Raw genomic sequence first — 72,089 nt, 5'->3', positions numbered from 1 at the left:
CGGCAATTGGCACCCATCCCCGAGCCCTGGCATAGGTGGAAGCCTGCATACTTATCTTGCTATATACTCCCATGTATATAGCATTCTTATAATGTAGAGCAGCATCTGAATCTATGAGAATATCTGTGGTGGAGCAGGAAGAATACAGCACCATTTCAGGAGCATCGTCGGCTCCTCACCATCCCAAGGTTTTAGCACAGTTATCATTATGTTATGACCCATGGAGGTGCCCTGAGGACCAGATTTGGGAAACTGACATTATTAAGGACTATTATTCTGCAGTTTCTGAGGTTTGGTCCTGACTTTTAGATTTGTTTCCTGCCCCGCTGAGTCTCTTATACTCATTTCTCAGGGTTTAAGAGACACCTTGTGGCTGAACAGTATATTGACTTTCAGATCTTAGAACATGACATCTTCTCTTTTTCTCTATGCATGTATGCAACATTACTCCAGTAAATGTCTCTTTAGTGATCGCCAACCTCGAGTAGTGAAATTGTTGGAGAGGGGGTGAAGTCTTTAAGGACACCATATAGCCTACATGCAGAGCATGGACATTACCAGATAGCATAAGGATCCTTCCTAGTGTCACTACCTGGTGCATTTTTCTCTGCGGCACACATGTGGGTCCAATGTGGATGCATCAGTTTTCTGCCTCATAAGAATCATCCCAAAATCCAGACTCGGTGAAGTTTGCCTAATTAATGGGTGCCTGCTTTGGACAATTAAAAGTGCTGCTGGGACCTGTGGCGATCATCTGTAATCAGCGAGGGAGGATCCAGACAGCAAGTGTTCAGTTTCCCTGCAGCACCACCGCAGGAGAAAAGAGGAATGACACCCTTCCCATTGTAAGCAATAACACATGGACAAGTTGTGTCCTCCAGGGGGAGAGACGCTCTTTGTAGGCGCCGTGGTTTATCGATGAAGGTCCTAAATGATGGACCTCCCATTAGTAACAGTATTTAATAATGGATTTGATACACCCGACAACTTTTTATTCTGAATTATTAATTTTAGGAGTTTTTGCCTTCTTACTTAAAATAATTTTTTTCTTCCTGTACTTTGCAGCCTGTTACTCGACTTTTTCTGCAAGTGATGAAATTGGCTGTAACTTCTCTCCGCTCCATGAAGTTTCCTGTCCAATGCTGTCAATAAAACAGATTGTGCGAGTCAGGCCGGAGAACAGTGGCAGCCGCACATTTCCGGACGAGCGTCCTCTAGCCCTCAGTCTCCGCTCAGTCTGTATTATCAGCGCCCTTGCAGATGCTTTGCCAGGATACTGTGGTAAAACTGTACACATATGGGTGACAATTTGGGGTTTTCTTCGGTGTCAACCTGGAAGACAAATGGGCCTGGAGAAAACCTAGAATGTCATTAATTCTCATAATTTATTTCTCCTGTGAATGGAGAAGTTATTGTGTCCTGCGGGGAGATGAGAAATGACTTCTGGTGGCCCCATGACCAGGGACAGGCCCGGGCCTAAGTGATCTCTACAGGACAGGACCGTGTCGCCCTCTGCAGAGGAACGCAAGACATTGCAAACCAAAAAATATCAGAAAAATTATTATTTTTCATTTTTTTTTACCATGGTTCATAATGTGACTCAGTTCCATGCGTATTGCTCAGCCTAAAGTCTATGCTCCCTCTGTTGTTGGGCTATTAAATACAATCTATTACTCCCTGTTATCAGCCATTTCATACTCTTTGCCCTGTTCATTAATGATTTATAGAATGCAAATTATTTGACCCCACTGGGGGTCCTGCTCCTAAATAAGCGCTGGCCTTTCCTGCAGTACCACTGAAATGTTTTGCAAGGACATAAGCTAAGTTCTTCATTTTTGCAAACCCTTGCTTCAGCCATGTTGTCCTGACATAAGGACAGAGGCCTCCTCGAGATTGTGCTTATGGATCCTGTAAAACAACAGTCCCATGTTCGGAGAGCACTTCAGCGGATGAGTAATGTCTTGTTTCATTGGAGGAATCCATGTTATTTTCCTGCCTGTTGGCTCCGTCCTGCCAACTACTTGTCCATCACTTGTAAGATAGTGAAGCCAGTACTGGGTAGTGCACTTTTACACTTTGTGCAGTAGATGGCGCCAGTCCCTTATCTTCATGTGTGAGGCTCGAGGTACCACTGAGTCATGGTCACATCCATGTTTCCTCCATCATTCATATCCTTCATGTGTCACCTGCGCTTATAACAAAACAGCTAACATAGAATAACTCAAAAAACACATACAAAGTATTCTCACCAAAACCTTGTCAAATGACAAATGCACTAGCAGGATGCAGCGGGCCCCCACTGATAAAGGCTGGAGCAGCACAGGTACAAGCTACACTCACCTATATAATGGAGGGGTTGGCTGCCTAGTAGCAAAAATGCACCCAGAGAGGGCTTGCATAGGACGCTATTCACACAGGTAAGTGTGATGCAAAGTGTCTGCATTACAGCCTATAGTATTAGCAGGCGGGCTGCCCAGCGCTATATATATGCACCACACAGAAACACCAAGCCAACATAAAGGGGCCTAGCTGCATCCTGCAAAAAAATGATAAAAAGTGCAATAAAAAGCTGAAAAAAATTAATGCATATAATAAATACATTAAATGAGGTATTGGTTACTATTTTGGCCAAAATGGAGAAGCTCGCAACCCAAAGTCAAGGGTCCTCATTACTTTCGAGTCCTAACCTGCGCTCATAGTAAGAAATCATCATCGATTGAAGAAAAAAGTTATCCAGGGGGGGAAAAAAAGTACTTTCCAAACTTTTCACACTCCAGAGGGTACAGAGGGTGGCAGGTGCACCCTGGAGCGTCCATGTGCCCCTATGCAAAATATAAAGAGACTAGAATTAAAGTTGGCACATGGTGGGTCGGCGCCATATTTGTGCCCGGGGATTCCAGCTACACTTTAGGATCCAGCTACTGAAATTTTACCATGGCACAGGGGTCTGCAGGGGTCAGGGCATGCTGGGAGTTGTAGTTTCACAAAACTGGACTACTGCAGGTAGCATATCCTATTGTCATCCTGGGGGGCATGCCAGTAAGCCCACCGTGCCCAGCCGATGCGTGCAGATGAAGTTCTCACTTCAGGGAAAGTCTTGGTGGAAGTCATCAACGTCTGAGCACACGACCCCCACTGAGGTCCGCCTCTCCCCATTACTTGCCCCCGCCGCCATCACTCCGGCTGTCAGAAGCCTTTTGAGATGGTCCTTTACTACTGAAGTGACATCTTGGCTGAAGGGCCGTGCAGAAATGTCGGCAGACATGAATCGCGTCCCCCTCCCCACCGCAAAAAGTTCAAAGTCCGGCTGATAGCCTCGTCCTTCAGTGCAGTGTTAGGAGGAGCCGCGGCCGGAGCGGGACAAGGCTTTGAAGCGCACGTGCGCCTCCTTCACCGAGTCGTCTCCTGAGCTTTCATCTGACGGGAACTTCCTCAGAACTGACAAATCTGTCCTCCTGTTCTCTCCCTCGTCTCCACTCCGCTTTCATTTATTTTCTATTTGTTTCATGTTTAGCAGATGCATGAGAGCGACGTGCCGACAGGTGAGAGGAGGCCGACAGGTGAGAGGAGGCCGACAGGTGAGAGGAGGCTGACAGGTGAGAGGAGGCCAACAGGTGAGAGGAGGCTGACAGGTAAGAGGAGGCCGAGAGGTGCGAGGAGGCCAACAGGTGAGAGGAGGCCAATAGGTGAGAGGAGGCCGACAGGTGAGAGGAGGCCGACAGGTCAGAGGAGGGCAACAAGTACAAGGAGGCCGACAAGTGAGAGAAGGCTGACAGGTGAGAGGAGGCCGACAGGTGAGAGGAGGCTGACAGGTCAGAGGAGGCCAATAGGTGAGAGGAGGCTGGCAGGTGAGAGGAGGCCGATAGGTGAGAGGAGGCCGATAGGTGAGAGGAGGCCAACAGGTGAGAGGAAGCTGACAAGTGAGAGGAGGCCGATAGGTGAGAGGAGGCCGACAAGTGAGAGGAGGCTGACAGGTGAGAGGAGGCCGACAGGTGAGAGGAGGCTGACAGGTCAGAGGAGGCCAATAGGTGAGAGGAGGCTGGCAGGTGAGAGGAGGCCGATAGGTGAGAGGAGGCCGATAGGTGAGAGGAGGCCAACAGGTGAGAGGAAGCTGACAAGTGAGAGGAGGCCGATAGGTGAGAGGAGGCCGACAAGTGAGAGGAGGCTGACAGGTGAGAGGAGGCCGACAGGTGAGAGGAGGCTGACAGGTCAGAGGAGGCCAATAGGTGAGAGGAGGCTGGCAGGTGAGAGGAGGCCGATAGGTGAGAGGAGGCCGATAGATGAGAGGAGGCCAACAGGTGAGAGGAAGCTGACAAGTGCCAGGAGGCCGACAGGTGAGAGGAGGCTGATAGGTGAGAGGAGGCTGACAGGTGAGAGGAGGCCGACAGGTGAGAGGAGGCCAACAGGCGAGAGGAGGCCGACAGGTGAGAGGAGGCCGATAGGTGAGAGGAGGCCAACAGGTCAGAGGATGCTGATAGGTGAGAGGAGGCTGACAGGTGAGAGGAGGCCAACAGGTGAGTGGAGGCCGACAGGTGAGAGGAGGCCGACAGGTGAGAGGAGGCCGACAGGTGAGAGGAAGCCGACAGGTGAGAGGAGGCCGACAGGTGAGAGGAGGCCGATAGGTGAGAGGAGGCCAACAGGTGAGAGGATGCTGATAGGTGAGAGGAGGCTGACAGGTGAGAGGAGGCCAACAGGTGAGTGGAGGCTGACAGGTGAGAGGAAGCCGATAGGTGAGAGGAGGCTGACAGGTGAGAGGAGGCCGATAGGTGAGAGGAGGCTGACAGGTGAGAGGAGGCTGACAGGTGAGAGGTGGCCAATAGGTGAGAGGAGGCTGACAGGTGAGAGGAGGCTGACAGGTGGGAGGAGGCCGACAGGTGAGAGGAGGCCGATAGGTGAGAGGAGGCTGACAGGTGAGAGGAGGCTGACAGGTGAGAGGAGGCTGACAGGTGAGAGGAGGCCTATAGGTGAGAGGAGGCCAACAGGTGAGAGGAGGCCGATAGGTGAGAGGAGGCCGACAGGTGAGAGGAGGCCAATAGGTGAGAGGAGGCTGACAGGTGAGAGGAGGCCAATGGGTGAGAGGAGGCCGAGAGGTGAGAGGAGGCCGACAGGGCAGAGGAGGCCGACAGGTCAGAGGAGGGCAACAAGTACAAGGAGGCCGACAAGTGAGAGAAGGCTGACAGGTGAGAGGAGGCCGACAGGTCAGAGGAGGCCGACAGGTCAGAGGAGGGCAACAAGTACAAGGAGGCCGACAAGTGAGAGAAGGCTGACAGGTGAGAGGAGGCCGACAGGTGAGAGGACGCCGAGAGGTGCGAGGAGGCCAACAGGTGAGAGGAGGGCAACAGCTCAGAGGAGGCTGACAGGTAAGAGGAGGCCGAGAGGTGTGAGGAGGCCAACAGGTGAGAGGAGGCCAATAGGTGAGAGGAGGCCGACAGGTGAGAGGAGGCCGACAGGTCAGAGGAGGGCAACAAGTACAAGGAGGCCGACAAGTGAGAGAAGGCTGACAGGTGAGAGGAGGCCGACAGGTCAGAGGAGGCCGACAGGTCAGAGGAGGGCAACAAGTACAAGGAGGCCGACAAGTGAGAGAAGGCTGACAGGTGAGAGGAGGCCGACAGGTGAGAGGACGCCGAGAGGTGCGAAGAGGCCGAGAGGTGCGAGGAGGCCAACAGGTGAGAGGAGGGCAACAGCTCAGAGGAGGCTGACAGGTAAGAGGAGGCCGAGAGGTGCGAGGAGGCCAACAGGTGAGAGGAGGCTGACAGGTGAAAGGAGGTCAACAGCTCAGAGGAAGCTGACAGGTGAGAGGAGGCTGACAGGTGAGAGGAGGGCAACAGGTGAGAGGAGACAGAGAGGTGCAAAGAGTCCAACAGACATGTCTCAGGATCCTCTCATGTGGACAAATGTGGTTTACAATCTAAGTAGCTTCAAGGATCTCAGGTCACCTGCAATTTATTCATAATCTACACTGAGCATTTAGATGAAGGGTATGTAAACTTTTGCAATCATTTTAATTGCCCTTTTCTTCAAAACCTGTAGCTAAGCATGGTCTAGCTGTTTTTATTGTTCACAAATAGGTAAAAATGCTTTTGGGGCACATACCAGTCCCATATGTCCCAATATCACCCCTCCTCTAGATTTCCATGAACACTTTTTTCATTGGGCAGTACATTTTCATCAGCATTCTGCCAGCACTATACACTCACCGGCCACTTTATTAGGTACACCATGCTAGTAACGGGTTGGACCCCCTTTTGCCTTCAGAACTGCCTCAATTCTTCGTGGCATAGATTCAACAAGGTGCTGGAAGCATTCCTCAGAGATTTTGGTCCATATTGACATGATGGCATCACACAGTTGCCGCAGATTTGTCGGCTGCACATCCCAAAGATGCTCCATACAAGGCAGGATGGATCCATGCTTTCATGTTGTTTACGCCAAATTCTGACCCTACCATCCGAATGTCGCAGCAGAAATCGAGACTCATCAGACCAAGCAACGTTTTTCCAATCTTCTACTGTCCAATTTCGATGAGCTTGTACAAATTGTAGCCTCAGTTTCCTGTTCTTAGCTGAAAGGAGTGGTACCCGGTGTGGTCTTCTGCTGCTGTAGCCCATCTGCCTCAAAGTTCGACGCACTGTGCGTTCAGAGATGCTCTTAGGCCTACCTTGGTTGTAACGGGTGGCGATTTGAGTCACTTGCCTTTCTATCAGCTTGAACCAGTCTGCCCATTCTCCTCTGACCTCTGGCATCAACAAGGCATTTCCGCCCACAGAACTGCCGCTCACTGGATTTTTTTTCTTTTTCGGACCATTCTCTGTAAACCCTAGAGATGGTTGTGCGTGAAAATCCCAGTAGATCAGCAGTTTCTGAAATACTCAGACCAGCCCTTCTGGCACCAACAACCATGCCACGTTCAAAGGCACTCAAATCACCTTTCTTCCCCATACTGATGCTCGGTTTGAACTGCAGGAGATTGTCTTGACCATGTCTACATGCCTAAATGCACTGAGTTGCCGCCATGTGATTGGCTGATTAGAAATTAAGTGTTAACAAGAAGTTGGACAGGTGTACCTAATAAAGTGGCCAGTGAGTGTAAGTGCTAGAACTTCCATTTCCTCATTTCCCAGCAGGCAATATGCTGGCTATTGTTCAATCACTTGCCTTTCATGAACTGAAAGCTCTTCTCTCAAGCATGTATGTAAGCAATTTGACAGAAAGGAAAACAGGAGACAAAGACCTGCCTACCACTTCCTGTAGAGAGACAAACACCCACCCGTCACTTCCTGTAAAGCAAAAATGACCCACCCACCTCCTGTAAAGAAAAAATCACGCACCCTCCCTTCCTGTAGAGCAAAAGTCACCCACTCTCCCTTCCTGTAGAGCAAAAGTCACCCACTCTCCCTTCCTGTAAAGCAAAAAACACCTGCCCCTACTTCCTGTATTGAGACAAAGACCCGTCCTCTACTTTCTGTAGGGAAACAAGGACCCGCACCCACTTCCTGTAGAGACAAATACCCAAACCACTTTGTGTAGAGACATAGACCCGCCCCCACTTCCTGTAGAGCCACATAGACCCGCCCCACTTCCTGTAGAGAGACGTAGACCCACCCCCACTTCCTGTAGAGAGATGAAGACCCATCCCCCACTTCATATAGAGACATAGATCCACCCCCACTTCCTGTAGAGAGACAGTGTATAATGTTTGTCACGATATGGTATGAAATATCATATAAGTTTAGTTCTGTTGCTAGCAAAGGTATTTACGACCAGTATTTCCTGTGGGGGAAAGTGCCCAGCTTTTACTAGATTAGAACCTTCCAAAAACAGAACAAAAGACTTTCATATTCTGGAAGGTTCTAATCTAGTAAAAGCTGGGCACTTTCCCCCACAGGAAATACTGGTCGTAAATACCTTTCGTCAATAAAACTCTCTTCCCCATGTACATTGACAAGGCAGCTCTTGGCTGAGTGAAAGGGAAGGGGGGTTTTTAACCCACAGCATGCTAGCAACAGAACTAAACTTATATGATATTTCATACCATATCGTGACACCTCCCCCTTTTAGCGTGCGCTACGGCGGCAGAACCTCTCGGTATGCCTCCATGCGCACCTCCGTGGGTTCACCCTGGCGGGAGAGTCCATCTGCATTCCCATGCTTTTTGCCCGCTTTGTGTTTAATGGTGAAGTCAAATTGCTGAAGGGCAAGGCTCCAGCGTAGCAACCTGCCGTTGGTTCCACACATGGTGCTTAGCCAGCGCAGAGGGTTGTGGTCGGTCACCACCGTGAAGGTGCGACCGTACAAGTAGGGCTGCAAGCGCTGCAGGGCCCAGACTATGGCCAGGCACTCCTTCTCGATGGTGGAGTAGGCCACTTCTCTCGGCAAAAGTTTCCGGCTCAGGTACAACACGGGGTGCTCTTGGTCCTCCGAGTCAACCTGGCTGAGCACAGCACCAAGGCCAAACTCGCTGGCGTCGGTCTGTACCAAGAACGGTCGACTGCTGTCGACTGCTTTCAACACAGGGGCGTTGCACAGTGCTGTCTTCAACGCCTGGAAGGCCCCCTCACAGCCATCTGTCCAGTTGACGATGTGGGGTAGCTTCTTCCTGGTGAGGTCCGTCAAAGGTTTTGCCAGGCTACTATAGTGCTGCACGAAGCGCCTATAGTACCCTGCAGTGCCCAGGAAGGACATCACCTGTTTCTTGTTCCTGGGAGTGGGCCAGTTCACGATCACGCCCACTTTGTCAGGCTCTGGCTTTAGGGTGTTTCCACCTACCCGGTGCCCCAGGTAGTGAACCTCCCTCATGCCCATCTGGCACTTTCCCGGCTTGATAGTCAGTCCTGCTCGGTGAATTCGCCCGAGCACCTCCTCGAGATGCTGCAGGTGTTCATCCCAGGAGGGACTGAAGATGGCAATGTCATCTAAGTACGCCACAGCGTACTTCTCCAGTCCCTGAAGCAGGAGATTGACCATCCGCTGGAAAGTGGCAGGGGCATTCTTCATGCCGAAGGGCATGACTGTGGACTCATACAGTCCAAAGGGTGTGACAAAGGCGGACTTCTCCTGCGCCTCGGGGCTCAGGGGAATCTGCCAGTATCCGCGACTCAGGTCCATTATTGTCAGGTATTTTGCGCCAGCTAACTTCTCAAGCAGCTCCTCGATGCGCGGCATTGGGTGCGCGTCAGAGGCTGTAATGGCGTTGAGCCCCCTGTAGTCCACGCAGAACCGGGTGGTCCGGTCCTTCTTTGGCACGAGAACTACAGGTGAGGCCCACGCGCTCTTTGACCGTCGAATCACTCCCAGCTGTAACATCTCATCGATCTCCTGGCGCATAATCTGCTGCACCTGGTCAGAGATTCGATAGGGTGTTCGCCGTAGTGGGGCGTGATTCCCGGTGTCCACCTCGTGGACGGCTAACTCAGTCCTTCCAGGCCAGTTGGAGAACACGACCCGGAAGGGTTCCAGTGTGGTTTGCAACTGCAACCGCTGTGGTTCATCTAGCGAGGCGCTTACCTCCACGTCCTCAATGGACCCACGGGCCTTGGCTTGGGCCAGCATGTCCAGGAGGGTGTCTTCCTCCCCTTCTTCGGGTGCGCTGCAGACCGGTAGGACGAAAGGTTCACGTTCGTGATGAGCCTTCATCATGTTGACGTGAAAGGCCTTTCGCCTACCCCGAGTGTGGTCAAGCGTGACCACGTAGGTGACCGGGTTGAGCTGTTGGTGGACGACGTACGGGCCCTCCCAGGCTGCCTGAAGCTTATCCGTTGGTACTGGAACCAGCACCCACACCTTTTGACCCACGTGGTAGGTCCGCTCTCGGGCGTTCTGGTCGTACCAGTGCTTCTGATCAGCCTGAGCCTGCGTCATGTTGTCATGCACCAACTGCGTCAAGGTCTGCATCTTGTCACGGAAGCGCATGACATACTCCACTATGGACACTTCAGAAGGGTTCGGCTCCCCTTCCCAGGATTCTCTTACCAACCCAAGGGGTCCCCGGACTCGCCTGCCGTACAGGAGCTCGAAGGGGGAGAACCCCGTCGAGGCCTGCGGAACCTCTCGGTAAGCAAATAGCAGGTGTGGGAGGAACCGCTCCCAGTCGCGCCCTTGTGTCTCAACCAGCATGCGTAGCATCTGTTTGAGGGTACCATTGAAGCGTTCACACAAGCCATTGGTCTGTGGGTGATACGCACTCGATACCAGGTGCTTCACCTGCATTTTCTTACAGAGAGCCTCCATATTGGTGGACATTGTGGGCCCGCTGGCCGTCCCCAGCAGCTCTGGAAAGCAATATATTCTAACTGTGGTAGACTACGCTACCCGGTACCCAGAGGCAGTAGCTCTGTCATCAACTAGGGCAGATAAGGTGGCGGATGCCCTGTTGGCCATCTTTTCACGGGTAGGATTTCCCAGGGAAATGCTTACTGATCGAGGGACCCAATTTATGTCTCACCTAATGGAGGCTCTCTGTAAGAAAATGCAGGTGAAGCACCTGGTATCGAGTGCGTATCACCCACAGACCAATGGCTTGTGTGAACGCTTCAATGGTACCCTCAAACAGATGCTACGCATGCTGGTTGAGACACAAGGGCGCGACTGGGAGCGGTACCTCCCACACCTGCTATTTGCTTACCGAGAGGTTCCGCAGGCCTCGACGGGGTTCTCCCCCTTCGAGCTCCTGTACGGCAGGCGAGTCCGGGGACCCCTTGGGTTGGTAAGAGAATCCTGGGAAGGGGAGCCGAACCCTTCTGAAGTGTCCATAGTGGAGTATGTCATGCGCTTCCGTGACAAGATGCAGACCTTGACGCAGTTGGTGCATGACAACATGACGCAGGCTCAGGCTGATCAGAAGCACTGGTACGACCAGAACGCCCGAGAGCGGACCTACCACGTGGGTCAAAAGGTGTGGGTGCTGGTTCCAGTACCAACGGATAAGCTTCAGGCAGCCTGGGAGGGCCAGTACGTCGTCCACCAACAGCTCAACCCGGTCACCTACGTGGTCACGCTTGACCACACTCGGGGTAGGCGAAAGGCCTTTCACGTCAACATGATGAAGGCTCATCACGAACGTGAACCTTTCGTCCTACCGGTCTGCAGCACACCCGAAGAAGGGGAGGAAGACACCCTCCTGGACATGCTGGCCCAAGCCAAGGCCCGTGGGTCCATTGAGGACGTGGAGGTAAGCGCCTCGCTAGATGAACCACAGCGCAGTTGCAAACCACACTGGAACCCTTCCGGGTCTTGTTCTCCAACCGGCCTGGAAGGACTGAGTTAGCCGTCCACGAGGTGGACACCGGGAATCACGCCCCACTACGGCGAACACCCTATCGAATCTCTGACCAGGTGCAGCAGATTATGCGCCAGGAGATCGATGAGATGTTACAGCTGGGAGTGATTCGACGGTCAAAGAGCGCGTGGGCCTCACCTGTAGTTCTCGTGCCAAAGAAGGACCGGACCACCCGGTTCTGCGTGGACTACAGGGGGCTCAACGCCATTACAGCCTCTGACGCGCACCCAATGCCGCGCATCGAGGAGCTGCTTGAGAAGTTAGCTGGCGCAAAATACCTGACAATAATGGACCTGAGTCGCGGATACTGGCAGATTCCCCTGAGCCCCGAGGCGCAGGAGAAGTCCGCCTTTGTCACACCCTTTGGACTGTACGAGTCCACGGTCATGCCCTTCGGCATGAAGAATGCCCCTGCCACTTTCCAGCGGATGGTCAATCTCCTGCTTCAGGGACTGGAGAAGTACGCTGTGGCGCACTTAGATGACATTGCCATCTTCAGTCCCTCCTGGGATGAACACCTGCAGCATCTCGAGGAGGTGCTCGGGCGAATTCACCGAGCAGGACTGACTATCAAGCCGGGAAAGTGCCAGATGGGCATGAGGGAGGTTCACTACCTGGGGCACCGGGTAGGTGGAAACACCCTAAAGCCAGAGCCTGACAAAGTGGGCGTGATCGTGAACTGGCCCACTCCCAGGAACAAGAAACAGGTGATGTCCTTCCTGGGCACTGCAGGGTACTATAGGCGCTTCGTGCAGCACTATAGTAGCCTGGCAAAACCTTTGACGGACCTCACCAGGAAGAAGCTACCCCACATCGTCAACTGGACAGATGGCTGTGAGGGGGCCTTCCAGGCGTTGAAGACAGCACTGTGCAACGCCCCTGTGTTGAAAGCAGTCGACAGCAGTCGACCGTTCTTGGTACAGACCGACGCCAGCGAGTTTGGCCTTGGTGCTGTGCTCAGCCAGGTTGACTCGGAGGACCAAGAGCACCCCGTGTTGTACCTGAGCCGGAAACTTTTGCCGAGAGAAGTGGCCTACTCCACCATCGAGAAGGAGTGCCTGGCCATAGTCTGGGCCCTGCAGCGCTTGCAGCCCTACTTGTACGGTCGCACCTTCACGGTGGTGACCGACCACAACCCTCTGCGCTGGCTAAGCACCATGTGTGGAACCAACGGCAGGTTGCTACGCTGGAGCCTTGCCCTTCAGCAATTTGACTTCACCATTAAACACAAAGCGGGCAAAGAGCATGGGAATGCAGATGGACTCTCCCGCCAGGGTGAACCCACGGAGGTGCGCATGGAGGCATACCGAGAGGTTCTGCCGCCGTAGCGCACGCTAAAAGGGGGAGGTGTCACGATATGGTATGAAATATCATATAAGTTTAGTTCTGTTGCTAGCATGCTGTGGGTTAAAAACCCCCCCTTCCCTTTCACTCAGCCAAGAGCTGCCTTGTCAATGTACATGGGGAAGAGAGTTTTATTGACGAAAGGTATTTACGACCAGTATTTCCTGTGGGGGAAAGTGCCCAGCTTTTACTAGATTAGAACCTTCCAGAATATGAAAGTCTTTTGTTCTGTTTTTGGAAGATATTAGGCAAATCGTTTAAGTTAAGACCACGAAAACATATATTTGTAATCACACTCGGAGGATCTACCCATCCCTCGAATCACAGGTTTCTAGCTCCATCTGGTACAGAGGTAGGGATTTCTCTGTCAGTGTGCGTGACAGGTATAAGTTTAGTTCTGTTGCTAGCATGCTGTGGGTTAAAAACCCCCCTTCCCTTTCACTCAGCCAAGAGCTGCCTTGTCAATGTACATGGGGAAGAGAGTTTTATTGACGAAAGGTATTTACGACCAGTATTTCCTGTGGGGGAAAGTGCCCAGCTTTTACTAGATTAGAACCTTCCAGAATATGAAAGTCTTTTGTTCTGTTTTTGGAAGATATTAGGCAAATCGTTTAAGTTAAGACCACGAAAACATATATTTGTAATCACACTCGGAGGATCTACCCATCCCTCGAAACACAGGTTTCTAGCTCCATCTGGTACAGAGGTAGGGATTTCTCTGTCAGTGTGCGTGACAGGTGGGACATGTTTGGTCTCACTGGAATGCCGGCGATGATACGAGATGAATGAGGGGTATAGTGCGATTATGATAGGTTCAGCAGCGGCATTACAAGTCTTAGAAAGATTTAGCTTATACTTAGTCAGAATGTAGAGAGAGGAGGGTCTGGGATAGCCAGCCTTTTTGGTGATGTCACCGACCTAAGCTATAACTGTTTTGGCCGGACTCCAGCAGTGACTCTGTTGCTGGAAGAACATGTGGGTCTGACCTGAAGAGCTGTACCTCATGCATTGGGATTTTTGGGAGCCCCTCCCCCTAGCATGGTGTTTGCCTGAACTGTTATGAACTAAGAACATGTGAGTTATCTTTTCTTCCTTTAATCCTTTTATTTTCATAATTACCTTGTACATATTTGCAATTGTCTCATTTGTAACATCTTTGTAAAATATTTTATAAACACTGCCTAAAAATCATTTATGGGGTATAATATTTAATACTAGTTCGTTCTTCCTGCCCTAAACCGTACCCTGTCTCTGAAGGGAATTACGCTACTGTTTGGGGTTAGCTCCAGACCCGTTCAATTGGAGCTGGTGGCAGCGACCGTGTGCCGGCTTTTGGGGGTCACTGTAGCGACTGCGGCTTGATAATTATTGTTCCTGCCTGAGTGGGAGTAGTTATCGCGTCGCTGCAGGGCACCCAATAGCCAGTACATAGCAGGCAGCGTTTCTGGCGACTAATCACCCTAGGTGCAGTACCTAATCTGACCTGACCGTAAGGGGGGCGCCAGAGAGCTGCAAGGTTTAAGTGGAACTGTAGCGGGATATACACAAATCCCTGCAGTTCATGGTATACGTAAGAGCAGTGGGATACCTAAAATAAGCCCCTGCTGTAAACAAGAGGTCAATAGCCTCGTGTGTGTATTTTTTTTTCATCACATTGTGGCAGTGGAGGGATAACTAGGATAAGCCCCCTGCACATGTGATAGCCGTCTGTTGGTCTAAAGTCACCCCAATCCGTGACATATTGTGGGCAGCGGCTAAGGGATCTTGACAGTCACGGTGTGAATCGTGACATATTGGTGGCAGCGGTGGGATAACTAGGATAAGCCCCCTGCACATGTGATAGCCGTCTGCTGGTGTAAAGTCACACCGATCCGTGACATATTGTGGGCAGCGGCTAAGGGATCTTGACAGTCACGGTGTGAATCATGACAATGTTACTGGTGATCACAGTTTTACCTGTACACTGAAACTATATACAGAACTCCTGTGTATTACCTGTACACTGATACTATATACAGAGCTTTTGTGTATAATATCACTGGTGATCACTGTATTACCTGTACACTATACACTAAATACAGAGCTCCTGTGTATAAAGTCACTGGTATGCAGTGTTTCCTGTACACTATATACAGAGCTCTTGTGTATAATATCACTGGAGATCACAGTATTATCTGTACACTGACACTATATACAGAGCTCCTGTGTATAATGTCACTGGTGATCACTGTATTACCTGTACACTATGCACTAAATACAGAGCTCCTGTGTATAATGTCACTGGTGATCCCTGTATTACCTGTACAGTGACACTATATACAGAGCTCCTGTGTATAATGTCACTGGTGATCACTGTATTACCTGTACACTGACACTATATACAGAACTCCAGTGTATAATGTCACTGGTGATCCCTGTATTACCTGTACACTGACACTATATACAGAGCTCCTGTGTATAATGTCACCGGTGATCACTGTATTACCTGTACACTGACACTATATACAGAGCTCCTGTGTATAATGTCACCGGTGATCACTGTATTACCTGTACACTGACACTATATACAGAGCTCCTGTGTATAATGTCACTGGTGATCCCTGTATTACCTGTACACTAACACTATATACAGAGCTCCTGTGTATAATGTCACCGGTGATCACTGTATTACCTGTACCCTATACACTATATACAGAGCTCCTGGCTCCTGTGCATAATATCACCGGTGACCACTGTATTACCTGTACACTGACACTATATACAGAGCTCCTGTGCATAATATCACAGGTGATCATTGTATTGTACTGTATACTTACACTGACACTGTATACTATGTACAGAGCTCCTGTGTATATTGTCATTGGTGAGTTAGTGTGTTACCTGTACATTTCCACTATACACTGTATACTATATACAAAGCTCCTGTGTATAATGTAACTGGTAGTAATAATAGTGTTGTTAGTATTGTGGTTTTTATCTAAGGGAACTTGTTAAGGCCCCCGTGCCCTCCAACCCAACAGCATTCACCCATGTATGATTAAACTCCCTGCCTAACCAGCCCAGAACATAATTCAGTTAAATAAATGCTTTAAAATAGCCTTTATATTGTCCCGATTTCCTATGCTAATGAGGGCTTTGTCTAGTCGTGGGGCTTTAGAGACGCACTGTGTATGGCTGGAAGCCACCTCCTGAGATTTCGGACATGCGAAGTGCGCGCCTCTGAAGCCGGTAAGCGTACACCTGGCTCCAGAGAAGCAGTGACGCCTCCAAAATGAGCGGCGCACATGCTCTAGATTTGCATTTCCTGGCGATGACGTCGCTCGTGCAAATCATGATATCATGCCCACAAGAGGGCAACTAACGCCCCATCGACTAGTCAAAGCCCTCATGAGCATAGAAGACGGGGACAATGTAAATTATTTTTTTTTAAGCATTTATTTAGATGCATTTATTTAAGAAAACCTGAAAACCACACCCACTTGACTATAAAACACTAGACGTATAGACAGAGATGAAGGGGCCATATCTTAGGAATGGAGAGGAGCAGAAACACAAGAAAAACGACGCCAGATTCAGGAGAACAACGGTATCTGCACAGGGGAAAACATTACTGGTACATATCTCTGGCAATTGACGGGCCCTTAAAGTTCCTATAAAGTGCCAAGCACATTGCAGAGCTCGGGATCACTGACTGACAGGGATGCACAAAGGAGGATTCCTCAGATATTTTCACCTTTTTTTATCATATTTTGCAAAAATAAAAAATACACATAGCAATTACATTGATTTCATATTAAGCAAATTCTGGATCCCCCTGCTGGTTATAAGTGGTATTATAGTTTGGTGATTAACAAGTTCTTTATAATAATAATCTTTATTTTTATATAGCGCTAACATATTCTGCAGCACTTTACAGTTTTGCACACATTATCATCGCTGTCCCCAATGGGGCTCACAATCTAAATTCCCTATCAGTATGTCTTTGGAATGTGGGAGGAAACCGGAGAACCCGGAGGAAACCCACGCAAACACGGGGAGAACATACAAACTCCTTGCAGATATTGTCCTTGGTGGGATTTGAACCCAGGACTCCGGCACTGAAATGCTGCAGTGCTAACCACTGAGCCACCGTGCTGCTTTACTTCCATAGCTGGTCATACACCGCTGCATGACCAGCTCTATCCTCACCTACTGTATCCTCACCCATCCCTTGTAGATTGTGATCCTTCGCGGGCAGGGTCCTCTCTCCTCCTGTACCAGTTATGACTTGTACGGTTTAAGATTATTGTACTTGTTATTATTATGTATACCCCTCCTCACATGTAAAGCGCCATGGAATAAATGGCGCTATAACAATAAATAATAATAATAATAATAATAATAATAATAATAGGACTTTAATGTACTTACATGATTGACAATAAGGTTGAAAAACTGTATAAAAGTAAACTGGTGTCAATGTGGCACAAAACATATGATGTCAGTATTACCTGCATATTTGCAATATATTTTCAAGCAAAACTGATTTCATTCCAGATTAAAGAAGTTATTACCATCCATCCTATTAGGGAATTCAAGATTAATTCAGAAAAGTTTGTAGTTCTGGAAGAACTGTCCTTTCCAGTCCATGCCTGTCCTGTACTTTCTTGTCCTGTCCTTTCCTGTGCTGTCCTTTCTTGTCCCGTCCTTTCCTGCCCTGTCCTGTCCTTTCCTGTCCTGTGATGTAGTTTGCTGTCCCGTTATTTCCTGTATTTGCTTGTGCAGTCCTTTCCTACCCTTTCCTGTCTTGTGCTGTTTTTTTCTCTTATCCTTCCCTGTCCTGTGCTGTCCTTTCTTGTCCTGTCCTTTTTTGTCCTGTGCTGTCCTTTCCTGTCATTTCCTGTCCTGTTATGACCCCAATGGCAGAGAGTCTCAGGAATAATGCTAAGTCAGTAAATACAGAAAACCAGCTCATAGGGCAGTGGTAACTGGGCTGACCATATAACTAATCCTAGCACCACAAATACCAGCAGCCGGGGAACGTTCCTACGTTGATCCTAGACGTCTCGCGCCAGCCGGAGAGCTAACTACCCCTAGAAGGGAAAAGAAAGACCTTTCTTGCCTCCAGAGGAAATACCCCAAAAAGTTGGATAGAAGCCCCCCACAAATAATAACGGTGAGGTAAGAGGAAAAGACAAACATAAGAATGAGCTAGGAATTTAGCAAAGAGAGGCCCACTAGCTAATAGCAGAATATAGAAAGATAACTTATATGGTCAGCAAAAAAATCCTATCAAAAATATCCACACTGGAAATTCAAGAACCCCCGAACCGTCTAACGGCCCGGGGGGAGAACACCAGCCCCCTAGAGCTTCCAGCAAGGACAGGAATCACATTTAGTACAAGCTGGACAAAAATGATAGCAAACAAATAACCCAAAAAACAAAGAAGCAAGACTTAGCTTAATTTAGCACGAACCAGGACCAGCAAACAGAAGCAAACAGAATGTGTCTGATAACACCGATGCCAGGCACTGGACTAAGGTTCCAGGAGGTTTATATAGCAACACCCCTGAAGTAACGACCCAGCTGGGTGCAGACAGAGGGAAGGAAATCCCAGAGACATATCACTAGTAACCACTAGAGGGAGCCAAAAAAGTCTAATTCACAACACTGTCCTATCCTGTGCTGTCCTTTCTTGTCCTGTCCTTTCCTGCCCTTTCCTGTCCTGTGCTGTCCTTTCCTGTCCTGTTCTGTCCTTTCTTGTCCTGTCCTTTCCTGTCCTGTGCTGTCCTTTCTTGTCCTGTCCTTTCCTGTGTTGTCCACTCTTGTCCTATCCTTTCCTGTTCTATGCTGTCCTTTCTTGTCTTGTGCTGTCCTTTCTTGTCCTGTCATTTCCTGTCCTTTCCTGTCCTGTCCGTTCTTGTCCTGTCCTGTGCTGTCCTTTCTTGTCCTGTCCTTTCCTGTGCTGTCCTTCCTGTCCTGTCTTTTCTTGTCATGTCCTTTCTTGTCCTGTCATTTCCTGTCCTGTCCTTTCCTGTGCTGTCCTTTCCTGTCCTGTCCTTTGCTGCCCTTTCCTGTGCTGTCCTTTCTTGTCCTGTCTAGTGTTGAGCATTCCGATACCGCAAGTATCGGGTATCGGCCGATACTTGCGGGTATCGGAATTCCGATACCGAGATCCGATACTTTTGTGGTATCGGGTATCGGTATCGAAACAACATTAATGTGTAAAGTAAAGAATTAAAATAAAAAATATTGCTATACTCACCTCTCCGACGCAGCCTGGACCTCACCGAGGGAACCGGCAGCGTTGTTTGCTTAAAATGCGCGCGTTTCCTGCCTCCCGCGACGTCACGGCTTCTGATTGGTCGCTTGCCGCCCATGTGGCCGCGACGCGACCAATCACAGCAAGCCGTGACGTAATTTTGAGGTCCTGGAAGCCTAATTCTAGGCATTCAGGATTTTAAAATTACGTTCCGGCTTGTGATTGGTCGCGTCGCGGTCACATGGGCGACGCGACCAATCACAAGCCGTGACGTCACGGGAGGCAGGACACGCGCGCATTTTAAAATTACGTCACGGCTTGTGATTGGTTGCGTGCCGCCCATGTGGCCGCGACGCGACCAATCACAGCAAGCCGTGACGTAATTTCAGGTCCTGAATGCAGAAATAGGCATTCAGGACCTGAAATTATGTCACGGCTTGCTGTGATTGGTTGCGTCGCGGCCACATGGGCGGCACGCAACCAATCACAAACGGTGACGTAATTTTAAAAATGCGCGCGTCTCCTGCCTCCCGTGACGTCACGGCTTGTGATTGGTCGCGTCGCCCATGTGACCGCGACGCGACCAATCACAAGCCGGAACGTAATTTTAAAATCCTGAATGCCTAGAATTAGGCTTCCAGGACCTCAAAATTACGTCACGGCTTGCTGTGATTGGTCGCGTCGCAGCCACATGGGCGGCACGCGACCAATCAGAAGCCGTGATGTCACGGAAGGAAGGAAACGCGCGCATTTTAAGCACAGAACGCTGCCGGTTCCCTCTGTGAGGTCAAGGCTGCGTCGGAGAGGTGAGTATAGCAATATTTTTTATTTTAATTCTTTATTTTACACATTAATATGGTTCCCAGGGCCTGAAGGAGAGTTTCCTCTCCTTCAGACCCTGGGAACCATCAGGAATACCGTCCGATACATGAGTCCCATTGACTTGTATTGGTATCGGGTATCGGCATCGGATTAGATCCGATACTTTGCCGGTATCGGCCGATACTTTCCGATACCGATACTTTCAAGTATCGGACGGTATCGCTCAACACTAGTCCTGTCCTTTCCTTTCTTGTCCTGCCCTTTTCCTGTCTTGTGCTGTTTTTTCTCTCTTGCCCTTTCCTGTCCCGTGCTGTCCATTTTTGTCCTGTCCTTTCTTATTCTGTCATTTCCTGTCCTGTGCTGTCCTTTCCTTTCTTGTTGTCATGCCGCTGGAATACAGAAAATTGCAAGCTCCATTAGGTGGCAATAGAGTGGAGGGAGGACTGCAGACTGCACACAGCAGGACCAGACCTGCAATGCATTGGCGAGGCCGCCACCAGGTGGCAGCAGAATAGTCAAAACAAGCCGGATCAAATATTAGACTGTAGCGCAGTACAAAGGAAATAAACAAACACAGAGTCAATAGCAAGCCAAATGGGTGGTCAGTGTTGTGATCCTAGTGGCAAGGATCGCAAGATTGACTAGCTAAGTAACTAAACCGACGACCAGTTCTGGGGAAGTGGTATCTGGATTGACCGCAACCTGATCCTATCCGCAAACAACTATAGGCAGCCGTGGAACGTTACCTGGAAATCCTAGACGTCTCTTCACGGCCTGAGAAACTACCTATTCCTAGAGGGAAAGTTAAGTCCTTACTTGCCTCAGAGAAATGACCCCAAAGATATAGAAAAGCCCCCCACAAATATTAACGGTGAGTTAAGGGGAAAGCACAAACGCAGAGATGAAATAGATTTAGCAAATGAGGCCCGCTAACACTAGATAGCAGAAAATAGGAAGGGAGCTGTGCGGTCAATAGAAAACCCTAAGCAAAAAATCCACGCAGAGATTGCTCGAGCCCCCGCACCAACTAACAGTGCGGGGGAAGCAACTCCGTACCCCAGAGCTTACCAGCAGCAAGAACTCACATATTAGCAAGCTGGACTAAACTCATCATACACTGAAATCATATTGCAGACTGATGAGCAAAAAATAATCAAACAGAAACTTAGCTTCTCCAGAAGAGACTGAAAACAAAGATAATCAGGGGAGATCAGAATAGCACTGAATACATCGACAGCCGGCAACAAGTGGAGGTGAAGCAGAGCTAAATAGGAAACTCCCTAGTGCATAACGAGGCAGCTGATCCAGCCACAGATCCGCAGGATAACAAACAAAGCCACCAGGGGGAGCCCAAAAACAAAACTCACACAATACCACCTGTGACCACAAGAGGGAGCCCGAAAACAGAGTTCACAACAGGTCAGTACCAGTCAGGAGCGGATATGCCAAAGACAAGAGACAAAACAACAGGTCAGGGTCCAAGCCGAATAAAAAAAACAGAGAGTCAATACACGAAAGGGGAACAGAGAGTCGGAATGGGAAGAGGGGATAAACAGACATGGGTTCAGTAAGCCAGCAGCAGGACAATCCAAGGTAAACGGGATCAGCTACTCATGCCGTAGGCAGAAGCTATAACTGACATGGTCTGTAGGACACAGCAGGGATAAATAGCAAACTTGAGACCAGACTGAGGCTGAGAAAGTTAACCCCTGGCATGACCAGACCAGAAAAGAGGAAGACAGGACTCAATGTCCTTTCCTGTCCTGTGCTGTCCTTTCTTGTCCTGTCCTTTCCTGTGCTGTCCTTTCTTGTCCTGTCCTTTCCTGTACTGTGTTGTCCTTTCTTGTCCTGTCCTTTCTTGTCCTTTCCTGTGCAGTCCTTTCTTGTCCTTTCCTGTGCCGTCCTTTCTTGTCCTGTCCTGTGCTGTCCTTTCTTGTCCTGTCCTTTCATGTGCTGTCGTTTCTTGTCCTGTCCTTTCCTGTCCTTTGTATTGTGCTCACATCTAGAGATGGGCAAAGGCTACTTTCACACATCAGTTTTTTGCCATCAGGCACAATCTGGCGAATTTTGAAAAAAACAATACGGCGCAAATTGTGAAAAACTGATGCAACTGATCCGTTTTTTTTTCTGGATCCGTTTTTTTTTATTTACCCGGGGATAGAGTTTGGACTTCCTGTTCCAGGGAGGAGAGAGAGAGAGAGAAACAGAGAGAGAGAGATCAGAATGGAAAGATGAATGAAAAAACAGAATCGGTCGCCGGATTCATCATTTCACTGTTTCCTGTTGGAACCATCGCTGTGCGTTTTTTCGCCGGACAGAAAAAACATTCGTATGTACGTTTTCTCCGGCCGCCGGATCTGGCAAAAAACGGATGAAACGTGAGGCCATCCGTTGCAATCCGGCGCTAATACAAGTCTATGAGAAAAAAACGGATCCGGTGGCAACTTTTGCCAGATCCGTTTTTTTCAAAATTCGCCGGATTGTGCCTGATGGCAAAAACCTGATGTGTGAAAGTAGCCAAAGAGATTAGCCAGACCTAGGTCTAGTAGCCACATTGGTAGACCTGCAAATCTCAGTGCCCCCAGTGCTCTGAAAATCGTCTCCTGGCTGCCTGCATCTCCACCTCCCTTTCTGCTTATTAGGCTGTGTTCACATGTTGCTGTTTTGCTACGTTGCTTTTTTTTTTTCTGCAGTAAAAAAGCTACTTACAAAAAATAGATTTTGCTGCGATTTTTTTTGCTGTGTTTTCGGTGCAGATAATAAGTGTCATTTGTCTATACTACATGGCTATTAAAGATAGTTTAATTCACAAAAAAGCTGCAGAAAAACAACAAAAATGCATGGTTTAAATTTTTTTGCAACTTTTTAAACTTTCTCATTGCTTTCCAAAAAATGAAAACATGCTGCAAAAACACTCAAAGAAGTGACAAGTGGCCGTTTTTTTTTAAAAAAGCAGCAGTTTTGCAATTCAGTCAAGAAAAAAATAGCAATTGTGTGCATGAGATTTCTGACATCTCGCAGCTTTTGCTGCTACCGTAAAAAGCAGCTTTTTATTTACATTTAAAAATGCATAAAAAGAATAACACTGCAAAAATGCAATGTGTGAACATACCCAGAGGTCCGACGCACCATCATTGTTGCAATGTATTTCATGCCGGACCTACTAATCAGAAGAGGCATCGAGAATGCCGGCAGGTAGAAGGGTTCAGGTCCGTTGGCCCTGGACTATTGATGTGGCTGCTCGACCAGGTTCCTGTTATTTTTTTGCTCAACTCTACAGACAAACCCATAAATATGAATGGACATTGTGTAATGCTTCATTATTCCAAGTGGTGGCGTTGCATAAAATCTAGACACTGAGGTCCCCAGTAGCGGGACAAGCCCTCCTCTCTTCCCTACAAGCAGAGATTATCTAAAGTCAAGAACCCCTTTATATTACATATTTTATTTATTCCCAATATTCTTGGTTGGTTTTATAGTTTAAAGGAAACAATAGGGTTATCACAAAGTATCCCCAGGTTGGGGACCTGCAGCAATCAGCTGTGACCTGTGCATAAACCTGGCTGCAAGTGTTCACTTTCTCTGCAGCACTCCCGCAGGAGAAACTAAGTATTACACCAAGTCCATTCAAATCAATGGTTAGTCTATGTAATGCAGGACAGAACGGGTCCTCCAGAATGGGAGCTGCTCCTTGCCTTTTGAGGACCTCCGTCTATTAACACAGATTTCTTAATTAGATTCAATTTCCCCAATTTTCCCAACAAGAACTGAGAAGGAGACACAGCCCTGCTCCTGCTCTAGCATTGTGGCTCCTTCATTGTCAGCACTGCTGGGGTCCTGGAGGTCTGACTTTGACGAGCGATAAAATAATGATATAAGGGGTATTCCAGTCTACAAGAAGTATCACTGATCCAACAGATAGTTCATTTCTAGATCAGCATAAGACCCCACTGAGCACTGAAAGGGGGTCTTCCCTGGACTTCACGCAGCCAGGAGCAGATGAATGGAGTCACCGGTTGCACATTAGTCTGACGGCTCCATTCATTGTGTCTGGGATGGAGGATGACAACCAAGCACAAAATCAGATGTGTGGATGCAGTGGACTGAGCGTGGTGTGTGGCAGTCCTCAGACCGGAGCGGCAGTGCAAATTCCTGACATATGATTAATTTGGGACCCCCATTCTTGTGATCAGCAATGGGAACCCCAGCAGTCAGTCTGTAGAAAGAGGATGATTTATAGTATTGGTACAAGTCCTGTAATGAGCCTGAGCTTCAAAGCAGACGTGACCCATGGACAGGAAGAAAGCAACAGCCAAGGTTTCCTAAGACTGAACAACCCCATTATAGTCTTTATAGCCCCTTATGTCTTTCTTTGTCTACATTGTATCCACTTTATATAACTTTATATCACTTTGTTTCACTTTATATAACTTTGTGTCACTTTTTATCACCTTGTATATCTTTGTCACTTTTTATCACTTTGTATAACTTTGTATTACTTTATATGCTTTATATCACTTTGTCACTTTTTATCACTTTGTATAACTTTGTATCACTTTATATGCTTTATATCACTTTGTATCACTTTGTCACTTTTTATCACTTTGTGTCACTTTTTATCACCTTGTATCTCTTTATCACTTTGTATAACTTTGTGTCACTTTATATCCTTTATATCACTTTGTCACTTTTTATCACCATTTGTTATCATCTTGTATCTCTTTGTCACTTTATATCAATGTATATCACTTTGCATCGCTTTGTATCACTTTATATCACTTTGCATAACTTTGCATCACTTTGCGTCACTTTGTGTCACTTTTTATCACTTTATGTCACTTTTTATCACCTTGTATCTCTTTGTCACTTTATATCACTTTGTGCCACTTTATATCACTTTCCGTCACTTTATATCACTTTGTGCCACTTTATATCACTTTGTATAACTTTGCATCACTTTATATCACTTTCCGTCGCTTTATATCACTTTGTATAACTTTGCATCACTTTATATCACTTTGTGTCACCTTATATCACGTTCCGTCACTTTATATCACTTTGTATAACTTTATATCACTTTGTATAACTTTGCATCACTTTATATCACTTTCCGTCGCTTTATATCACTTTGTATAACTTTATGTCACTTTATATCACTTTGTATAACTTTATATCACTTTAAATCACTTTGTATAACTTTGCATCACTTTATATCACTTTGTGCCACTTAATATCACGCTCCGTCACTTTATATCACTTTGTATAACTTTATATCACTTTATATGACTTTCCGTCGCTTTATGTCACTTTGCGTTGCACCATTATCCAGTGTACGGCGCTCGGTTCCTGCGGTTCTTCCAGCTGCTCGCGGTTATGCTGATAATTCCTGGGATATTCCCTGCACCCGGGAATCCACCCTTCCCAGTCAAGTCTTCGCAGGCAAAAGGTGCACACAATAATAATAATAATCAGACGGGCCATTCACCTAGACACAACCAGGCTGCTCTTCAATGGGCTGCAAGATGCTAATCTTAGTTTGAAGTGTTCTTTACTTGAGACTTTTCCAGTCCCTCCTCTCCCCTCATCCGAGCTGCACCCCCTGAGCCCCCTCCGCTCTGGTACATGCCTCACACACACTATCTTCATTTGCTTTGAAGCTCTTTCAGAGGATTTCCCAGCCTGTGAAAGGTTGTGTACAGAGGGACATTGCCCAACCTGTAAAAAAAAAAAAGTGAGGACAGTTTGCACAGGTTATTTTTTTTTCCAGTTGGTGCATGCAAGATGCAGACTGAGGGGATAGGGAAGAGTCCTAGAGCAGCGGCGATGGGAATAATGTCTTGCCAGAAGATGCTATGGGTTGTAGTCCTATTGCTCCTTCCAGATGTGGAGGCAGCTGACAATCCTGACTGCAGCGATGGGCGAGATAACCCGGGTTGCTTCGAGCATCTTGTAGCCATGCCACCTGTGGATGCCAACTGTGATGGACCTTACGGATGCAGGTTGCATTTTCTTCTCCCAGATGAGCAACCTACTCCTGAAGAACTGAAGGAGATCCAACAAGAAGGGAACCAAGAGTTCAAGCAAACCCTCAAACAGTCCGGAACGGAAGGGAAACCTCAAAATCCAAAACCCAAGAGTGTCGGAGAAAGGTTGACTCTGTTGGAATCGAATCTCCAATCTGTGACCTCCTTGTTCCAAAAGTTGCAGGAGGAAAGCAAGATGAACCTCACCAAGATGGAAGATAGGCTCAACTCCCTGGTGGTGCTGCTCTTGGGGATCTTGTCTGGATGTGAACTCCCTTGCAACGAGTCTGTCCAAAAGCTCTCCGCATTAGGTGAGTCCTGGGAAATTGGGGACAATTTTTGCGAAATGTAGGATGGTAATAATTTCATATAATACCTATAGAAAAGCCAAAATCTGAGAGAATGATTCCTCAGGAAGCAGGTACATGTTTTGATTCCATTAAAGTGAGGGGTGGTGGCAATGGGACCTTCAGAGGATTAATGACTGGAAGGTTCCTCACGAAATTTCAAAGTTACAGACTTGTAATTGGGGTGAGCAGAGGATAGATGTTGAGTTTGGCGAGTTGGAGATGCCCAAGATCACACCTGGGTCACTTATACTGGATTATCATCTCTTGATCTAGGGGGTCTTCAGGTTTCCATACTTGGGGCTCATTTATAAGCCAATTTTTCACAGACATGTGATAAGAGTGTTGGACCAAAATCACCAATCCAAGTCTATGAGTCAGGGAAGAGGCTCACTGAGACGTCCGTGCACATCGGTCCCATCTCTGAGCACCATGCATGGACTGGCTCGGGTCTTCCAACCCAAACTTGACAGCCTTATAGAAATATATGAAGATGTCACGCTCCGGTTGTGAGAGCCGTGGCCAGTTTGAGATTGGACCGATATGCACGGATGTCTGTTGTGAAATTGGATTTTGGGCTCCCCCGGTGGCCACTGGTGGAATTGAACTGGTGTGCATCATCCTCTCTGTTCACCTGTTTCCATCAGGATGTGGGAGTCGCTATTTAGCCTTGCTCCTCTGTCACTTCCATGCCGGTCAACATTGTAATCAGAAGCCTTTCTGTGCATGTTCCTGCTGCTAGACAACTCCCAGCTAAGTTGGACTTTAGTCCTCGTTTGTTTTTGCATTTTGTTCCAGTTCACAGCTGTAGTTTCGTTTCTGTGTCTGGAAAGCTCTTGTGATCTGAAATTGCCACTCTGATGTTATGAGTTAATACTGGAGTCTTAAAGTAATTTCAGGATGGTATTTTGATAGGGTTTTCAGCTGACCATGAAAGTGCCCTTTCTGTCTTCCTGCTATCTAGTAAGCGGACCTCAATTTTGCTAAACCTATTTTCATACTACGTTTGTCATTTCATCTAAAATCACCGCCAATATTTGTGGGGGCCTCTGTCTGCCTTTCAGGGAAATTTCTCTAGAGGTGAGCCAGGACTATATTTTCCTCTGCCAGGATTAGTTAGTCCTCCGGCTGGCGCTGGGCGTCTAGGGATAAAACGCAGGCTACGCTACCCGGCTACTGTTAGTTGTGCGGCAGGTTTAGTTCATGGTCAGTTTAGTTTCCATCCTTCCAAGAGCTAGTTCGTATGTTTGCTGGGCTATGTTCTCTTGCCATTGAGAACCATAACAGTTTGACCGGCCCAAAAGGGTTAAATTAATTGACAGAGAAAGGAGAGAAAAGAGAAGTCTGCTGAAGATTTTTTTTTTTTTTTTCTCAGTTCTGAGTGTGCTTGTAATTGAATCTCTTGCAAGTCTGCCTATATTGCAGCCTTTCTCTCTCTCTCTCCTTCTAATCCTGGAATGGCTCTGTGTTCACCTGTTTAAAATGGATATTCAGAGTTTAGCTGCAGGTTTGAATAATCTCACCACGAAAGTTCAAAACTTACAAGATTTTGTTGTTCATGTTCCTATATCTGAACCTAGAATTCCTTTGCCTGAATTTTTCTCGGGGAATAGATCTTGCTTTCAAAATTTCAAAAATAATTGCAAGTTGTTTTTGTCCCTGAAATCTCGCTCTGCTGGAGATCCTGCTCAGCAGGTCAGGATTGTGATTTCTTTGCTCCGGGGCGACCCTCAGGATTGGGCTTTTGCATTGGCTCCAGGGGATCCTGCGTTGCTCAATGTGGATGCGTTTTTTCTGGCCTTGGGGTTGCTTTATGAGGAACCTCAGTTAGAACTTCAGGCGGAAAAGGCCTTGATGTCCCTATCTCAGGGGCAAGACGAAGCTGAAATATACTGCCAGAAATTCCGTAAATGGGCTGTGCTTACTCAGTGGAATGAGTGCGCCCTGGCGGCGAATTTCAGAGAGGGTCTCTCTGATGCCATTAAGGATGTTATGGTGGGGTTCCCTGTGCCTGCGGGTCTGAATGAGTCCATGACAATGGCTATCCAGATCGATAGGCGTCTGCGGGAGCGCAAATCTGTGCACCATTTGGCGGTGTCTACTGAGAAGACGCCAGAGAATATGCAATGTGATAGAATTCTGTCCAGAAGTGAACGGCAGAATTTTAGACGAAAAAATGGGTTGTGCTTCTATTGCGGTGATTCAACTCATGTTATATCAGCATGCTCTAAGCGTACTAAGAAGCTTGATAAGTCTGTTTCAATTGGCACTTTACAGTCTAAGTTTATTCTATCTGTGACCCTGATTTGTTCTTTATCATCTATTACCGCGGATGCCTATGTCGACTCTGGCGCCGCTTTGAGTCTTATGGATTGGTCCTTTGCCAAACGCTGTGGGTATGATTTGGAGCCTCTTGAAACTCCTATACCCCTGAAGGGGATTGACTCCACCCCATTGGCTAGCAATAAACCACAATACTGGACACAAGTAACTATGCGGATTAATCCGGATCACCAGGAGATTATTCGCTTTCTTGTGCTGTATAACCTACATGATGTGTTGGTGCTTGGATTGCCATGGCTGCAATCTCATAACCCAGTCCTTGACTGGAAAGCTATGTCTGTGTTAAGCTGGGGATGTAAGGGGACGCATGGGGACGTACCTGTGGTTTCCATTTCATCATCTATTCCCTCTGAGATTCCTGAATTCTTGACTGAATATCGTGACGTTTTTGAAGAACCTAAGCTTGGTTCATTACCTCCGCACCGGGAGTGCGATTGTGCCATAGATTTGATTCCGGGTAGTAAATACCCTAAGGGTCGTTTATTTAATCTGTCTGTGCCTGAACATGCTGCTATGCGAGAATATATAAAGGAGTCCTTGGAAAAGGGACATATTCGTCCTTCGTCATCTCCCTTAGGAGCCGGTTTTTTCTTTGTGGCTAAGAAAGATGGCTCTTTGAGGCCGTGCATTGATTATCGGCTTTTGAATAAAATCACGGTTAAATATCAATATCCGTTGCCACTGCTGACTGATTTGTTTGCTCGCATAAAGGGGGCCAAGTGGTTCTCTAAGATAGATCTCCGTGGGGCGTATAATTTGGTGCGAATTAAGCAGGGGGATGAGTGGAAAACCGCATTTAATACGCCCGAGGGCCACTTTGAGTATTTGGTGATGCCTTTTGGTCTTTCAAATGCCCCTTCAGTCTTTCAGTCCTTTATGCATGACATTTTCCGTGATTATTTGGATAAATTTATGATTGTGTATCTGGATGATATTTTGATTTTTTCGGATGACTGGGACTCTCATGTCCAGCAGGTCAGGAGGGTTTTTCAGGTTTTGCGGTCTAATTCCTTGTGTGTGAAGGGTTCTAAGTGCGTTTTTGGGGTTCAAAAGATTTCCTTTTTGGGATATATTTTTTCCCCCTCTTCCATCGAGATGGATCCTGTCAAGGTTCAGGCTATTTGTGATTGGACGCAACCCTCTTCTCTTAAGAGTCTTCAGAAATTTTTGGGCTTTGCTAACTTTTATCGTCGATTTATTGCTGGTTTTTCTGATGTTGTTAAACCATTGACTGATTTGACTAAGAAGGGTGCTGATGTTGCTGATTGGTCCCCTGCTGCTGTGGAGGCCTTTCGCGAGCTTAAGCGCCGCTTTTTTTCCGCCCCTGTGTTGCGTCAGCCTGATGTTGCTCTTCCTTTTCAGGTTGAGGTCGACGCTTCTGAAATCGGAGCTGGGGCGGTTTTGTCGCAGAGAAGTTCCGATTGCTCCGTGATGAGACCTTGTGCTTTTTTCTCGCGTAAATTTTCGCCCGCCGAGCGGAATTATGATGTTGGGAATCGGGAGCTTTTGGCCATGAAGTGGGCTTTTGAGGAGTGGCGTCATTGGCTTGAGGGGGCTAGACATCAGGTGGTGGTATTGACTGACCACAAAAATCTAATTTATCTTGAGTCCGCCAGACGCCTGAATCCTAGACAGGCGCGCTGGTCGTTGTTTTTCTCTCGGTTTAATTTTGTGGTGTCCTACCTGCCGGGTTCTAAGAATGTTAAGGCGGATGCCCTTTCTAGGAGTTTTGAGCCTGACTCCCCTGGTAATTCTGAACCTACAGGTATCCTTAAGGATGGATTTTATTTCGGATCTTCCTGTTTCTCAGAAGATGTCTGTCATCTGGGTGGTGTGTGATCGTTTCTCTAAGATGGTCCATTTGGTTCCCCTGCCTAAGTTGCCTTCTTCTTCCGAGTTGGTTCCTCTGTTTTTTCAAAATGTGGTCCGTTTGCATGGTATTCCGGAGAATATCGTTTCTGACAGAGGTACCCAATTCGTGTCTAGATTTTGGCGAGCATTCTGTGCTAGGATGGGCATAGATTTGTCTTTCTCGTCTGCTTTCCATCCTCAGACTAATGGCCAGACCGAGCGGACGAATCAGACCTTGGAGACATATTTGAGGTGTTTTGTGTCTGCAGATCAGGATGATTGGGTTGCTTTTTTGCCTTTAGCGGAGTTTGCCCTCAATAATCGGGCCAGTTCTGCCACCTTGGTGTCTCCCTTTTTCTGTAATTCGGGGTTTCATCCTCGATTTTCTTCTGGTCAGGTGGAATCTTCGGATTGTCCTGGAGTGGATGCTGTGGTGGAGAGGTTGCATCAGATTTGGGGGCAGGTAGTGGACAATTTGAAGTTGTCCCAGGAGAAGACTCAGCTTTTTGCCAACCGCCGGCGTCGGGTTGGTCCTCGGCTTTGTGTTGGGGACTTGGTGTGGTTGTCTTCTCGTTTTGTCCCTATGAGGGTTTCTTCTCCCAAGTTTAAGCCTCGGTTCATCGGCCCGTACAAGATATTGGAGATTCTTAACCCTGTGTCCTTCCGTTTGGACCTCCCTGCATCTTTTTCTATTCATAATGTTTTTCATCGGTCATTATTGCGCAGGTATGAGGTACCGGTTGTGCCTTCCGTTGAGCCTCCTGCTCCGGTGTTGGTTGAGGGCGAGTTGGAGTACGTTGTGGAAAAAATCTTGGACTCCCGTGTTTCCAGACGGAAACTCCAGTATCTGGTCAAATGGAAGGGATACGGTCAGGAGGATAATTCTTGGGTGACTGCCTCTGATGTTCATGCCTCCGATTTGGTCCGTGCCTTTCATAGGGCTCATCCTGATCGCCCTGGTGGTTCTGGTGAGGGTTCGGTGCCCCCTCCTTGAGGGGGGGGTACTGTTGTGAAATTGGATTTTGGGCTCCCCCGGTGGCCACTGGTGGAATTGAACTGGTGTGCATCATCCTCTCTGTTCACCTGTTTCCATCAGGATGTGGGAGTCGCTATTTAGCCTTGCTCCTCTGTCACTTCCATGCCGGTCAACATTGTAATCAGAAGCCTTTCTGTGCATGTTCCTGCTGCTAGACAACTCCCAGCTAAGTTGGACTTAGTCCTCGTTTGTTTTTGCATTTTGTTCCAGTTCACAGCTGTAGTTTCGTTTCTGTGTCTGGAAAGCTCTTGTGATCTGAAATTGCCACTCTGATGTTATGAGTTAATACTGGAGTCTTAAAGTAATTTCAGGATGGTATTTTGATAGGGTTTTCAGCTGACCATGAAAGTGCCCTTTCTGTCTTCCTGCTATCTAGTAAGCGGACCTCAATTTTGCTAAACCTATTTTCATACTACGTTTGTCATTTCATCTAAAATCACCGCCAATATTTGTGGGGGCCTCTGTCTGCCTTTCGGGGAAATTTCTCTAGAGGTGAGCCAGGACTATATTTTCCTCTGCCAGGATTAGTTAGTCCTCCGGCCGGCGCTGGGCGTCTAGGGATAAAACGCAGGCTACGCTACCCGGCTACTGTTAGTTGTGCGGCAGGTTTAGTTCATGGTCAGTTTAGTTTCCATCCTTCCAAGAGCTAGTTCGTATGTTTGCTGGGCTATGTTCTCTTGCCATTGAGAACCATAACAGATGTCTGAATGAGCCCCCCAAAAATCAGACATCGCTCGGATGACACCCGTGTGCTGTCTGTTTTTCAAGGACTGTTTGGTGGGAGAAGCTGGTGAGACCTTTTATCAGTTTTGGTTTTCATCTGAGAAAAACTGATGAAACTGACTGAATTCTGATCAAAGACATTGATGTCCCTCAGACTGTTTTTTATTGCTAACGTGAAAGATAGCGAATGTGTGAAAGACCCTTAGTGATCTGTCTGGCTCATCCCCGTGGTTAATGAGACCTCTTCCTCCTCTAAGACATCCTACCTTGTGTGCAGTCTAATCCCAGTAAAGGAAATCTTAATCCCAAGAGTTTCCTACATCTTCTGCAAAATCAAACACTTGCACAATTGTGTACAATGTATGTAGCTTGATCCAGCGTGGTGCGTAATAATAATAATCTTTATTTTTATATAGCGCTAACATATTCCGCAGCGCTTTACAGTTTGGCACACATCATCGCTGTCCCTGATGGGGCTCACAATCTAAATTCCCTATCAGTATCTCTTTGGAGTGTGGGAGGAAACCGGAGCACCCGGAGGAAACCCACGCAAACACGGGGAGAACATACAAACTCCTTGCAGATGTTGTCTTTGGCGGGATTTGAACCCAGGACTCCAGCGATGCAGTGCTAACCACTGAGCCACCGTGCTGCCCATACTCCCTCAGCTGCCGTTCACATGAAGCATTCTGAGCGTCTCTTATGATTACCGGTCCCCCAGTACAATGACTAGGAATCACCGGAAGTGCCCAGGATGTCAACGTTTCACAGAAGTTCACACTTAATCGGTGGGTGTTCGACCTCTGGGACCCACACCCATGGACAGAATGGGACCCTTTCCAAACGGAGCATCATCTTTCTGTTTCTGGCAGCGGCATAAAGAATGAATAGAATGGCGGTCCGTTCATTTGACTCACCGGTCCATTCGTTTGACTGACCGGTCCATTTTGTGATTGGGATAAAGGTGCCTGCCGTTGGGAATAAAAGTTTCCCATTCTGCCGATCAGTGCGGGTCCGATCAGTTAGACCCCCATGATTAGGAAATTATCTGTCTCGTGGATGAGTGGTCATTTGTTTTCAGAGCAAATCCCCTTTAACACAGTGAACTCTGACCTGTAACGACCCATACGGACCTTGCGGCACTGTACTTGATTTTTCTCCCCATTCTTTATTAAAAAAAAAAAAGTCTCCAGATTTTGTAGCAAAGATGGCAGTAAAAAAATAAAATAAAAACATATATGTTCTGTCTGGACCGGTTCCGCTCCCCCGATGTCGGTGGTGATTGGATGCAGTCGTCACATCACATAGCTGTGTCATATGACTGCAACAAGACTAAGGCTTGATACTGAGATTTGTGGCAGCGATTCACACCGCCCCTTTAATGCCCAGAATTATTGGGTCTTCAACTCTTAATGTCGCCATATCGAGGTCTTTCAACTCTTTATAGCTATAAACCAACAGAAGATTGCAATAAATATATATACATATGTGTGTCTTTATATACAATGCTCAGCATAAAGTACACCCCCTTTGAAAAAGTAAGATTTTAACCAAACACAAGAACAATTTTCAAAGTTTTGACAACACTGAGTTTCCTACAACAGTTTTATAACCCATAACACAAAAGTAACGGTTAACTTTCGTTACAAAAAAAGATGATTTGCTTCCTCAGGTGACATTGTGACATTTCTCTTCCGTGTGGTGCTATTGCTGACACCATATAATGGGGTTTTCTTTGTTAAGTAACATCCTGTTATGGGCCTGCTGTAATGAAATTAGATTTGTTGATGATTTCTTGTTAATTCACATTTTTTTAAAATAAACTTTAGCTTTGCTCCTATGACTTTCATGGGGGTGCACTAATTTTTTTTTTGCAACATGGAGCTGAATGAATTTGTTAGGAAAATTACTTTTGTGGGTTTGGAAGTGACAAATCTTCTGTGCAATCAATGGCCTACATTTATAGAAAATGCTTTCTGAGATATCTTTTGGGGTGTACTTATTTATGCTGAGCACTGTATATATAGATATGTTTATGGTTTGGGCGTTTTATACACACAGTAACCAATGACTTCACGTACAGTATATCTGGGTCATTTCCATTGACCTCCCCCCCCCCCCCCCCCGTCTGTCGCCCTGTACATTAGCTGTGGTCTGCCATTAATGACTTAACCCCTTCCTGTCTGAGCGTCTCAGTCCTAAGTCGCACTGAATCGTTTAATTGTTGGGGACGACGGTTACCTCGAATCCCCTCTGAGCGTCTTAGGAGTTTCTATGACATCAGCCGCCGCTGTGAACTTTTGAGTTGCGGACCCCCTTTTGAATGTCAGGATTTAATGTTAAAAAGCGTTTAGAAGGAAAACGAGGCCAAAAGAGGAAACGGAGGCTGGAAAGATCTGCGTCATCGAGGCAATTGTTTAGGCAAGAGTTCAAATAAGTTATTGAAGCCGCGGCTCTACCGCCCTGGCGCGCCTCATCCGGAGGCTGGAAAGTGGAGGAAGTATTTTCTACAGATCGTGTCCCGCAGCATTCAGCCGGGATGGATCATCCATGTGGTCCCGCACCAATGGCCAAAACATGCCAAAATCACCTCCAATTAGTGACCAATAAGGATCTGCCCTGAAACTTTTTGGATTATGACTCAAAGCTTTATCTTGGCTCCACAAAGAGATTCTTAAAGGGGTTGTCCAGAACTAAAATATTGATGACTTAGCCTTAAGAATAGATCCTAATAATCAGGGGCGTCCCCATCAATCAGTCGTTTACAGGTCTCATGATGGCAGAAGAACACAATGTATAAAGCCATTGTGGGGCGGCCAATCTTGTGCATCTCAGATCACATTCACTTTAATCGGAGCTGAGCTGCAGTACATGAGAATGGCCACTAAATAGCATATGGACCTGTGCACCGTGAACTTCTGACAACCACCTGGATGTAGCACAAGATCTGTTACCAGCTGTTGTCGGACCAACTCCAATCTGATATCGATCACCTAAGTCATCATCTTTGTCCTTAACAACCCCTTTAAGCTTGGGGGTTCTTTTTCCCATCAAAAATCTTCAATCTCACTCACGCCGCCAGTGCAGTCTATCCACAGAAGATGGCGGGCAGACCAGCAGAGCTGTTATTACAGGGGTTGTCCATTTCTGACAGTCCGATACCTGGTGTATCACTTTTGGAACCCCCAGCGTTTGTCAATAATCTGCAACGGAACCTTCAATAAATGTGTAATTTCCCAACAGCGCCTCCGCAGGAGAAATGAGGCATTGCACAGTTCTCATTAACAACAGTTGGCTTTGGGATGCATCCTGCTCATGGACGAGGGTCCTGAATGAAGGACCCCCCCTTCTGCCGACTCTAACCTTATCAGATGTTTCTAATATTAATTTTGGGATGAAAACCTCATAAAGGAAATATGTTTTCGGAATCCGTTCCATTTAGATATGTCATGTCACCTCGCAGTCGCTTTGTCATGGGGAGCTCCGTGGTTTCTCCCCTAATCATCTCCATTCTGCACCGAGTGGCTGAGCTCTCCTCTACAGACCTCTGTCATGATGCCGACTTCTCCGAACTGCAGATTTATAGGTTCTTATAATGCTCCAAGACAAGAATCCTCCCGGCCTCCGAGTTATTCGGAATATGATGCATATTTTTGCTCTGCAGCATTAAAGTCTTATCCCACCAGGGGAACCTGTGGCCTTTCTTCCTTATGAGCGCGATCTTCATAAATCCGCAGATGGAGCGTGGCAGACACAGGATGTGCAGGATGGATGGACTCGAGTGTTACCCGAGCTTGTCCGGTGCAGGGTCCGGCACATCTGCCGCGGTGCCCGCACCTTCATTTATCATCTCAAGGGTGAATTAGAGGTAAAGGGAGAATTAAGAGTTTTCATCTGGTCATGGAAACTGAAGAATCCGGAAAGACCAAAAACATTGTCAGGAGGCGAATAGTCCCTGATGGTTGTCACATGGAACCCGGCTGCTGTTGGTCAGTAATTTAGGAAATATTCATCACCTTCCATCAAATTCATCATGTAGTCTTGGAAGAAGGTGCGACAGCGACTTCACATCCTGACCAGTCCATGCTGAAGACCTGCCCTGGTTGGACATCATGGAGCTCAGCCTGTAATTTTTTTGCAATGCGTCTGTTTCTTTCAGTTCTTATTCTTCTTGTAAAGAGGTCAATGGTGCTGATGAGTGGGGTCCCGAATAAATGCAAAAAAGACAAAGATATTGACTACTGCCAGGAATGACCGGGAAACATTCGAGATGGACGTCGACAAACTGGAAGTTGTGAAGGACGTCAACCTACAAGGATCGATGAGAACTCAAGATGAAGAGACGACACCGGAGGTCAATACTAGAATTGTTATGGACAAATCATCCATGAAGTCACTGGTCAAGGTCTTCAACTCGAGGAACATTTCACTGGTGACAAAGACACGGCTCCTACATAGTCTGGTCTGCAATAACATATGTATGCGAAACCTGGATGATAAAGAAACAAGACAGAAGAAGAATCTACACCTTCGAAATGTAGTGCTGGGCAAGGATGTCATCAATACCATGGATGGCAAGAAGAACAAATATATCAAATCTGGAACAAATCAAGCCACACGTCACTCAGAGCAAGAATCACCAAGCCACGACTTGTCTACAGTGGAAACTTCATACAAAGAGAGCGATCACTGGAGAAGGACATCATGGTCGGAACAGTAGAAGGAAGAAGGCGAAGATTACAGGGAAGTGCGATCACTGCACAGAACACGTCTCCTCCAGAGTCCAGTGGTGGCGGCTTTACACCACTCCATCCCATGTTTGGCATTGTGTTTGGTGATGGAAGTCTGCATGCAGCTGCTCGGTCGTGAGGCTCTCAGAAGAAGAAGCATTATGGGATCTGTAGTTCACCAATAGGGCCATTATGTTCTGCTCTTTGCCAACGTGAAGTGCAGCCAATTACCGGCACTATCCATACATAGACGTCGCCGCACAATGGACTCTGCTGCCTTTGAGGAGACAAAGCGAGCGGCTTCTGTGAGATCCTGAAAGAGTCATTAATTATACGGAAAAATCATTAGAGGGAACAGATGAAAGGCTTCCACCTCCAAACTGCAAAGCAGGGACGGGGTGCACAGTCAGGACCCTGGGAGCAGGAACCTGGAACTAACTGCTGGTGGAGACCCTCAATCACCCATCCCGGAGGTCGGGAGACGTGAACACAATGATACAATGTGCAGAAGTCTTGTTACATTGTAGACACCGCAACACAACGAAAAGCAAGAAACGGCGGGTCACACGGCCGAGCAATAACCAGGCGGCCCTGGGAAAGATCACTGCAGGTGGAAAACACATCACCCAATGCCATGTGCGGCAAAAATCTACTATTATCTATTATTTTTCATCTATTTCTATACTTGCATGAGTTTCTTATCTTAGTTTTGCAATTGCAGTGTGTACATACCTTATATTTACAGTATGTATCTATATAATAGGGAGTCTAATGATTCTTTATGGTACGAGCAGTGATTCCAAGGATTCTTTACTGTACGAGCAGTGAGTCTAAGGGTTCTTTTCTGTATCAGCAGTGAGTCTAAGGATTCTTCACTGTACGAGCAGTGAGTCTAAGGATTATTTACTGTATGAGCAGTGAGTCTAAGGATTCTTTACTGTACGAGCAGTGTCTAAGGATTCTTTACTGTACGAGCAGTGAGTCTAACAATTCTTTACTGTATGAGCAGTGAGTCTAAGGATTCTTTACTGTATGAGCAGTGAGTCTAAGGATTCTTTACTGTACAAGCAGTGAGTCTAAGGATTCTTTACTGTATGAGCAGTGAGTCTAAGGATTCATTACTGTACAAGCAGTGAGTCTAAGGATTCTTCACTGTACGAGCAGTGAGTCTAAGGATTATTTACTGTATGAGCAGTGAGTCTAAGGATTCTTTACTGTACGAGCAGTGAGTCTAACAATTCTTTACTGTATGAGCAGTGAGTCTAAGGATTCTTTACTGTATGAGCAGTGAGTCTAAGGATTCTTTACTGTACAAGCAGTGAGTCTAAGGATTCTTTACTGTATGAGCAGTGAGTCTAAGGATTCATTACTGTACAAGCAGTGAGTCTAAGGATTCTTTACTGTATGAACAGTGAGTCTAAGGATTCTTTTCTGTACAGTGAGTCTAAGGATTCTTTACTGTAGGCACAGTGAGTCTAAGGATTCTTTACTGTATGAGCAGTGAGTCTAAGGATTCTTTACTGTATGAACAGTGAGTCTAAGGATTCTTTACTGTAGGAGCAGTGAGTCTAAGGATTCTTTTCTGTACAAGCAGTGAGTCTAAGGATTCTTTACTGTACGAGCAGTGAGTCTAATATCTATTATCTGTCTATTACAGTATCTATCCATCTATTTATCTATTATCTATCTATCATCTATCTATCTATTTTCAATCTATCTATTTATCTGTCTTATTATCTTCCCATTTGATGGTTCTTCTGTTATCAGTATCACATCCATTAATCCTTTGGGATTTTGTGCGAGTTATTGAGGTGGAAGGAGAAAAATACAAACAAAAGGGAAATTCTCATTGTGCGGCTCATTTAATGCTGTCCGGTCTTTGATGCTCCGACGAGCCCCCCTAGCGCTGACGTCCTCCGGAGTTGGAAGCATTTTGCCACCAGCTTTCTGATGTGACCGTCCTGGCTCCACTAAACAAAGACCTGCGCGCCCCCCGCTCTCCACACAATCCCCCTCTGTTTTTAGCTTAGTGCTGTGCATTTGCCCGTCCAGCGTTATTAGGAGGGCAGACCTATAGGGAGAGCTCAAGCAATCGCTGCCATGTGCACTACGGCCCCTTCACAAACATCTTCAAGAAATTGCAGAAAAAAAGCTGAACTAATTGGAGACTTCTTAGACGCCCAGAGGGGGTTGTTGGCTCCGTCCACATCATTTCCCAAATCAGCGATTTCGGGGCCTTAGAACAGCGGTAAAAATAAATTATAGAAATGATTGAGGTTTTTTTTTTATTTATAAAGACTAATAATAAAAGATAATAAAAACTTAATTTATCTCCTGTCTCCATGGTGACAGACTACAAACAATCCCTTTGTAGTCTGATCCTGAGGTCGCACTCGCTTCCATCCTTCCCTACTTGTTTGCTGAGGAATAGTTCTGAATAAGAGCTGTATACACAAAATGGAAGGAGACTTTCAAGCAAAACTATCTGCAAAGTTGTTACATTTTTTGCATTTGTCTACGTTGGAGCAAATAAATTTTAGGACAAGTGCGGACAATAATATGGAATAATTCATTTTTTTGTTCACCCAGTTATTCCCTGTTCTTTATTTTTGCCTTTACTCAAAAAGTCTCTTTTTGTAGAAAGTCGACGTCTCCGGACCCTTGAGACGAAGGAGGAAATGCCGCATGTACTGAAGAGTGCGGGAAACATGGGATCGGCAGGTGAGTAAAAGACGAAAAAAAGATCCTCGCGTGTGACAGCACCACGTGCGACTCATTCAGATTTCCAATGCATATTAGTCTTAGTATCTCCCTTCTTTGACCACCATCCTGTTATTGTGATGATTAGTTTCATAATTTATGCGGCTAAATGATAAAATCCTGTAGCCGCCACTAGAGGGAGCTCCCTACACACTGTTTATACATTGTCTGCAGCCAGCTCCTGAGCTCCCCCTAGTGGTGGCTGCAGGGAGGCAAAATTGTATCTCTGCGCAGATTTAGATCTTTGTATAAAAAATAAAAAAACCTCAGAGATCAACTACTGAAGAAATCAGCACAAACTGATGGAAAAGATTAACTTGTGGCTATAATAACGCTTATAAGGATGGGAGCTCCTTTTCTCCTTTCTTCCTGCTCATGAATTGATTCTTCGTTTCTTTCGTTTCTCGTTGGTAGTGGAATCTTCAGAAAAACCTGAGAGACTGTTTCCCCGAGACTGCGCAGATATCTACAAACAGGGGATCCGGGATAATGGGATCTACACCATTCAGCCTATTGCAACCAGACAGCCTTTTGAGGTACAGGGGCTCATCGCGCCGATGGGTGGAAAGTCCGGCTGACCTTGGCTGTAGGGTAGGTGGCAACTTGGGTGGGGATCCGACCACTAGGACTCTGAAATGACTTTTCTCTATGGAGCAATGGCCACGCCTGTGTGCCAACCTGTGCATGCGCGGACGCTGCGCCATTCCGACAGGCCATTTCAGAGCCCATTCTTTGGCCCAGTGGTCAGAAAGTCATCATCTATCCTATAGTATTGGAAAATAGCTGTTGACCATGGGTTTGTCTGACAGCTATTCCTCCCAGTTCCTCCATACCCATGCACTCTCCTCTGGGCTGAGCGTGCATGCATTTGGAATAGGGAACAAGCCAACCCTGGATGAGGCATGTTAAAATCCAACCATCCTAATATTAGAGGATAATAGTCCTTACATCCTAATATTAGAGGATAGTGGTCATTACATCCTAATATTAGAGGATAGCAGTCCTTACATCCTAATATTAGAGGATAGGAGTCCTTACATCCTAATATTAGAGGATAGTGGTCATTACATCCTAATATTAGAGGATAGTGGTCCTTACATCCTAATATTAGAGGATAGGAGTCCTTACATCCTAATATTAGAGGATAGTGGTCATTACATCCTAATATTAGAGGATAGCAGTCCTTACATCCTAATATTAGAGGATAGGAGTCCTTACATCCTAATATTAGAGGATAGTGGTCATTACATCCTAATATTAGAGGATAGTGGTCCTTACATCCTAATATTAGAGGATAGGAGTCCTTACATCCTAATATTAGAGGATAGGGGTCCTTACATCCTAATATTAGAGGATAGTGGTCCTTACATCCTAATATTAGAGGATAGGAGTCCTTACATCCTAATATTAGAGGATAGGAGTCCTTACATCCTAATATTAGAGGATAGGAGTCCTTACATCCTAATATTAGAGGATAGGAGTCCTTACATCCTAATATTAGAGGATAATAGTCCTTACATCCTAATATTAGAGGATAGTGGTCATTACATCCTAATATTAGAGGATAGCAGTCCTTACATCCTAATATTAGAGGATAGCGGTCCTTACATCCTAATATTAGAGGATAGGAGTCCTTACATCCTAATATTAGAGGATAGCAGTCCTTACATCCTAACATTAGAGGATAGGAGTCCTTACATCCTAATATTAGAGGATAGTGGTCCTTACATCCTAATATTAGAGGATAGGAGTCCTTACATCCTAATATTAGAGGATAGGAGTCCTTACATCCTAATATTAGAGGATAGGAGTCCTTACATCCTAATATTAGAGGATAGGAGTCCTTACATCCTAATATTAGAGGATAGTGGTCCTTACATCCTAATATTAGAGGATAGGAGTCCTTACATCCTAATATTAGAGGATAGGAGTCCTTACATCCTAATATTAGAGGATAGGAGTCCTTACATCCTAATATTAGAGGATAGTAGTCCTTACATCCTAATATTAGAGGATAGTGGTCCTTACATCCTAATATTTGAGGATAGGAGTCCTTACATCCTAATATTAGAGGATAGTGGTCCTTACATCCTAATATTAGAGGATAGGAGTCCTTACATCCTAATATTAGAGGATAATAGTCCTTACATCCTAATATTAGAGGATAGGAGTCCTTACATCCTAATATTAGAGGATAGTGGTCCTTACATCCTAATATTAGAGGATAGTGGTCCTTACATCCTAATATTTGAGGATAGGAGTCCTTACATCCTAATATTAGAGGATAGTGGTCCTTACATCCTAATATTAGAGGATAGTGGTCCTTACATCCTAATATTAGAGGATAGTAGTCCTTACATCCTAATATTAGAGGATAGGAGTCCTTACATCCTAATATTAGAGGATAGGAGTCCTTACATCCTAATATTAGAGGATAGTGGTCCTTACATCCTAATATTAGAGGATAGGAGTCCTTACATCCTAATATTAGAGGATAGTGGTCCTTACATCCTAATATTAGAGGATAGGAGTCCTTACATCCTAATATTAGAGGATAGTAGTCCTTACATCCTAATATTAGGGGATAGTAGTCCTTATTATTAGGGGATAGTAGTCCTTATTATTAGGGGATAGTAGTCCTTATTATCCTCTAATATTAGGATGGCACAGTTTTATGTCGATATGCCTCATCCTCTCTTCTGTCCTCCAATATCATCCCATCTACCAAAATGTTGGAAGCTATTTGCCTAGAATTACAAGCTCTGAATATTTTTGGTGACATCTTTTCCAGGCTTACTGCGATATGATCACCGATGGAGGAGGTTGGACGGTTTTCCAGCGCCGACAGGACGGCGGCGTAGATTTCAACCGCACGTGGCAAGACTATAGACAAGGGTTTGGCGCCCTCCAAGGGGAACACTGGTTGGGTAACGAACACTTGCACAGTCTCACCAGGCTGGGACATCACACCCTGCGCATCGAGCTGGAGGACTGGTACGGGGTGAAACGCCACGCCGTCTACAGGAAGTTCAAGGTCGCCAGCGAACAGAACAAATACAGACTGACGGCCAGGGAATACCACGGCAATGCCGGCAACGCCCTCAGCTACAGCCGAAACTACAACCATGACCATAAATACTTCACCACGTACGACAGCGATAACGATAACTATCCATCGGGGAACTGCGGCACGTACTACGGCTCCGGCTGGTGGTTCGACACTTGTCTGGCCGCCAATCTGAACGGAAAGTATCACAAGGGGCGATACAGCGGGGTGACAAACGGCATTTACTGGGGCACCTGGTACATTCTGACCGACAAGAGGACGAACCAGAAATATTCCTTCAAGAAAGTCGAGATGAAGACGAGGATATTTAACTCCTAAGAGACTTCTGTGTACAAAGACTTCACGTTTCTCCTTATCGGTAGCGGAAAACTTAATTCCAGATCATCCCGAAAAGGGAACAAATCGATACGGGACAGACTGACTGCACCAGACACACTTCTGTATTTCCACCATCCTATAGGAAATTATTTTCATGGTTGTTGAATACTAGATCAATAAATTATTAATGGTTATATATGAAGACACTAGAACAGAAAAACGCCACCTAACGCTCCAGACATTAATTTTTCATATCTTTATGTCATTCAGAGCTCCAAATCTCCCGTATAGCCAGAAATGAGAACATTATTCCTCCAATCACCACCAGGGGAGCTCAAGAGCTTACTGCATACATCCAGTGCATTCAACTCAATGCTAACTCTGTATGCGATGAGCTCCCCCTGGTGGCGGCTGCAGGCAGCTCACTTCTTATCATTCAGCTAAATTGCTACAATAGATAAGGAGCTTTGTACTAGTAAAAACGAGGTCCGACTTCTGCGAGAAATTAAGGAGAGCGATATTGGGGGGCTAAAAATGACAAACCAGCTAAAACAAGCGGGGCGGGGGGGGCAGATTAACTTCTTTCTCTGACTGCTTGATGATGTCATGGCACAGTGACTGCATGGTGATGTCATCAGTCAGCCAACCTTGGGCGAGACCATTGTGTAGATATACAGCGCCCTGGTTGGAGCTTGACGTGGGCACTGTGCCTAACAGCAGCCTCCATGATTGACTACAGGATCAGTGACTATAGTCCGTGCTTATGACAACACATAGTTCTGCATAGGAGCTGTATACACAATACGGTAAAAGGGCTTAAAAAAAAAAAGTTGCAAAGTTTTTTTTTTATTATAGTTATTTAGATGTATTTGGGGTTATAAGAATTTACTTGCAAAATATTCAGATACTAATGTGCGAAAAGAGATGAGAGGCGGCGAATCTTTAATGGCGGGTTCTTAAATTAGTCTCCGGGGCGCGATAAATATCTGTGATGTTCTGCCGTTTGGTCCAATGCCAAAAAGTAGGAGACACAACAAGGATGTATTTATTTTTTTTCCTTTTTTTATCAGGCTCAGGCCGATCCCCGTAATTTGCAGATACGGCACTTAAGTTCTTGAAAGCAGTCAGGACAATATTTGGTTTCATACCTGGAGGGGCGGCCGGGCGCGGCACAGACACAATGAGGGGCACTGTGAGGACAGGACGCCGGACCGCCTGCCTGTTTCCTAATGAGCACTTGTGAAGAAGGGAAAGTGGATACCGAAAAGGGGCAACATGAACGCCCCCCTCGCCAAGCCCCCCAGAGAGATTTCTAGACTGGATCCGACACTTGCAATTATTTACAATAGATTTTCCATTTTCCTTGCCCAAAGTTTTTATTTAAAGGGTTAATAAAACGCTCTGAAATCTCAAGTAAATGCGTCGCCCCCTCTGTTATCCCTCATGGAAATAAATGAAATAAATAAATAAATAAAATAAAAGCTGGGAACCTGATCACCTGATCTTCAGGGTTTTCATGACTCCACTTTTGACAATTTGCAAGAGTAAGTGTCAATTTATTTCTATATTTCCAGGAGGAATATATTTCTGTCGCCTATTTTGACTTTGTTAAACTTTTTCCATAAAATTTCAAAGCATAAAGGTTAATCGACAAGTGTTTGTGTTTCCCATGAAATAGCCTCGCGTTCCACTTTTTCTCTGTTGTTCCTCTTGGAATTGTTATGAGCAAATTGGAAAAAATGGTGAAGCTTTCAACTTTTCCTCTGTCGAATTGTATGAAGAATTTGAAAAAGGAAAATGGTAAACTGGACCTAGGTTCTACATACTTTGGCAATCGGGCCCGACAGATTCTAAGCAGAACTTCTACACACATTAGAATGTATCGACCCTGAATCCCCCATATACAGCAATGCTCCGCCGAGTGTTTCTTTGTTCTGTATGAAAAAGCTGCTGCTAGAATCATTTGGCGGCGACTTTACCCCCCATAAAAACAAAAGGTTGGCATTCAATTGACCGATTTTTATGTCCTCTGACGTATTTGGACGGAGGATCCCATACACATTAGATATTGGACCGATCCCGCCAAAGTTGTCAGGTTCGGACGACTTTTATCTATCGTGTATAGAGGCCTGCACCGTTAATGTATTCATATATTACCAGGAGGAATAGCAGAGGAAGGATTTTATGTTTCCTATTAATAAGCATGAGAGATAATGACCCCATGATTCAGAATTGCAATTTACCCCTCGTGGTCATGAGTGTGGGGGGGTATCCTGCCCGAGGCAAATTAATTAAGTGTTTGTTTATGTATCCATTCCCAGGAGGAATAACAGAGGGATATATTGTTGTCTCTTAGGAGAGTGATTGCATTGTTCTCGCACCCCTGCTTTGTTTCGCCCTCTCCTTGCTTCACGAAAGTCCCCATTTTTCGGCTGAGACTACCTGGCACAGTGAAGTGTGTGAGCGGCGAAGGGGGGAAGGAGCAGAGCCCCTAATCCTGGCAGCCATCACCGTAGACGAGCTGCCTCTAATTATAGGACGGGAGATAATCACCAACTTCAAAGGAGTTTCCTGAACTGATGGAACGGCGGAGGGGTTTGTCATGTTTCCCAAAATCTTCTCTCATTCCCCTTCCTGTGCGGGTCGCGTCATGTCACCTGAGCCAAGGTGAGGGCGGGCGAGCTGGGGGCTTTGAACTGCTCCGTGTGCCAGGACCGCAGACCGCCGAGCTGTCACGTCTCGCCTCGGGCGCAGAACTCTTTGAAGGGAGGACGGAATAATTAGCACATCGGGAACTTCAATGACAGGGGGCCGGAGAAGAGCTGAGAACGCTGCACACAACGCGGGTCCAACGATGCCGACAAGACCCCAAATATCTCAGAATAGTCACAACCTCGCACAGAAGTAGAAGTCGGAGGGTCTCATGTATCTCCGCAATTAAAAGGGTAGTTCCTGTAAGAAAAAAAATATTGTCTCCAAATCTAGCGCTGTGTCTCTGCTGCCACCCAAGACTCTGTTTGGCTGCAGTGGTGACGCCACGTTGACGGAGCTGCAGCCAATCACTAAGCGCAGCAACTTGTGCCGTCTACATTCTCAGAGCTGCTGAACTCAGTGATCGGCTGCAGTGCTGTAAAAGTGACACTACCCTAGAGTCAGGGAGAGGATGTAAAGCTCAGTTTACTTTTTAAAGGTGACAGCCCTATAGACAAAAAGTTTGTCATCCCCTGTATGTTTGTATAGGCAGATCATCAGATCGGTGCTCGCCTATCGCCTGAAGTGCTACTTACAGACCGCCTACAGCAGCCTGCGCTACTCCAGCGCTTGTAGAACTACAACTCTCAGCATGTTTCTATTTTGGCACAGGTGCGTTTTACGACTCCACAAGCCACCCCCCCCCCCCCCCCCCGCCCCGCCACCTTTCATGACGTTCTTATGTTTCCTTAAAATGGAAGCTCAATTACAGCCCCATTAAAAAAAAAACTAATTTGTGGAGCGTTTTATGTTCACACTCCGATAAATCCTTCGTGATAAGCCAGGCACAGATTTATGTGGTGCTGACAGGTTCTCTTGAAGAGTCATCTCCAATTTTAAGGGCTTTTTGGCTTCTCATCTAAGTATTAATGTAGTGAGAAGACAAATTGTCGTAAAAGATTCTTCAGAACGGAGAAGATCGGCGCTGTCAGGACATGTCAGGAGGCAGCATCCAGCGCCATCGCTCCTCTGCGTGTCCCAACACTCATCGTTTCCATTGCTGAGAAGATCAACATTGGTGGCGAGAGAACTAGCAACAAACTGCACACTCTCATCACAAAGCGAGTGTTTAACAGAGCGGAGGATGAATGAGAGTCAGCGGGGAACCGACAAAACCCTCACTGACTGCAGAGAAAAGGCCCGAACTTCACTATTCACCAGCGGAGAGCGAGCGACAGAAACAAGAACTTCATACTATATAACCCTCCTCCAAAGGTGTAGAAAGAGGCGAAAATACTGCCTCTATGTACAGGAATATAACTAGTATAATACAGCCCCCTATGTACAAGAATATAACAACTATAATACTGCTCCTATGTACAAGAATATAACTACTATAATACTGCCCCCTATGTACAAGAATATAACTACTATAATACTGCCCCTATGTACAAGAATATAACTACTATAATACTGCCCCTATGTACAAGAATATAATTACTATAATACTGCTCCTATGTACAAGAATATAACTACTATAATACTGCCCCTATGTACAAGAATATAGCTACTATAATACTTCCCCTATGTACAAGAATATAACTACTATAATACTGCCCCTATGTACAGGAATATAACTGCTATAATACTGCCCCTATGTACAAGAATATAACTACTATAATACTGCCCCTATGTACAAGAATATAACTACTATAATACTGCCCCTATGTACAAGAATATAACTACTATAATACTGCCCCTATGTACAAGAATATAATTACTATAATACTGCTCCTATGTACAAGAATATAGCTGCTATAATACTGCTCCTATGTACAGGAATATAACTGCTATAATACTGCCCCCTATGTACAGGAATATAACTGCTATAATACTGCCCCTATGTACAAGAATATAACTACTATAATACTGCTCCTATGTACAAGAATATAACTACTATAATACTGCCTCTATGTACAAGAATATAACTACTATAATACAGCCCCCTATGTACAAGAATATAACTACTATAATACTGCTCCTATGTACAAGAATATAACCACTATAATACTGCTCCTATGTACAGGAATATAACCGCTATAATACTGCTCCTATGTACAGGAATATAACTGCTATAATACTGCTCCTATGTACAAGAATATAACTACTATAATACTGCTCCTATGTACAAGAATATAACTACTATAATACTGCTCCCTATGTACAGGAATATAACTGCTATAATACTGCTCCTATGTACAAGAATATAACTACTATAATACTGCCCCCTATGTACAAGAATATAACTACTATAATACTGCCCCTATGTACAAGAATATAACTACTATAATACTTCCCCTATGTACAAGAATATAACTACTATAATCCTGCTCCCTATGTACAAGAATATAACTACTATAATACTACCCCCTATGTACAGGAATATAACTGCTATAATACTGCTCCTATATATAAGAATATAACTACTATAATACTGCCCCTATATATAATATAACTACTATAATACTGCCCCCCTACATACAAGAATATAACTACTATAATACTGCCCCTATGTACAAGAATATAACTACTATAATACTGCTCCTATGTACAAGAATATAACTACTATAATACTGCTCCTATGTACAAGAATATAACTACTATAATACTCCCCCTATGTACAAGAATATAACTACTATAATACTCCCCCTATGTACAATAATATAACTACTATAATACTGCCCCTATGTACAAGAATATAACTACTATAATACTGCCCCTATATATAAGAATATAACTACTATAATACTGCCCCCTATGTACAAGAATATAACTACTATAATACTCCCCCTATGTACAATAATATAACTACTATAATACTGCCCCTATGTACAAGAATATAACTACTATAATACTGCCCCTATATATAAGAATATAACTACTATAATACTGCCCCCTATGTACAAGAATATAACTACTATAATACTCCCCCTATGTACAATAATATAACTACTATAATACTGCCCCTATATATAAGAATATAACTACTATAATACTGCCCCTATATATAAGAATATAACTACTATAATACTTCTCCTATGTACAAGGATATAACTACTATAATACTGCCCCTATGTACAGGAATATAACTACTATAATACTGCCCCTATGTACAGGAATATAACTACTATAATACTGCCCCTATGTACAAGAATATAACTACTATAATACTGCCCCTATATATAAGAATATAACTACTATAATACTGCCCCTATGTACAAGAATATAACTACTATAATACTGCCCCTATATATAAGAATATAACTACTATAATACTGCCCCTATGTACAAGAATATAACTACTATAATACTGCTCCTATGTACAATAATATAACTACTATAATACTGCTCCTATGTACAAGAATATAACTACTATAATACTGCTCCTATGTACAAGAATATAACTACTATAATACTGCTTCTATATACAAGAATATAACTACTATAATACTGGCCCCTATGTACAAGAATATAACTACTATAATACTGCTCCTATGTACAAGAATATAACTACTATAATACTGCCCCTATGTACAAGAATATAACTACTATAATACTGCCCCTATGTACAAGAATATAACTACTATAATACTGCCCCTATGTACAAGAATATAACTACTATAATACTGCCCCTATGTACAAGAATATAACTACTATAATACCGCCCCCATGAACAAGAATATAAGTACTATAATACTGCCCCTATGTACAGGAATATAACTACTATAATACTGCCCCTATGTACAGGAATATAACTACTATAATCCTGCCTTGTAGCTGGGATTACTCATCTCAGCAGCTCTCCTCATGTCTGGAGCAAACCCTGGGCGGGGAAGCTCCCAAAGCAAGGCCCAGGCTTCTCGGCCTACACTGGGAGAAAGCTCCCAGGCTTCTTCTAAGGGATCATTCTCACATGCGAGAAACTCGGATGAGTCTCGCACGTCAACACCCGGCACTGCACCCAGCACTCAGGAACGGAGCGTGCGGCTGCATGAATTGCTACGCGGCCGCACGCTCCGACCCGAGTGCCGGGTGCAGTGCCGAGTATTGATGTGCGAGACTCATCCGAGTTTCTCGCATGTGAGAATGAGCCCTTATGGGAATACACATCCCAGAGTCACCATTAAGCAATTTAAAACAACAAGCCAAAGCTCCATTGCTGCCATGATGGTAGAAAGCAGAGTGAATGTGAGTAAAGTTATGGAAGATACACCAGCTCCAGTAACAACAAGGAAACCTGAGGTAAAAGTGTCAGTAAATAAAGAAATGCAGCACAGCCCAAGGTCCAGTAATTCCCCAAAGGACTTTTCTGTCAGTAAACAGCCCCAGCCTGGTGCAGAGAAGGTGAAGCAGACGCCATTACTGACCTCAGGTGTGCGGCTCTCTCCTCCACACAGGCAGAGCCGGACATCTCTGGAGAGGCAGACATGGCAGGAAAGCCTGCAGCAGCGAGACATAGTGACCGGTATGGCGCGCTCAGGACGCACAAGGCCGCAGGTGGGTGGCAGCAGTAAAAGTGCTGTGGAGCCCGGAGCCAGCGGTGACACCATAAAGTCATCTGTGGTAAAACCAAAGGAGACTTCTGCATTCAAACACCCAGAGCCATTATCCAAGCCAAAACCTGAGAGGAGACGGCGCATGCACCAGAGCTGCAGCCGGCGGAGGAGATACCGGCCCTGGTGAAGAAGATGGGGGAGTTACAGGAGCACAAACCAATGGTAAAAATGGAAACTGAGGTGATCAATAAACTAAAGGCCGCTCATCCTGACAGGAAAGCCGTGTGTGACCAGAGACTTTACTCACTGGGTGTGAAGCTGGCCAAAGTGGAGTATCCTGGAGAAGATGGGACCCCTGGCAGAGACCTACAGAAATATAGACTGTATCATGGAGAGGATGGGGCCCCTGGCAGAGACCTACAGAAATATAGACTGTATCATGGAGAGGATGGGGCCCCTGGCAGAGACCTACAGGGACATAGACTGTATCATGGAGAGGATGGGGCCCCTGGCAGAGACCTACAGAAATATAGACTGTATCATGGAGAGGATGGGGCCCCTGGCAGAGACCTACAGAACTATAGACTGTATCATGGAGAGGATGGGGCCCCTGGCAGAGACCTACAGGGACATAGACTGTATCATGGAGAGGATGGGGCCCCTGGCAGAGACCTACAGAAATATAGACTGTATCATGGAGAGGATGGGGCCCCTGGCAGAGACCTACAGAAATATAGACTGTATCATGGAGAGGATGGGGCCCCTGGCAGAGACCTACAGAAATATAGACTGTATCATGGAGAGGATGGGGCCCCTGGCAGAGACCTACAGGGACATAGACTGTATCCTGGGGAGGATGGGGCCCCTGGCAGAGACCTACAGGGACACAGACTGTATGCTGGGGAGGATGGGGCCCCTGGCAGAGACCTACAGGGACACAGACTGTATGCTGGGGAGGATGGGGCCCCTGGCAGAGAACTACAGGGACATAGACTGTATGCTGGGGAGGATGGGGCCCCTGGCAGAGAACTACAGGGACATAGACTGTATCCTGGGGAGGATGGGGCCCCTGGCAGAGACCTACAGTGACGTAGACTGTGTCCTGGAGAGGATGGGGCCCCTGGCAGAGACCTACAGGGACACAGACTGTATGCTGGGGAGGATGGGGCCCCTGGCAGAGACCTACAGGGACACAGACTGTATGCTGGGGAGGATGGGGCCCCTGGCAGAGAACTACAGGGACATAGACTGTATGCTGGGGAGGATGGGGCCCCTGGCAGAGAACTACAGGGACATAGACTGTATCCTGGGGAGGATGGGGCCCCTGGCAGAGACCTACAGGGACATAGACTGTATCCTGGGGAGGATGGGGCCCCTGGCAGAGACCTACAGGGACATAGACTGTATGCTGGGGAGGATGGGGCCCCTGGCAGAGAACTACAGGGACATAGACTGTATCCTGGGGAGGATGGGGCACCTGGGAGAGACCTACAGGGACAGAGACTGTATCCTGGGGAGGATGGGGCCCCTGGCAGAGACCTACAGGGACATAGACTGTATCCTGGGGAGGATGGGGCCCCTGGGAGAGACCTACAGGGGCATGGACTGTATCCTGGGGAGGATGGCGCCCCTGGCAGAGACCTACAGGGACATAGACTGTACCCTGGGGAGGATGGGGCCCCTGACAGAGACCTACAGGGACATAGACTGTATCCTGGGGAGGATGGGGCCCCTGGGAGAGACCTACAGGGACATAGACTGTATCCTAGGGAGGACGGGGCCCCTGTAAGAGAACTACAGGGACATAGACTGTATCCTGGGGAGGATGGGGCCCCTGGCAGAGACCTACAGGGACATAGACTGTATCCTGGGGAGTATAGGGCGCCTGGCAGAGACCTACAGAAACCAAGAATGGTTCACATCTCATAAGCCAGATTTTGGTGTAGAGTCCACGGCCTGTGATGCTGAGTTAGGCTGCTTGCATTAACGACGCATTGCAACAGATTACCACACTTTGCATCCGTCGTGCGACGGATGCGTCGTGTTGCGTTGGACCGTTGGCACAAAAAAAGTTACATGTAACGTTTTTTGGTGCGTCGTGTCCGCCTTTTCCGACCGCGCATGCGCGGCCGGAACTCCGCCCCCGCCTCCCCGGACATCACAATGGGGCAGCGGATGCGTTGAAAAACTGCATCCGCTGCCCCCGTTTTTTTGGCACACTATGCGTCCGTACGTCGTCACGTCGCATTGCGACGTCCGTCGTACGACGCTATTGTGAAAGTAGCCTTACATGTAACTTTTTTTGTGCCGACGGTCTGACGCAACACGACGCATCCGTCGCACGACGGATGCAACGTGTGGTAATCTGTCGCAATGCGTCGTTAATGCAAGTCTATTGAGAAAAAAACGCATCCTGCAAGCAATTTTGCAGGATGCGTTTTTTTTCCAAAACGACGCATTGCGACGTGTGTCGTACGACGCTAGTGTGAAAGCAGCCTATACCAGCCAGGAGTTCAAAAGAAGAAAAGTGGTGTGATTTAAGCACAGAGGTGCTAAGGCCAGACAGGTGGTTTGTGGTCAGGGAGCTCCTGTGCCGCCAGATGGGGTTTGCGCCAGTCAGCATCTTGACAGTGATGAATCTTCCAGACAGGCAGGGCTATGACATCAGCTTTAAGCTCATGCCTGATCTGGACAGATTCTGGGCCAATTTCCCCAAGTTCATGGACACGGACGGTTGGAACAAATTTATTTTTGTTCCCATTTCCAGGCCAGATACAGTTGTTGTAAATATCATCTTTTGGAGTGAGACAGTTCCCCCGCAGGACATTGTGGTGTGGCTCCGGAGACATTGTGACCTTGTCTCTGATCTCACCAAGAATCAAGACGATGATGGTATCTGGACAGGAGGGTGGAAAGTCCTGGTCAAGCTATGGCAAAGTAACAATATCACTGCCCACTTACCCAACTCCTTCTTCATTGGGAGGGAGAAGGGTGTTTGCTTCTGTCCTGGGCAGCCTCGCATGTGCTTTAAATATGGCAAAGCAGGTCATCTGGCAAGTGCTTGTATTGTGGTCAAGTGCAGCCTGTGGGGGGGGAAGTAGGCCATGTAGCTGCAGACTGTCAAAATATAAGGTGCAACCTGTGTGGGAAGATTGGCCACCCTCACAAGGACTGTCCAGATGCCTGGCATAACATCTGCAGGGACTTTCCTGATGAGGATTTGGTGGTAGAAGCAGAAGCTCAGGAAGAGAAGCCATTAATGTCAGGGAAGATACTCATTTATGGTCAGAATGTACAGTAATACGTACTGCTTGCTTTTAATAAAAAATTGCTCCCTATATTCAAGAATATAACTAATATTATACTGCTCCCTATGTACAAGAATATAACTACTATAATACTGCTCCTATGTACAAGAATATAACTACTATAATACTGCTCCCTATGTACAAGAATATAACTACTATAATACTGCCCCTATGTACAAGAATATAACTACTATAATACTGCCCCTATATACAAGAATATAACTACTATAATACTGCCCCAATGTACAAGAATATAACTACTATAATACTGCCCTCTATGTACAAGAATATAACTACTATAATACTGCCCCTATATACAAGAATATAACTACTATAATACTGCCCTCTATGTACAAGAATATAACTACTATAATACTGCCCTTATGTACAAGAATATAACTACTATAATACTGCTCCTATGTACAAGAATATAACTACTATAATACTGCCCCCTATGTACAAGAATATAACTACTATAATACTGCTCCTATGTACAAGAATATAACTACTATAATACTGCTCCTATGTATAAGAATATAACTACTATAATACTGCCCCTATGTACAAGAATATAACTACTATAATACTGCCCTTATGTACAAGAATATAACTACTATAATACTGCCACTATGTACAAGAATATAACTACTATAATACTGCCCCTATGTACAAGAATATAACTACTATAATACTGCCCCTATGTACAGGAATATAACTACTATAATACTGCCCCCTGTTGGCTGTGATATACACCACTTAGCTCTGGATGGTTTGGTCTCTCGTGTTGTCTGGCCTGAATACAATAGGACAGACGTTGGACCCATAAACCCGTCTTCTCTGGTGATTTACATACAAACCATAACGATGGTCTCCTGGTGGCCGCTCTGCCGGGAATCCTGAGCTCTGCGCGGTTTATCACTTATCATTGTGTGCGCTGCTGCTGGTCAAACACAGAGCGGAGAAGATTGTTGGCTTCACCAGAGCTGTGTACACACATGGGGTCTGTTGGGGCCACGGTGGGCGGCATAAATGCTGCGAGAAATGACCGGAATGTAGTCGCTTCGTCAGCTGGGAAAACATCTGGACAATGGGGGATCAATGGTGGCAATCAAAGATGGTGCCATAAGCCCCAGCCAAATGGAAGCAGCAAGGTCCTCAGCTGCAGTATGGACATATGTAGACAGATGAGCAGATTGTGGGTGCATTGACCCAATGTTATAGCACTGGTCCAAAGACCCCAAAGTATTATTACAAGCTTCTTTATATTTTTCTTGCTATAGCAAAACCTTGGAAAAATAAATGCTAATGCCCTCCAGCTCAGAGCATGCTGCATTTGCAGGAAAATAAATGCTAAAAAGCAGTTTACAATCTGCAGCGTGTGAATTCATCCAGTCACTAGGATAGTGGTGATGGCGGCAGTATGCAGATGGCGCCACCTGGTGGTAGAAGCTGTAATAGCAGCTTCTGTCTTTAGGGACCACTGTATTCTTCTTTCTTTCGCTCCCGAAATAAAGTCGGGATTGTCTCTTACTGGCAGATAGGTGAACTTTTAACATTTTGCAGAGTACGATGTAATCCGCCTGCACTAAGTGCAGCCAGGACGTGGAACCAAGCCCCTTAATCAGTAGAGGCACGGGGATGACGGATTGCAGGACAGGAGACGCAGAGTCCTGGAAACCTCCACACATCACAGCCACCACTAGGGGGAGCTCAATACATCCAGGCTGCAAAAGGCTATAGGCCCCGTTATAATTCTCAGCGAGCCCTTTATATATGTTAGGGCCCATATGCCGGATTAGTGCAGGAAAACGCAGACTGGGACATATCTGGGGAGCTCTTCTTACCATCTATTTCCGGTGGCACTGCTGATTGAATACTTCCCTGCATGAACCCCATTATATAGTACTAGATGGTAGCCCGATTCTAACGCATCGGGTATTCTAGAATATGTAGGTATGTATATAGCAGCCACATAGTATATAGCACAGGCCACGTAGTATATAGGAGCCATGTAGGCAAAGGAGCTAGTCTCCGAAACGCGCGTCGGGTAGACGTGCAGATTGAGGAACCACAGCGGTACAAACGCCAACCTAAAGGTAATACACATGGCACCCTGATCTCCAAATATGTTTGGCTTTGGACTCCCAATTGGGATGTGCCGCCCTTACTTTGATGGTGTATCCAGGGGATTGTTTTACTAAATAAATACGGTGGGTGTTTTTAGGTTATTTTAACTACTATTTCTCAAGTTTAAGGGTAATATCCCTCCTGGCAAAAGTCTTTTAAGCACAGGATAATATATTATAGTAGTAGTGTCCTTTTACCACACTCACGACAGCTGCCTGTTTGACCAGTGGTACATCCCCCAGGGTTAATATGCCTTGATATATATGGACTACATGGTGGCCCGATTCTAACGCATCGGGTATTCCAGAATATGTATGTATGTATGTATGTATGTATATAGCAGCCACATAGTATATAGCACAGGCCACGTAGTATATAGGAGCCATGTAGTATATAGTAAACAAATACTATGTGGCCTGTGCTATATACTATGTGGCTGCTATATACATACATACATATTGTAGAATACCCGATGCGTCAATACAGGCCACGCAATATATAACAGTGGCCACGCAGTATATAACACAGCCCAAATAGTATATAACACAGCCCACGCAGTATATAGCAGCCATGCAGTATATAACACAGGCGACGTAATATATAACGCAGGCCATGCAGTATAACAGTGGCCACATAATATATAGCACAAGCCACGCAGTACATAACACGGCCCACATAGTATATAGCAGCCCACGCGGTATATAACGCAGCCCACGCGGTATATAACGCAGCCCACGCGGTATATAACGCAGCCCACGCGGTATATAACGCAGCCCACGCACATATGGGCGCAGGGGCGGACATGTCACCGGAGGCGCAAGGGCGAACATGTCGCCGGAGGCGCAGGGGCAGACATGTCGCCAGAGGCGCAGGGGCAGACATGTCGCTGGAGGCGCAGGAGCAGACATGTCGCTGGAGGCGCAGGAGCAGACATGTCGCCGGAGGCGCAGGGGCGGACATGTCACAGGAGGCGCAGGGGCGAACATGTCACCAGTGCAGCTGGTGCAGCCTACACATCGCCCTGGCAGCATTTCACAACAGCCAGAGGAGCTGCACCAATGATGCCGGTCATGAGGGGATGAATAATTAGGAGTGTGCAGGATACAGTGTAAGGTTACAGTCAGCTGTATAAACTGGGCCGAGACCGGGCCGGCTACAGCCTTCCAGACCCGAGCAGCCCCCGGTGTGTCACTGCCCCTCCGTCCCCTCCTGTGGACACGGCCGCTCTCAGTGATTTTGCACTGCAGCAATGCTCGAAATCACGTCGTGAAACAGTTAAGCCCCCTGGTCACGTGTTAAAACAAAAAATAGTTATATACTCACCCCCTGTGATCCAGTGAAGCTGTCCCTATGCGCGCGGCTGCCGCCATCTTCCGTTCCCAGGATGCATTGCGAAATTACCCAGATGACTTAGCGGTCTCGCGAGACCGCTAAGTCTTCTGGGTAATTTCGCAAAGCATCTCTGGTAACGGAAGATGGCGGCCGGCGCGAGCGCATCGTCGTACTACGGAGGGTGAGTATAGCAGGTTTTTGTTTTTTTTATTATTTTTAACATTAGATGTTTTTACTATTGACGCGGCATAGGCAGCATCAATAGTAAAAAGTTGGGGACACAGGGTTAATAGCAGCGGTAACGTTACCCACGGCATAGCGCGGTACGTTACTGCTGGCATTAACCCTGTGTGAGCGGTGAGTGGAGTATGCGGGCGCCGGGCACTGACTGCGGGGAGTAAGGAGCGGCCATTTTCTTCCGGACTGTGCGCGTCGCTGATTGGTCGTGGCCGTTTTGCAGCGACTAATCAGCGACTTGAATTTCCATGACAGACAGAGGCCGCGACCAATGAATATCCGGGACAGACAGACAGACAGACGGACGGAAGTGACCCTTAGACAATTATATAGTAGATAGAAATTCCTGTAAAATAATGAGCGTAGAATCCACCACCTCTACAGGGCTCAGGGGATACGATACAGCCTCAAGTTGGATCCCTACTAGTTAAAAGTGCATTAAAGCAGCAGCCACCAGGGGGAGCTCCCTACATACAAGTAACACCAGCTCTGTAGATCAATATGCAGGGAGCTCCCCCTAGTGGTGGATGTATGCAAACATCCACATATATAATATAGAGTACCGTAAATCCTTCAGTCCGGAGAAAATTGTAGTTTCGGGTACACAGATCATCAACTTCCAGGAATCTCCAGTCTCAAAAAAAACATCAGCCATACATAAAATAGTAAGCAGAGGGGGAGGAGGGGGATGCAGCTGCTCTCTCTTAGGATTTCCAATCAATAAATAATGGTAAATTTACCTCGGAGCCTTTTTCTTCTCACTTTCTGGATACGTTTCTAATGGATTGTATCGGTAAATACGGACACATGCAGAGTTCGGAGGCTCGGGTATCCACAATCCCTTCTTTATTACCGTATTTTGGTCAAACAAGCAGAGAAGAAACAAAACAAAAAAAATCTACAGGAATTTCCTGACAATCAATAAAGTGTAAAAACTTGGCAGAGACTGTACGAAAATGTGCCGCTCGCTGCTGGTAAAAAGACAAAGGTTCAGATGTGGAGGAGCAGACGCTTTACTTCCTACACGGAGAAGATCGGGGGTGATTATGGGAAAGAAAATGATAATAAAATCAAAATTAAAGGAGAGGGGGGGGGATAAAAAAAAAACAAAAAAACTTTTTTTTTTTTTTTTTTTAACTTCACCACATTCCCGCTTATTCCACTTCCCAACCAAAGAAATTTATTCTAATCCCCCGGGTAGAATCTTCTGCACAAACTGCAGGAGAACAGCGCATCACAGCGATTGTTCTCAGTTATCATTTTCTACAGAACTGGCCAGTGCCCACTGAGCCGTTCAGCAGCCGACAAAAGTGTGTGGTAATAGCCCACACTGGGAGGGGGCTCGGCCGCAGTTTGGCAGTATATCAGACTCTCAGGGGGACGTACAGATCATTTATACAAGTACTCAGGATAAGAGCATGGCGCTGGCTCGGTGGGCACGTGCACAGAGCTGGGCCTTAATCTCACAGGCGTGACGGGGACAAATAATGCAGGAGTCAGTCCGATAAGGTCGGCACTGCTGCAATCTGGCTCCTGAGGATTGTCCGGTCCGGACGGGAGTTACAACGCGTCGAGGATGTTGTCGATTTTGTTGACCAGCTCCTGGCGCCTGTTGGCGTGCTGCTTCTCGCTCTCGATGTAGCTGTCCTTCTTCAGCTTGCCGGCCACCAGGCGTTCAGCTTCGGACGAGGACTTCACCACTATCTCCTTCACCTGACTGTCCAACTTCTGGATCTCTGCGACCTGAGAGCAGACACAACCCCGGAGGATCAACGTGCAGCATAAAACCAGTACAAGATCACTACCAGCTAAAATCCTGAAATACTCTGTGCTGCCAAGACAAACTTCTACATTTTACTGATCCTCAGTAAGTGACCTCCCTTCTCAAGAAACTTGAACCACGACCTAAAATCTGAAAGCTCTGTTCTTAACCCCTTCATGACCTGAAGTATTTTTGTTTTTGCTCCCCTTCTTCCCAGAGCTATAACTTTTTTTTTTTCCCCGTCAATATGGCCATGTGAGGGCTTGTTTTTTGCAAGACGAGTTGTACTTTTGAACGACACCATTGGTTTTAACGTATCATGTACTGGAAGTCAGAAAAAAAAAAATCCCAAGTGCGGCAAAATTTAAAAAAAAAAAAAAAAAAAAAAAAAGTGCAATCCCGCAGGTTTTTTACCCGTAGCATCTCCATTTTTCATGATCTCTGGTTGGGTGAGGGCTTATTTTTTGCGCACGGAGCTGACGTTTTTATTGATACCATTTTGGCGCGTATACGTTCTTTTGATTGCCTGTTATTGAATTGTAATGCACTGTTGCAGCAACCAAAAAAACAATTCTGGCGTTTTCAATTTATTTCTCGCTACGCCATTTAGCGATCAGGTTAATTTTTTTTTATATATTGATAGATCAGGTGATTCTGAACGCAGCGATACCAAATATGCGTAGGTTAGATTTTTTTTTCTTTTTGTTTTATTTTGAATGGGGCGAAAGGGGGGGGGGGGGGCGATTGAATTTATATATTTTTGAATTTAAAACTTTTTTACTTTTGGCATGCTTCAATAGCCTCCATGGGAGACCAGAAGCTGCCACAACCCGATCAGCTCTGCTACCTACAGTTGATAAAAAGGAAATGGTCAATCGCCAAAGACAAATCAAGGGGGGAGGAAGAGTTGTGGCAACCACAAATATGCGACACCGTGATCCAATAAATAAATGTACAAAAACTTTATTAGAAAGGACATAAAATGGAACTGTTGGGGAACATGTGCAAATTACAAGCAGAAAGTGCAATCGTGCAAAAAAACGACGTTAGGTTCAAAATCCACCTTATTCAATATTAGTAATTTTAACAAACATCACATATTTAGTATACGGCACAAGATTACTCAGGGTAATGTGGGGTGTCCCACCGCAAAAAGAATGTGTATAACAGCAGTACAATATATATATACTGCATCAATATTCAAATTGTACCTGCCCACAGCTTAATCCAATCGCTACGCTGTTCATAACAATAGTTGGATACCGGTCTCTCAAAAAAGAACCTAACAGCAAATGCGTCCCTGAAGGTTAAGGTTGTGGCTCCTACAGGTGATGATCAGATCGCCTCCATGTAGCAGAAATGCCCACTTGCTATGAGCGCCGACACCGATGGGCAGTATTTCCGTCACATTTCCGGTAAGTGCAAGTTAAATGCCACTGTCAGAGATTGACAGCAGCAATTAACAGGTTAATAGCGGCGGGTGGATAGCGATTCCACCTGCGGCTATTAGGGGCACATGTCAGATGTTCAAAACAGCTGACATGTGGCGGGAAAGATGTGGGCTCAGCGCTGGAGCCCACATGAAAGGGAGGGATTCCGTCGTGGACGTACTATTACGCCCAACATCAGAAAGGGGTTAAAGGGGGGGATCCGATCACTTCTACATCAGGAGGCGAGTGGGACTGGTCAGGCGTGGCGCCATTTTTGGAAGAAAGCAGCCGCCATGTTTCTGCAATCCCAGACTCACCTTGTCACACAGGTCGGACCCTTCGGCCTTCAGCTTGGACTGCAAAGACGCAATCTCATTTGTCAGGTTCTTATGCTCGGTCTCCAGGGCTTTCTTGCCTATGTTCAGGGTGGAGATGTCCCGGGACTGCTTGTATTTGTTCACGGCTTCATCATAGTGGCGGAAAAGGCCGAGCCGCTTGTTGACCAGTGTCAGGATCTGCTCCGTGATGCAGGCGACCTTCATCCTGGCTTCAGCCGCAGGGTCCTGTAACGATAAGTGCACAGCAATAAAAGGGGTTTGTCAGGTAGAGCTACGGAGGGTCTCTACAATTAGGATCATGTGACTACTATGTCCCTTCCTGGGTGACCCCCTGACTGTCTGGGACTACACTGGGGCATCATCCATATTTCCCTCTTCTTCATAGCACAGATACCGACCTTGGTGATTGAGAAGTCGAGCCTGACGTAGATGATGACGGTGAAGAAGAGGATGTAGAAGGCTCCGACTACCAGCAGCGGCTCCTGCAGCATCAGGATCTTGTTGAAGGTGTAATGGACCACAACATCCTGGATGTGCTGCTCCACCAGGTTGTTCTTGTGAGCCACGATGACGGGTCGGCCAAAGGTGTCCAGGTAGGTGTAGTGCAGCTCATCCGCCGCTCGGTTCAGGTTGTAGGGATTTTCTACGTCGATATTTCTGGAAATAAATATTACATAATCGGAAGTTATTACAAGGATGTCTCAGCCGGAACCAGCACCTCTTCCTCCCCTAGAGGACCACCAGCTCAGAGGCGATGTCTGGGACGTAGCTCGTCATTATCAGGTGGGGTGTGACACCCAGCACCCCCAATAAGCTGCGCACCTCCACCAATAAGCTGCATGGAAGTGCAAGGAACCAACCCCTGTAGTGACCAATTTCTTACATTGTGGCTACCAAGATTGTCAACTTGGCTCCTACATTACAATGCAATGTTAAGGTGGTACTCCCAGATTATATCATTATTTGTGATTATTGGGTTTGGGATATTTAGGCTCCCATTGTTCCTGAGAATGAAGGGGACGCATTGTGGCAAAGTGATTCCTTTTTTCCTGAGCCTCTCGGACAGTCAGGGGAATGTTGTGCAGGTAAAAACGGAATGGGATGAGGCACGGAACAAGAGCTGGTGTCTCTATGGGGGTCCCAGTTGTTACAGCCGTCAGATTATAAATTACTAAGTCTAAGGGGGTGATCATTTCTTCTTTTGGAAAGCCCTAAGCCGGTGTAAGGAGACTTATAGGCCATGCAATGCTTCTCTGAGAAAGAGGCTGTTGACACCTGATTCACCATCACTTTATAATCTGTGACCATCAGCGCGTGCAGCAGATATCCCAGCGGTGCCCCCATCGGTCACTTACTTTGCTCCTTCAGGCAGGATGATTTTAACAGTCAGCGAGTCCACGATCTGCTCATCAAACACGTGATCAATGAACCTCATCTTCAGAGCGTACTGGTCGCCTGCGAGAGGAGAGACGGTCAGATAACGGATCAGACAGAAGCTTTCCCTACACGCAGCAGAATCACCGGACAGAGGGCTACGGCACCAGCAAGAGAGGGACTACAATCCCCATCAGACTGGGCTAGGATGGACACATGGAGCCGGCACTCACCCAGGTTGTACAGGTACTCGTAACTTGGCAGGTTGTAGCCGATCATGTAATGGGTCTTCCATCCTCCGAAAAGAGGAAATCTGGGTCGGATCTCCATTTCCACAGAGTCGTCCAGGACCATCAGGTGGCTGGTGGAGATGTTCCCGATCTCATCCCTGTAATAGACGTCCTGGGCAGCGGCCGGCAGAATGGTCTAATGGGGGGGGAAGGTGATAGTGATGGGCACGGATTCTGCCGAGGGTTAATATTTATTATTCCCAGCTTAGTGAGGACATATCCCTGCAATAATAAAATGATCACAAGGACTCCCGGCGTACGCCGAGACTGAAGGGGCTACAGTGCGGCAACGATTGGGTTTTCTCTGCAAAGCAGTGACTGGGACTGACTGCATGCCCTCCAGTCTCAGGATCTGTGGGGGTCCCAGGGATCATTAACTGATGACTCATTCCATCGCTTACTAGGATGGGGAGTACCCCTTTAATTATCAGAGCCACAACCCCGCTCATTTCCTTTTCCCACTACCTTAAAGGATTTGACAGACGAGATGCCGCTGTCCGGCTGTCGCTGGTAATCGTATCGTGAGAAGGGTCCCTTTAAATACGCTCCGGTGTGCTTTATATCCACAGTCTCCTCTACGGCGATGTTACCCCAATGGGAGACCTCGATGACGCGGGTCATGCTGGTGATGGTGAGGAAGGGGCTATTGTTCTCGTAGTGAACCTTCAAGACGTCCTAGAGAAAGAAACAAAGGGTTAAGAAGTCTGATATAATGCGTTCTGGTCACCGGCGCGCAGCAAGTGGTGAAACACGGCAGGGCCTAAACGCAACCTGACAGAGGTGCCGCGCACCAAATCTGGAGCTTAACTGTGAAGGGTTAAACATCAGGTCTCATAATGGTTCCTTACATGGCTCCACGCAGGGACGTCCTTAAAGGGACCGTACTCGATGGTGTCATCGGATCGGGATGGGTTGCCGAGCTTGGTGTAGCTCTCCACGTTCCGGGAGGCGAGCTTGACGCGTGTGGTTTGGGACGCGGTGGGGTACGGAGAGTAGAAGTAATGGCTGCCTTCAAACGTTACAAACTGCTTCTCGGCCTGCGTGATCTGGGTGGGGTACGGGTGCAGGATGTGGGTGTACACAGTCTCGATGAAGACCTTCACCTTCGCGCCGGGAGACAGAGGATTTGGAAGCTGCACCGAGAATTGCTTCCCGCTGGTGGAATAAAGAGAAGACGGTAAAGTAAAAAGTGGCGACATCCATTTCTATGTACAGAAGAGAGATGCAAGCGGCCGCGGTATACAGGGATCAGGAAGAGGCGGTAAGACACGGTACGTTCATTTATATGTACAGAAGAGCGATGCAGGCGGCCGCTGTATACAGTGATCAGGAAGAGGTGGTAAAACGCAGCACATCCATTTATATGCACAGAAGAAGAGCAATGCAGGCGGTCGCTGTATACAGTGATCAGAAAGAGGCGGTAAAGAGCGGCACGTCCATTTATATGTACAGAAGAGCTATGCAGGCGGCCGCTGTATACAGTGATCAGAAAGAGGCGGTAAAGAGCGGCACGTCCATTTATATGCACAGAGGAGCGATGCAGGCGGCCGCTGTATACAGCGATCAGGAAGAGGCGGTAAAGAGCGGCAAGTCCATTTATATGTACAGAAGAGCGATGCAGGCGGCCGCTGTATACAGCGATCAGGAAGAGGCGGTAAAGAGCGGCACGTCCATTTATATGTACAGAAGAGCGATGCAGGCGGCCGCTGTATACAGCGATCAGGAAGAGGCAGTAAAGAGCGGCACGTCCATCTATATGTACAGAAGAGCGATGCAGGTGGCCGCTGTATACAGCGATCAGGAAGAGGCGGTAAGACACGGTACGTTCATTTATATGTACAGAAGAGCGATGCAGGCGGCCGCTGTATACAGGGATCACGAAGAGGCGGTAAAACGCAGCACATCCATTTATATGCACAGAAGAGCAATGCAGGCGGCCGCTGTATACAGTGATCAGAAAGAGGCGGTAAAGAGCGGCACGTCCATTTATATGTACAGAAGAGCGATGCAGGCGGCCGCTGTATACAGCGATCAGGAAGAGGCAATAGAGCGGCACGTCCATTTATATGTACAGAAGAGCGATGCAGGCGGCCGCTGTATACAGCGATCAGGAAGAGGCAGTAAAGAGCGGCACGTCCATTTATATGTACAGAAGAGCGATGCAGGCGGCCGCTGTATACAGCGATCAGGAAGAGGCAGTAAAGAGCGGCACGTCCATCTATATGTACAGAAGAGCGATGCAGGCGGCCGCTGTATACAGTGATCAGAAAGAGGCGGTAAAGAGCGGCACGTCCATTTATATGTACAGAAGAGCGATGCAGGCGGCCGCTGTATACAGCGATCAGGAAGAGGCGGTAAAGAGCGGCACGTCCATTTATATGTACAGAAGAGCGATGCAGGCGGCCGCTGTATACAGTGATCAGGAAGAGGCAGTAAAGAGCGGCACGTCCATCTATATGTACAGAAGAGCGATGCAGGTGGCCGCTGTATACAGCGATCAGGAAGAGGCGGTAAAGAGCGGCACGTCCATTTATATGTACAGAAGAGCGATGCAGGCGGCCGCTGTATACAGTGATCAGGAAGAGGCAATAGAGCGGCACGTCCATCTATATGTACAGAAGAGCGATGCAGGCGGCCGCTGTATACAGCGATCAGGAAGAGGCAGTAAAGAGCGGCACGTCCATCTATATGTACAGAAGAGCGATGCAGGCGGCCGCTGTATACAGTGATCAGGAAGAGGCAATAGAGCGGCACGTCCATTTATATGTACAGAAGAGCGATGCAGGCGGCCGCAGTATACAGCGATCAGGAAGAGGCAGTAAAGAGCGGCACGTCCATCTATATGTACAGAAGAGCGATGCAGGCGGCCGATGTATACAGCGATCAGGAAGAGGCAGTAAAGAGCGGCACGTCCATTTATATGTACAGAAGAGCGATGCAGGTGGCCGCAGTATACAGCGATCAGGAAGAGGCAGTAAAGAGCGGCACGTCCATCTATATGTACAGAAGAGCGATGCAGGCGGCCGCTGTATACAGCGATCAGGAAGAGGCAATAGAGCGGCACGTCCATTTATATGTACAGAAGAGCGATGCAGGCGGCCGCAGTATACAGCGATCAGGAAGAGGCAATAGAGCGGCACGTCCATTTATATGTACAGAAGAGCGATGCAGGCGGCCGCAGTATACAGCGATCAGGAAGAGGCGGTAGAGAGCGGCACGTCCATCTATATGTACAGAAGAGCGATGCAGGCGGCCGCAGTATACAGCGATCAGGAAGAGGCAGTAAAGAGCGGCACGTCCATCTATATGTACAGAAGAGCGATGCAGGCGGCCGCTGTATACAGCGATCAGGAAGAGGCGGTAAAGAGCGGCACGTCCATCTATATGTACAGAAGAGCGATGCAGGCGGCCGCAGTATACAGCGATCAGGAAGAGGCAGTAAAGAGCGGCACGTCCATCTATATGCACAGAAGAGCTATGCAGGCGGCCGCTGTATACAGCGATCAGGAAGAGGCGGTAAAGAGCGGCACGTCCATCTATATGCACAGAGGAGCGATGCAGGCGGCCGCTGTATACAGTGATCAGAAAGAGGCGGTAAAGAGCGGCACGTCCATTTATATGCACAGAGGAGCGATGCAGGCGGCCGCTGTATACAGTGATCAGGAAGAGGCGGTAAAGAGCGGCACGTCCATTTATATGTACAGAAGAGCGATGCAGGCAGCCGCTGTATACAGCGATCAGGAAGAGGTGGTAAAGAGCGGCACGTCCATTTATGTGTACAGAAGAGCGATGCAGGCGGCCGCTGTATACAGTGATCAGGAAGAGGCAGTAAAGAGCGGCACGTCCATCTATATGTACAGAAGAGCGATGCAGGTGGCCGCTGTATACAGCGATCAGGAAGAGGCGGTAAAGAGCGGCACGTCCATTTATATGTACAGAAGAGCGATGCAGGCGGCCGCTGTATACAGCGATCAGGAAGAGGCAATAGAGCGGCACGTCCATCTATATGTACAGAAGAGCGATGCAGGCGGCCGCTGTATACAGTGATCAGGAAGAGGCGGTAAAGAGCAGCACGTCCATTTATATGTACAGAAGAGCGATGCAGGCGGCCGCAGTATACAGCGATCAGGAAGAGGCAGTAAAGAGCGGCACGTCCATCTATATGTACAGAAGAGCGATGCAGGCGGCCGCTGTATACAGCGATCAGGAAGAGGCAATAGAGCGGCACGTCCATCTATATGTACAGAAGAGCGATGCAGGCGGCCGCTGTATACAGCGATCAGGAAGAGGCGGTAAAGAGCGGCACGTCCATTTATATGTACAGAAGAGCGATGCAGGCGGCCGCAGTATACAGCGATCAGGAAGAGGCAGTAAAGAGCGGCACGTCCATTTATATGTACAGAAGAGCGATGCAGGCGGCCGCAGTATACAGCGATCAGGAAGAGGCAGTAAAGAGCGGCACGTCCATTTATATGTACAGAAGAGCGATGCAGGTGGCCGCAGTATACAGCGATCAGGAAGAGGCAGTAAAGAGCGGCACGTCCATCTATATGCACAGAAGAGCGATGCAGGCGGCCACTGTATACAGCGATCAGGAAGAGGCGGTAAAGAGCGGCACGTCCATCTATATGTACAGAAGAGCGATGCAGGCGGTCGCAGTATACAGCGATCAGGAAGAGGCAATAGAGCGGCACGTCCATTTATATGTACAGAAGAGCGATGCAGGCGGCCGCTGTATACAGCGATCAGGAAGAGGCAGTAAAGAGCGGCACGTCCATCTATATGTACAGAAGAGTGATGCAGGCGGCCACTGTATACAGCGATCAGGAAGAGGCGGTAAAGAGCGGCACGTCCATTTATATGTACAGAAGAGCGATGCAGGCGGCCGCAGTATACAGCGATCAGGAAGAGGCAGTAAAGAGCGGCACGTCCATCTATATGCACAGAAGAGCGATGCAGGCGGCCACTGTATACAGCGATCAGGAAGAGGCGGTAAAGAGCGGCACGTCCATCTATATGTACAGAAGAGCGATGCAGGCGGTCGCAGTATACAGCGATCAGGAAGAGGCAATAGAGCGGCACGTCCATTTATATGTACAGAAGAGCGATGCAGGCGGTCGCTGTATACAGCGATCAGGAAGAGGCAGTAAAGAGCGGCACGTCCATCTATATGTACAGAAGAGCGATGCAGGCGGCCGCTGTATACAGCGATCAGGAAGAGGCGGTAAAGCGCGGTACGTCCATTTATATGCACAGAAGAGCGATGCAGGCGGCCGCTGTATACAGCGATCAGGAAGAGGCAGTAAAGCGCGGTACTCATTTATATGCACAGCGGCCGCGGTATACTGTGTGCACATGTACATACACCCATCCCGGGGTCTCACCTCTTCCCCTTCACCTTGCTTTCCCGCACCTCCAGGTAGCCGTGCTCTTCATCCTCGGTCTTCACCTGTAACACAGCCACACTCCATTATCAGAGCACAGACTACAGCAGGTGTCAGCAGCCTTCTGCACTTCAGCTGTGGTGACACTACAACTCCCAGCATGCCCCGACAGCGCCTGAACTGTACACTTTTAGGGTATGTGTCCACGTTCAGGATTGCATCAGGATTTGGTCAGGATTTTTCATCAGTATTTGTAAGCCAATATCAGGAGTGGAACAATTAGAGGAAAAGTATAATAGAATCATATGCTCCACTTAAGCATTTATCACCCACTCCTGGTTTTGGCTTACAAATACTGATGAAAAATCCTGACCAAATCCTGATGCAATCCTGAACGTGGACACATACCCTTATACCTGCATTAACCCCTTAATGCTCGGGCACTGTGAATGTGTAGAGCCGGCTGAAGAGCCGCCATCCCGACAGTAACGAATACAACAGGCGCCAGCTCCGACCACCTCAGTTATCCAGTCCTTATCGTGTAGAGGCTGTACAGTGAGCTGCAGAAGTCGTCACCCCCTTCCTCCCCAATACGCCTTTATTGAAGCCAATAATCCCTGCATCATTGCCATGTAGCACTACAGCACCCAGCATGCCCTACCAGCCTGGGCAGTCACATTGTGTCTGCAGAGGGATGAGGAGATTCAGGGCATGCTGGGAGCTGTAGTTTCCAAGCACCTGTGACTAGGTGCTGTTCCTTGTCTCACACCTGGATGTAACCGCTTTCCCCTTCTACCATTGCTCCGGTGAGGTCCTGCATACCGAACACGGCGCAGATTTACCAATAAACCACAGATTCTCCTCTCTGTACATTTATATTTATGTTACTCTGCATAAGAAACTCTGCTGCATTTTACACTGTGACTTCTGTTCCTGCCCGGGATGATGAGGGTGGTAGTGGGCCGGCGGCAGGGGGACTGCTCTCCTGGAGGTGAGCGCTGACGTGTCACTATCCTTCAGAGCAGGAAGAGGAAGCTGCGGGGTCCTGAGCGCATATCCTCCAATGCCGAGCAGACAGCAAGCAGCCGGCCCTGGGTGACAACACACCCAGCTCTGCTGCATCTGTGTGCATAGAAGGTGCCACAGCCGAATAATCCTACGGATGCAGCAGAGCAGAGAATGTCTCTGATGGTTTATTGTGTGCGGCAGCTCAGAACAGATCCTGCAGTCCTACGTAAAGCACATATACAAAATATATCACAAATAAATCTGCCGCACCGGTCCGCCGACAGTCAGCTCGACCACACCAGTCTGCCTGATCTGCACGCCGCCATTACCTCTGCTATTCCATATACACCCAAATTATACAACACCACACTACATCCTATTACCATAACTTGTATAAAAGACATAAGTAGTCCAAAAATTACAAAAAGTACAGTGGAAGAAAAAAGGAGACCCTAGTACAAAGACATCCAAGTCACAGGCAAAAAAGGGTAAAAAACACCATGGTATAAATATATGCATAAAAAGGCACCCATACTGGCACATAAGGTATGGTATAAATAATTAATTGTATTGTGCTAGTGTCCAAGTGGACATATATCTACCATATACATTGAAAAGGGCCAATTATGGTGCAGTTATAATACAGATGTAGTCCAAAATTCCTTACCCATGGTGAAAATAGTGGTTGCCTGGGACCCTGAGTAGCCCCTAGGCAACCACTATTTTCACCATGGGTAAAGAATTTTGGACTACATCTGTATTATAACTGCACCATAATTGGCCCTTTTCAATGTATATGGTAGATATATGTCCACTTGGACACTAGCACAATACAATTCATTATTTATACCATACCTTATGTGCCAGTATGGGTGCCTTTTTATGCATATATTTATACCATGGTGTTTTTTACCCTTTTTTGCCTGTGACTTGGATGTCTTTGTACTAGGGTCTCCTTTTTTCTTCCACTGTACTTTTTGTAATTTTTGGACTACTTATGTCTTTTATACAAGTTATGGTAATAAAATATATTTTTTAAATTTCGTATAGAACTCCTTTTTTTGTTTGGTATTGAATCTTCGGAGTATACGCTATTGTCCTCTTATACATACATGGGTAAAGGTAATTATTTATCTACACCTGCACACTTAGTGTGTGGGATCCGTGTTTTTTCTGTGGGGGTGTTTTCACCACACTACATCCGTAGTCTCATCACACAACGACCAGCACGGATAATAACTGACTTTAAATGACGCTTAAATTGGTTGTCGGATGAGATATTCTGACTGTTCAACAAACACAGCTCTGCTACATCATTACATTCTCATTATTGAAGTAATATGTAGAGAAAACCAAAAACACCTCTGCTGTATCTGCATGCAAGTGCTATAAGCTCCGCAGCATTGTCCTGATCATACAGGTAACTGACAGCAGACTCGACTCTGCTACATCCGTACAGTCTAACCATACAGGAGACATAAAACACACTCAGCTCTGCTACATCTGTATAAGTTGTGGATCTGCCTGCACAAATGTAGCAGAGCTGAGCAATGGTTCTGTCACTTAAGCAAACTCTGCTACATCAGTGCAGTCTGACCACACAAGACACTCAGCTCTGCTACATCGGTGCAGTCTGACCACACAAGACACTCAGTCCTGCTACATCAGTGCAGTCTGACCACACAAGACACTCAGTCCTGCTACATCGGTGCAGTCTGACCACACAACACACTCAGCTCTGCTACATCAGTGCAGTCTGACCGCACATCACACTCAGCTCTGCTACATCGGTGCAGTCTGACCACACATCACACTCAGCTCTGCTACATCAGTGCAGTCTGACCGCACATCACACTCAGCTCTGCTACATCGGTGCAGTCTGACCGCACATCACACTCAGCTCTGCTACATCGGTGCAGTCTGACCGCACATCACACTCAGCTCTGCTACATCGGTGCAGTCTGACCACACATCACACTCAGCTCTGCTACATCAGTGCAGTCTGACCACACATCACACTCAGCTCTGCTACATCAGTGCAGTCTGACCGCACAACACACTCAGCTCTGCTACATCAGTGCAGTCTGACCGCACATCACACTCAGCTCTGCTACATCAGTGCAGTCTGACCACACATCACACTCAGCTCTGCTACATCGGTGCAGTCTGACCACACATCACACTCAGCTCTGCTACATCGGTGCAGTCTGACCACACATCACACTCAGCTCTGCTACATCAGTGCAGTCTGACCGCTCTGCTACATCTCACCCTCCGCTCTGCGACACTTGTAACTCCATACATACAGCCAGCAGCGGTCTCTGGCGCTGACACTTGTCGCAGGCGCTTCCCCAGAAGGCGGCGCCGGGTAAATGTCGCATACTGACCCCCAGGAAGGCCAGGTGTCCGGCCAGCTCCGGCTCCAGGGCCACCAGGAAGGAGTGCGCGGCGGCCGCCCCCGGGTTGGACAGCTTCACCTCGGACGTCACTTTGGCGATGTGGCTGCTCAGGTCCACGCTGCGCTTCACATCCTCATTCAGCAGCTCGTGGCCCCGGGAGGCGGCGGAGACTGCGAGCAGCAGCAGGAGGGCGGCGGAGACCCCCATGACCGGAGAGCGGAGGATGGAGACGGATAGAGGAGACCCCGCAGCCAGGAGCAGCCTCTGCTGACGGCTCATTCATCCGCGGGAACAAGATGGCCGCCGAGGACCCCGCGCTGCCTAGCGACGGAAGGGTGACCGAGAAACTGCCTGACAGGACGGAGCGTGCCCGGAGCCCTCCTCTCCCCCGGTACAGACCGTGTACACATTGTATCCGAGGTATGGAGACGGGAAACAAAAACGCATCGTCCGTCATAGCTGGAGCGGCTTCTGTGTAATAACTGCACTTATATTATACAGGCAAAGCACAGGACAGCTCAAATCACAGAGAGAAGGAGCGTCCATAGCGACAGCACAAGGGTGAGGTGTAAGAAAGGGAGGAGGAGACAGCAACGGCCACCTACCGTACAGCTCTACCCACAGTGTACGTTACCGGTCCTGTACTCCAGTGTGTACATACATTACATTACTGATCCTGAGTTACCTCCTGTATTATACCCCAGAGCTGCACTCACTATTCTGCTGGTGCAGTCACTGTGTACATACATTACATTACTGATCCTGAGTTACCTCCTGTATTATACTCCAGAGCTGCACTCACTATTCTGCTGGTGCAGTCACTGTGTACATACATTACATTACTGATCCTGAGTTACCTCCTGTATTATACTCCAGAGCTGCACTCACTATTCTGCTGGTGCAGTCACTGTGTACATACATTACATTACTGATCCTGAGTTACATCCTGTATTATACCCCAGAGCTGCACTC

General features: G+C 47.0%; 2 protein-coding genes across 3 annotated transcripts; one reads left to right on the top strand and one right to left on the bottom strand.

Annotated features, from left to right (window-relative positions):
* The first annotated feature begins 24,657 nt into the window (after positions 1 to 24,657).
* On the top strand, positions 24,658 to 43,381 carry LOC143788627 (fibroleukin-like). Its single transcript, XM_077278425.1, has 4 exons — positions 24,658 to 26,017; positions 39,377 to 39,457; positions 39,911 to 40,032; positions 42,288 to 43,381. The coding sequence occupies exons 1-4, from the start codon at positions 25,465 to 25,467 to the stop codon at positions 42,879 to 42,881; spliced, it is 1,350 nt and encodes a 449-aa protein (XP_077134540.1). The 5' UTR covers positions 24,658 to 25,464; the 3' UTR covers positions 42,882 to 43,381.
* Positions 43,382 to 57,956: 14,575 nt separating this feature from the next.
* Positions 57,957 to 71,419, bottom strand: RPN1 (ribophorin I). 2 transcript variants are annotated; one of them, XM_077276546.1, is made up of 9 exons: positions 71,106 to 71,419; positions 67,711 to 67,775; positions 63,175 to 63,481; positions 62,792 to 63,001; positions 62,270 to 62,462; positions 62,018 to 62,117; positions 61,061 to 61,319; positions 60,642 to 60,887; positions 57,957 to 58,875 (listed from the first exon to the last, which is right to left on the bottom strand). In XM_077276546.1, the coding sequence occupies exons 1-9, from the start codon at positions 71,394 to 71,396 to the stop codon at positions 58,693 to 58,695; spliced, it is 1,854 nt and encodes a 617-aa protein (XP_077132661.1). In that variant the 5' UTR covers positions 71,397 to 71,419; the 3' UTR covers positions 57,957 to 58,692. The 2 variants fall into 2 exon arrangements, with proteins under 2 accessions (XP_077132661.1, XP_077132662.1); XM_077276547.1 differs by lacking the exons at positions 67,711 to 67,775; positions 71,106 to 71,419 and adding exons at positions 64,307 to 65,042; positions 65,818 to 66,000 and having other exon boundaries at positions 63,175 to 63,531.
* Positions 71,420 to 72,089: the final 670 nt, after the last annotated feature.

The sequence above is a fragment of the Ranitomeya variabilis genome, chromosome 8 (genome assembly GCF_051348905.1).
Source record: "Ranitomeya variabilis isolate aRanVar5 chromosome 8, aRanVar5.hap1, whole genome shotgun sequence".
NCBI lineage: Eukaryota > Metazoa > Chordata > Amphibia > Anura > Dendrobatidae > Ranitomeya > Ranitomeya variabilis.
Note: the sequence above shows the minus strand (reverse complement) of the source record. Positions and strands in the feature narration are given on the sequence as shown.

Excerpts from the sequence above, each read along its gene's own strand:
- LOC143788627 (XM_077278425.1), top strand. The coding sequence starts at position 25,465 with ATGCAGACTGAGGGGATAGGGAAGAGTCCTAGAGCAGCGGCGATGGGA. Across the intron at positions 26,018-39,376 it reads CCAAAAGCTCTCCGCATTAG|AAAGTCGACGTCTCCGGACC; the intron begins GTGAGTCCTGGG and ends CTCTTTTTGTAG. Across the intron at positions 40,033-42,287 it reads CAACCAGACAGCCTTTTGAG|GCTTACTGCGATATGATCAC; the intron begins GTACAGGGGCTC and ends CATCTTTTCCAG.
- RPN1 (XM_077276546.1), bottom strand. The coding sequence starts at position 71,396 with ATGAGCCGTCAGCAGAGGCTGCTCCTGGCTGCGGGGTCTCCTCTATCC. Across the intron at positions 61,320-62,017 it reads ATCCTGCCTGAAGGAGCAAA|AAATATCGACGTAGAAAATC; the intron begins GTAAGTGACCGA and ends ATTTATTTCCAG. Across the intron at positions 60,888-61,060 it reads TCGACTTCTCAATCACCAAG|GACCCTGCGGCTGAAGCCAG; the intron begins GTCGGTATCTGT and ends TTATCGTTACAG.